At 44.8% G+C, this 62,016-nt stretch overlaps 1 protein-coding gene, 1 long non-coding RNA gene and 1 pseudogene across 3 annotated transcripts in view; all 3 read left to right on the top strand.

Annotated features, from left to right (window-relative positions):
* The first annotated feature begins 8,668 nt into the window (after positions 1 to 8,668).
* Positions 8,669 to 44,939, top strand: LOC110969595 (metabotropic glutamate receptor 6-like). 2 transcript variants are annotated; one of them, XM_051949620.1, is made up of 14 exons: positions 8,669 to 8,885; positions 9,806 to 9,941; positions 10,048 to 10,202; positions 10,477 to 10,617; positions 10,689 to 10,889; positions 23,672 to 23,811; positions 23,990 to 24,112; positions 26,709 to 26,973; positions 27,053 to 27,288; positions 27,433 to 27,594; positions 30,128 to 30,277; positions 35,982 to 36,122; positions 44,014 to 44,140; positions 44,789 to 44,939. In XM_051949620.1, exons 1-13 carry the CDS (start codon positions 8,774 to 8,776, stop codon positions 44,101 to 44,103), a joined length of 2,052 nt encoding a protein of 683 aa, XP_051805580.1. In that variant the 5' UTR covers positions 8,669 to 8,773; the 3' UTR covers positions 44,104 to 44,140; positions 44,789 to 44,939. The 2 variants fall into 2 exon arrangements, with proteins under 2 accessions (XP_051805580.1, XP_051805579.1); XM_051949619.1 differs by having other exon boundaries at positions 8,673 to 8,885; positions 44,014 to 44,102.
* An 8,090-nt stretch (positions 44,940 to 53,029) lies between these two features.
* LOC127534462 (pre-rRNA-processing protein TSR2 homolog) lies at positions 53,030 to 60,434 on the top strand (annotated as a pseudogene).
* Positions 60,435 to 60,836: 402 nt separating this feature from the next.
* Positions 60,837 to 62,016, top strand: part of LOC127534436 (uncharacterized) — a 1,410-nt gene continuing 230 nt past the window's right edge. Inside the window, exons 1-2 of the long non-coding RNA XR_007942616.1 lie at positions 60,837 to 60,980; positions 61,566 to 61,765. This is a non-coding gene — a long non-coding RNA (uncharacterized LOC127534436). The remainder of the gene's footprint in view (positions 60,981 to 61,565; positions 61,766 to 62,016) is intronic.

Genomic DNA, 62,016 nt, shown 5'->3' with positions numbered 1-62,016 from the left:
GGGGGCACCCCGCATACCCACCCGCACCAGCCCCCGGCGAGCACAGCACACCCAAGGCCCCCACATCCCGCGACACGAACCAACCCCCCCACCAGGATAGAGCCACCACCACAACCAGCCCGCGCCACAGCACCCACCAGGACAGCCAATCCAGATCCCGCAGCCCAGCAAGAGCCACCGCACCAGCCGGGACCAGCAGGACACGCAGGAGAACCCCCACAGGCCACGGCCCCCGGCCCCGGGGACCCCAGCCACACGGATGATGGTGCACCCCCCGCCCCATAGCCGTAAAGCTGTATGGGGGCCAGATCCCACCCCCCCAGAGAGAACACCCAGCCCCCGCGCCAGACCACCCGCCCGCAGAGGGCCACCGGCCCCCCACGGGAGAGGGAGAGGGGCGAAGAGGGGCAGGCAGGCAGGAGAGGAGGGAGGAGGAGGGTAGCGGAGCAGGAAGGGACAGGGGAGCAACGGAGGGGTCGACTCACCCCAAGCCCCAGGACCAGCCAGGCGCCCAGGAGAGATCAGCCGCCGACACCCCGAGGTCCAGGGAGAGCGTGCAGACCCAGCAGACCCAGAGCACAATGGGGGAGACACCCGAGACATCCAACACCAGGGAGAGGGGCCCAAGCCACCCCGACCCCGCAGAGCCAGAGAGCAACCCGGGGAACCATAGAGAAAGGACACCACCGGTGCATGCATTGAAGTCCATGGTGCTATCAATCTTTGAGAGTTGTAGTGTTAATAAACTGAAATAAAACAGAGGAAAGTTAGACCATATGCACAGACAGAACAGGTATTACAGATTTTTTTTTTTTTTTTTAAATAATGGAGGCAGTGGCATACGCCCACAAACAAGCAGGAGCTATAAGTTAATATTTAATGAATTAATAAATGGAGACCATTTTTCTTTAAATGAGTCCAATTGTTTTTTCCGGGTAGCAGACATTCTCTCCAGTGAAATGTGTTCTGTGAGGAGGTTTAGCCAATGGATGATGTTGAGGGCTTTCTTATCTTTCCAGTTGACTAAAATAGTTTTTTTGGCAATGGCGATAGCTGCAAGTGTGGGTTGGATGTGGATAACCGGTAAGGCTGTTAGCGTTAGGTCACCAATTAGGCAAATGTTCGGGGAATGTGGAATCCCACAGCCCAAAATAACGGAGAGTTTCTGTGTGATTAGTGCCCAGAATTGATAGACAGGTGTACATGGCCAAAGAGCGTGAAAATATGTGTCAGCAATGTTTTGGGTGCATTGAGTACATGTGTCTGAGTTTGAGAAGCCCATTTTATATAATTTATATTGGGTTATATGCGTTCTATGAAGAACCTTAAATTGGATCAGTTGTAAGTTGGTATTTTTTGTCATTTTAAATGTATTTTCACAGATCTGGGTCCAAAAATCAGAGTCAAAGGATTTGGACAAGTCTTCTTCCCATTTGTGAGTTGGTAGGTGAATAGAGTCTGTCTTTGAGAGTAAACTATACATTTTTGAGAGGTTCTTTTTGTTTCTTGGAGACAGTTTTGCAATATATTTGACAAATTCAGGTGGCTGTAAATCAGTTGGCTGTGGATTAGACTGAAGCGATGGAATTCTACTTGTAAGCGTCTTCTTTACCTGTAGGTAATGGAGGAAGTTTCCATTTCTTATTTCAAATGTTTGGAATAAGTTTGTATATGTCCTAAATATGTTATCATCAAAAAGGTGGTGGAGGTGGGTGACTCCTCTCTCTGCCCACGTCCTGAAATAAAGGCTATTTTATTGTTTGCAAAATCAGGGTTGTGCCAGATTGGGGACAGTATGCTGGGTTTTAATTGGGAGCCTGTGACCTCCAACGTTTTCCACCAAGCAGACAAGGTGGAGGCGATCATTGGGTTCTTGAAGCAGGAGTGATGTTTAAGGGCGGAAGTGATAAAGGGCAGGTCAGAGATTTTGATCTGGTTACAATCTAACTGTTCTATTTCCAGCCAGGAGTTATATTCTACATGTGGATGAATCCATTTGGTGATATACTGAAGTTGGTTGGCTAAGTAATAATACATGAAGTTGGGGGCTCCCAGTCCCCCTTCTGATTTATTCCTCTGGAGGGTGGCCAGACTGATTTTAGCCTTTTTGTTCTTTGAATAGAATTTACCAATGGCAGAGTCTAACGATTGAAATCACTTTGATGTGGGTTTAAATGGAATCATGGAAGAGAGGTAGTTGATTTTAGGTAATATTTTAACCGTAGCTATCGTCCCAAGAGGGAGATGGGGAGGTTATTCCATCGCCTTAGATCTTCACAGAGTTTGTCCAAAAGTGGGGTGTAGTTGAGGTGAACTAGCTCTGAGAGTTTGGAGGAAATATTTATGCCCAGATATCTGATGTTGCCAGTAGGAATAGAATCATTTGAGGTTTGGACTGTGGGATTCCATGAGTTTTCTGTTAAAGGTAATATGATTGATTTTGACCAGTTGATGGAGTAGTCTGAAAGATTGAGAAGGTTGTAATGAGGTTAAATACTTCCTTCACGGAGGTTTTCGGTTCTTGTAGGTAAAGTAAAATGTCGTCTGCGTATAGGTTAATTTTGTGTTCAGTCTCCAGAGCACATATACCTTTGATATCAGTGCTCTGACGTACAGCTGTTGCTAATGGTTCGATAAAGATCGCAAACAATAAAGGAGAGAGTGGGCATCCTTGTCTCGTTCCCCTTTGCAAACTGAACTTTGTGAATGATCCATTAGTGGTGACTGTAGCCTTGGGTGAGTAGTACAGAGCTGATATCCACTGGATAAAAGACTCTCCGAATCCAAATTTGTGGAGCACAGCGAAGAGAAAGGACCAATTGACTTTGTCAAAGGCTTTTTTCTGCATCCAGTGACATAAACGAGGTAGCTTCCTTTGTTTGTGGTGCTTGCCATCCAGGAGATTAGGATTACGAAGTCTTCTGAATTTTGTTTGTGGAGTGGTCGGCCCATTTATGGAAACCAGTTTGATCATGGTGGATTCGTTGACGGGATAATTTTCTCCAACCTAGAGGCGAGTGCTTTAGAGATAATTTTGATGTCAGTGTTGATGAGTGACAGAGGTCGATAGCTTGGAGGGAAGTGTAGGGTCTTTGTCTGGTTTCAGTAATAATTTAATTGCAGCTGTATTCATATGTGAACTTATATAACCGTTCTTTTTAATCTCTGTCACTGTCCTGAAGAACAGGGGTGCTAACATTGACCAGAATTGTTTTAAGAATTCAGCAGGGAAGCCATCAGGACCAGGTGCCTTGCCTGCTGGCATACTGTCTAATGCACACTGTAACTCTTTGATAGACAATGGAGCATCTCGTGTGTCTCTGTGATCTGATGTTAATTCGGCAAGTTTAGATTGTCAAGAAAGTTATGAATATCTTCTTCGTTTGGGTTGACTGTTGAGTATAAACTCCGGTAATAGTTATAGAAAGTCTGATTAATTTCCTGCGGTGACTGAGTGTATTTCCCTGAGGGATCCTGAATTGCTGTTATGAACGATTTTTCTTTATTGCGCTGGAGTTGGTTCGCAAGAAATTTTCCTGTTTTACTGTTGTGTTCAAAATCATTATATCTCAGCTGTTGTAATAAGAACTCTGTTTCTTTGATAAGATATTATCGAGTTTTAGTTTAACATTTTGTAGTTCAGACCATAATTGATTACTTGGATTTATTGCATAGTTCTCCGTAAGTTCTTTAATTTTTTCCTCAGTTTCTTCCTGTAGTTGTTGATCCTTTTTTTTCTTGTATGAGGAGTACGATATTATTTTGCCTCTGATTACGGCTTTTCCAGTTTCCCAAAGTAAAGATGGAGATACATCGTTGGAGTCATTGTTTTTTAGAAAGTCTGCCCACTCACTTCTTATTGTTCGATCAAATTCATGGTCTTCGAGTAGAGAGATGTTTAGGCGCCAAGTCAGAGGAGGTTTTAGGGATGGAATCTGTCTGCAGGCTGAGAGATATTGGTGCATGGTCGCTGATAATGATTGGGTGAATTTTAGTAGTAGCTTTGTGTGCGATAGAGTTATTTGAGAGGAAAAAGTCAATTCTTGAAAATGTTTGGTGCACCTGAGAGAAAAAGGTATAGTCCCTCTTTGTTGGGTTTTTGAGTCTCCAGACATCTTCTAGTCCAAAATCTTTCATATAATCCTGCATGACTTTTGCTGATTGTGGTTGTTTTGCATGTATTGAGCTATGAAATCGATCTAGTGACGGGTTTAATACTATGTTGAAGTCGCCACCGATAATGGTTGTTGAGTTAGCAGATAGGTCTGCTAAGTGGGAGAAAACCACATGAAAGAAGGCTGGGTCATCATTATTTGGGGCGTACAGATTAACAATTGAATATAATTTATTAAAGATTGTTGCCTGGATAATAATATATCTGCCCTCTGAGTCTGTTATTGTGCTATTTAAAGTGAATGGTACTCTCTTATGTCTCTCTTTCACCCCCTTTTTAATTTAATGGTCTAATTCAATAGAGGTCCATCAAATTGTTGCCAATAGTCTCACAATTAGTGAAATGAAGATCACCTGAGTGGTGTGGGTGTGTTTCAAGTGATTGAGTTGTAAAACATCTGTCTGAAGGGTCCAGAGAGCGGTTGATCAGTATTCCTGGCTACCATTACACCATGAAGACAGAAGAACACTCTAAGCAACTCAGGGAAAGGGTTATTGAGAAGTACAATTCAGGGGATGGTTACAAAAACATTTCCAAGGCGCTGAACATCCCCAGAGTTCAGTGAAATCAATTATCAAGAAATGGAAGGAATATGGCACTTGTGTGAATCTGCCTAGATCAGGCCGCCCTCGTAAACTGAGTGACCTACAAGTAGGAGACTAGTGAGAGAAGCCACCAAGACCCCTACAACTACTCTGAAGGAGTTACAAGCTTCAGCTGCTGAGATGGGAGAGACTGTGCATGTAGCAACTGCTGCCCGGGTTCTTCACCGGTCAAAGCTTTATGGGAGAGTGGCAATGAGAAAGCCACTGTTGAAGAAAAGTCATATTAGATCTGGACTAGAGTTTGCCAAAAAGCACGTGGAAGACTCCATGGTCAAGTGGAAGAAGATTCTTTGGTCTGATGAGACCAAAATTGAGCTTTTTGGCCATCAGACAAGACGTCATGTTTGGAGGAAACCAAACACTGCACATCACCAAAAACACACCATCCCCACTGTGAAGCATGGTGGTGGCAGCATCATGCTGTGGGGATGTTTCTCAGCAACTGGACCTGGAAGGCTTGTAAAGATAGAGGGCAGAATGAATGCTGCAAAATACACTGAAATCCTGGAGGACAATCTTTTCAGTCTGCAAGAGAACTACGTCTTGGAGAAGATTTATTTCCAGCAAGACAATGATCCAAAACATACTGCAAAAGCTACACAGGAAGGGTTAAAAAAGAACCAGGTAAATGTTGTGGAGTGGCCGAGTCAAAGCCCAGACCTCAATCCTATAGAGAATTTGTGGCTGGACTTGAAAAGGGCTGTTCATGCCCGATACCCACACAACCTGACAGAACTTGAGCAGTTTTGCAGAGAATGGAGCAAAATTGCAGTGGGCAGATGTTCAGACTGACTGAGACCTATCCACACAGACTCACTGCTGTGACTGCAGCCAAAGGTGATCTACTAAATACTGACTTGAAGGGGGGGAATAATTATGCAAACAATCATTTTATTTATATAATTTTCTTTCATTAACATTACTTTATAGAAATCTGTTTTCACTTTGACATTAAAGATTGTTTTACAATATTTTTTTGTAAAACAAGTTAAATTTTGTTGACCATGATTGATTTATGAAAGCAATAAAAGTGTAAAACATCAAAGGGGGTGAATACTTATGATAGGCACTGTAAGCATAGAGACTCCTTTGTCTACTGTTATAAGAGGCAGAATAAACTTGATTGAAATTCATGCCAATAAGTAATTTTTCTTCAGATTTTGTAGGTGGGTTTCTTGTAGGAGACAAATGTCTGCTTTTAATTTTGAAAAATGGTCTAAGATTTTTATTCTTTTTGCCTGTGAGCGAGTGCCACACACATTCCAGGAGACCAGAGTTAGTTTATGCATATAGACAGTTTAAGTTCAGCCTTGGATGTAGATCTGTGTGAGCTGCTTACTGGTATTGGTATGTTATGAAATAAACTCAGTCTACTGCTAATGTTGGATGGGTGTATAGCAGGTTTAAATCTATGATGGGTGTGGATAACAAGACTGTAAAACAGGTCAAACGTGAGCACAAAAGAACAAAGAACACTGGTGCCTCGACATATATAACACAAAAGATTTACAGAGGGAGTTTGTGTGGGGGAGAGGGAGGTGTGAGTTTAGGTGGTTAGGGAAAGGAGAGAGGGGGGAGGTAGACAAAAAGGTGAACAGAAGGGGGTCAAACATAAAACAGTGAGCCAGTATTCTAAGTAGCCATAGTGAGATTAAATACATATACATACCAACAGATATATGTCATACAACTGGCGTGTGTGAACCCATGCAGCAGGCGTAGGCAGGAGAGTAAATTAATAATTATTTAATAAAAGAAAACAGACAAAACAAGACTTATCTTTAAACAAGCAGGAGGGGAGAGAGCAGGAGGGAAAAAACTAAACTGAATAAAACCAACTAAGGGAGGACCACACGGCCAAGGTAAAACTATTAAATCAACAGAATGAAACTAAACAAAGGGCGGACCCGAAGGCCGAGATAAAACTAAACATAAACCCAACTATAATGAGGGGAAGGTGGCTTACTGAAAGTCCGGGTTATGGAGGATGGGAAAGGCTGAATTGGCAGAGCAGGCGGGGAATGAGATGATGGCCGGGAGCTGGCAAGGTTATCCAGGGGGAAGGCAACGGAGTCCGAGGTGCGGGGTGTAGCGTCAATGATCCAGGGGAGAAGCAGAGTCCAAGGGGGTGACGTCTAGAGACGGTAAACGGCGTGGAGCAGGTAGCAGGGGGACATGGCGTGGCGAGGAGTGAGAGTCAATGAACCGGCAATCAGCTGTGAATGGAGCCGGGCTTTATGTGACACTGATCAGTCATTTGCACCAGCTGGGTAAAGACGCACAGCTGTTCATCATTTGGCTGATGAGTCGGCTCAGAGGGCTGGAACAGGTGAACTGTGACATATATATATATATATTCATTATTTTATAATAAATAAAAAAAGCTCTTTCGTTTCACCAGTACTGATCAGAACAGCCAGGGAGTGGTATTGGGGTCCCGGTACAGTTGGCCGTCGATATAAAGTTTATCTACAACCAAAGTAGAGCGTTTACCCTTCTGTCTGCTCTGGGTCAGTATGGGAAACAATACCTTCCGCCGCTCGTTGATCTCTCTCGGGAATTGATCGTTCATTCCGAAAGAGGTCTCTTTAAGCTCCTGTGGACTAACCCTCCTCAGATGCTGGATCAGAGCTGGCACCAGGGCATCAGACACAGAGGTCCTACTATGGCGTCATAATTGGGTCAAAAGTCTCGCGCGCGCGAAACACATACCCCGCAGGAGCAGAAAAAAGTCTCCACGGGTGCAAAAAACACTCTGCGCGCACGTGGCAATGTCTCCACGCGCGCAGTGTGTTTTTTGCACCCGTGGAGACTTTTTTCTGCTCCTGCGGGGTATGTGTTTCGCGCGCGAGAGACTTTTGACCCAATTATGACGCCATAGTAGGACCTCTGTGCCCTGGTGCCAGCTCTGATCCAGCATCTGAGGAGGGTTAGTCCACTGCTGGAGATGATGGAGATGATGGTGAGCTGTAGTCTGTACACAGCATTAGAACATGTGTGTCCTTAGTGTGGAGGACTGCCATCATTATTCTGATGTCCATCAGTGAGGAGATCAGAAGATATCAGGTCCAGTTCTGTTCTGGTTCTGAGGTAGAACCTGGAGAGCAACAGGCTGATCAGAAGGTCCAGGATCTAATCAGGTCTTCAGCAGGTGTGATGATCATAAAGTTCTGTCAGAGTTCTACCTGAAGCTGTGAAGATCCAGATGAGGTTCTAAAGTTCTCCAGAGAACTCAGTCTGCTGGTTTCCTGTGATGATGATGATGAAGGTGTCTGTCATAACGAGGTCTGCTCTCATTAACGGGGAGTCCTTCATTAATCTACACACACACACACACACACTCAGCCAGTGCTGTGTGTTAATGTGATTGTCATTCAGTTTATTGAGGCGTTGACACACATTCAGCTGTTACACAACTCTAATCCTGTGTGTGTGTGTGTGTGTGTGTGTGTGTGTGTGTGTGTGTGTGTGTGTGTGTGTGTTTCTACGGTGACCAGCGGTGTGTGTTTAATGTGACCTGGGCTCCAGTAAACTGTCAGACTGTGGTCTTGGTTCAGGTTACTGATGATTGATTACTGATTACTGATCATCCACGCCCACTCAAGCACCCAGACCATCCCCTCCACACTCACTTCTTCCTACTGCCCTCTGGCCAGAGGTACAGGACTCTGAGGTGGAAACAGGTGTGCCTTGGCTAAAGCTTTGCCCCCTCTGCCATGGCTGCTCTCCATCACCTGTAGCATGTTTCCCTCCCTTCTCTCACCAGCACGTCTGTTCTCTTAGTGTCACATGTTTTACTGTTTATGATATGTGTATTTCTTATGTACCTGGCAGTGCCTGTGACAATAAATAACCCCTCGGGGACAATAAAGGTCTACCTGTCTGTCAGATCCCTCAGGTGAGCTATGCCTCCACGGCCCCAGAGCTCAGCGACAACAACAGGTACGACTTCTTCTCCAGGGTGGTTCCTCCAGACTCCTACCAGGCCCAGGCCATGCTGGACATCGTCAGAGCTCTGGGATGGAACTACGTCTCTACTCTGGCCTCTGAGGGCAACTATGGAGAGAGTGGAGTGGAGGCCTTCATGCAGATCTCCAGGGAGGCAGGTAGGACCTGTCTGTCTGTAACCTGTCTGTCTGTAACCTGTCTGTCTGTCTGTAACCTGTCTGTCTGTAACCTGTCTGTCTGTAACCTGTCTCTCTGTAACCTGTCTGTCTGTCTGTAACCTGTCTGTCTGTCTGTAACCTGTCTGTCTGTAACCTGTCTCTCTGTAACCTGTCTGTCTGTCTGTAACCTGTCTGTCTGTCTGTAACCTGTCTCTCTGTAACCTGTCTGTCTGTCTGTAACCTGTCTCTCTGTAACCTGTCTGTCTTTCTGTAACCTGTCTCTCTGTAACCTGTCTGTCTTTCTGTAACCTGTCTCTCTTTAACCTGTCTGTCTGTAACCTGTCTCTCTTTAACCTGTCTGTCTGTAACCTGTCTCTCTGTAACCTGTCTGTCTGTCTGTAACCTGTCTCTCTGTAACCTGTCTGTCTGTCTGTAACCTGTCTCTCTGTAACCTGTCTGTCTTTCTGTAACCTGTCTCTCTGTAACCTGTCTGTCTTTCTGTAACCTGTCTCTCTTTAACCTGTCTGTCTGTAACCTGTCTCTCTTTAACCTGTCTGTCTGTAACCTGTCTCTCTGTAACCTGTCTGTCTTTCTGTAACCTGTCTGTCTTTCTGTAACCTGTCTCTCTTTAACCTGTCTGTCTCTCTGTAACCTGTCTGTCTGTAACCTGTCTGTCTGTAACCTGTCTGTCTGTCTGTAACCTGTCTGTCAGTAACCTGTCTGTCTGTAACCTGTCTGTCTGTAACCTGTCTATCTCTCTGTAACCGGTCTGTCTGTAAAGTGTCTGTCTGTCTGTAACCTGTCTGTCTCTCTGTAACCTGTCTCTCTTTAACCTGTCTGTCTCTCTGTAACCTGTCTCTCTTTAACCTGTCTGTCTCTCTTTAACCTGTCTGTCTCTCTGTAACCTGTCTGTCTTCCAGGTGGGGTGTGCATTGCTCAGTCGGTAAAGATTCCTCGTGAGCCGACAGCCGGAGAGTTCGACAAAATCATCCGTCGTCTGATGGAGACAAGTAACGCTCGCGGTGTCATCATCTTCGCCAATGAGGACGACATCAAGTAAACACAAACACACTTTACTGTAAACAACAACAACAACACAACCTGAACACACACCGCTAGGTCACATGACTCTGGTTTCACTCCTCCCATCTCTCTCTTGTAGGCGTGTCCTTGAGGCGGCAAAGCGTGCTAACCTGACGGGTCACTTCCTGTTTGTCGGATCGGACAGCTGGGGGGCCAAGAGTTCACCAATCACAGAGCTGGAGGACGTGGCTGAAGGCGCTGTCACCATCCTGCCCAAACGGACGTCCATCGACGGTACGAGACACGGAGACACCTGGACGCTGTTTTACTGTGTGTGTTATTGTGTGTCTATGTGTGTTTGTTTGGTATTATGTGTTGCTGTGTTACTGTGTGTTATAGTGTGTTTTATTGTGTGTGTGTGTGTGTGTGTGTGTGTGTGTGTGTGTGTGTTACAGTGTGTGTTTGTGTGTGTGTGTTACAGTGTCTTTTATTGTGTGTGTTGTGTTTTATTGTGTGTGTTGTGTTTTATTGTGTGTGTGTTGTGTTTTATTGTGTGTGTGTTGTGCAGGCTTTGATCAGTACTTCGTGTCTCGTTCTCTGGAGAACAACCGCAGGAACATCTGGTTCGCTGAGTTCTGGGAGGACGACTTCAGGTGCAAACTGACCCGACCTGGAGTCAAACTGGACCCTGACAAGAAGAAGTGCACAGGTAAGCCTCACCTGAGTTGGGGGGGCCTGGGAGGATCTGTTAGAAGCTCATCATGTGACGTCTCCCTGCAGGTGACGAGAGGATTGGCCGGGACTCGACCTACGAACAGGAGGGGAAGGTCCAGTTTGTGATCGATGCCGTCTACGCCGTGGCTCACGCCCTCCACAACATGCACCAGGACCTCTGTCCCGGCAGCTTCGGGGTCTGTGGGAACATGGACCCGGTGGAGGGACGTTCTCTGCTGGAATACATCAGAGCCGTCAACTTCAACGGTAGGAACACACTCTGGAAACATAGCTGTAGGTTAGAGGGCTGGGACCTCAGGAGGACAGGGACCAGGACCTCCTCCTGAACCTAAACCTGAAGGGTACAGATCGAGAGGATGTAGATCTGGAGGGTGTAGATCTGGAGGGTATAGATCTAGAGGATGTAGATCTGGAGGGTACAGATCTGGAGAATGTAGATCAACAGAATGTGGCTGAAAAACAGCTTTTGCGTAAGTGATCTAGTTTCAGTTTGGATCTTCCAGTTTCAGAGAAGGACCTTTAGTCTCCACTAATCCGTCCCTGAAGGAGGTCCTTCTGGGTGGTTCTAGTGGTTGAAACATGTAGGTTCAGACCTGTGAGTTCCTCCAGTGGGAGGACGATGGTACGGAGCTTCACCTGGAGGAGGTCACAGATGGTTTTGTGGTATCAGGTGTGATTGATGTTCCTTTGAGGTGGTGAACCTTCACAACCTCTGGAACATCTCAGAAGACAAGCAGCAAGAACACCAGAGAACCATTTATGTAGTTCACATTCAGAAAGTCTACAGAGGTTCTGAATGAAGGGAACATGAGGTGGTACGGTGGCCAGTGGTTCTCCTGTGTCCTCACAGCCAGAAGGTCCTGGTTGGAATCTGGTTCTCTGTGGAGTTTGTATGTTCTCCCTGCTGGGTTCTCAATGGGTTCTCCAGCATGCTGAGGTTACCTGGTGGTTCTAAACTGTCTGTAGGTTGTCTGATGGACCGTTACCTGTCCAGGTGAACCTGGGATAGGCTCCGCCCCCGACGCCCCACATAACCAAGTGTAGAGGTAACGGATGGAAGAACGTTCTGCTAGGGCTTCCAGAACTAAACCTCCCTCTGGAAGGTTCTTTAAGTCAGAGTCTAATGACCTCAGAAGGTTTCAGGAGGTCTCTGCAGCCCGGACGTCCATCAGGTGAGACTCACCTGACGGACCGATGGAGACACAGGAACCGTTCTCAGGTTTCCAGAGTTTCTTCAGAGCAGCTTTATCTGGTGAACATCAGATAGAGACTAGGAGCTGGAAGGAGCTGGAGAACAACAGGAGTTAGTCTGTCTGTCTGTCTGTCTGTCTGTCCTCCTGTCTGTCTGTCTGTCTGTCCTCCTGTCTGTCTGTCCTCCTGTCTGTCTGTCTGTCTGTCTGTCTGTCTGCCTGTCTGCCTGTCTGTCTGTCTGTCTGTCTGTCTGTCTGTCTGTCTGTCCTCCTGTCTGTCTGTCTGTCTGTCTGTCTGTCCTCCTGTCTGCCTGTCTGTCTGTCTGTCTGTCTGTCTGTCTGTCCTCCTGTCTGTCTGCCTGTCTGCCTGTCTGTCTGTCCTCCTGTCTGTCTGTCTGTCTCTCTGTCTGTCTGTCTGTCTGTCTGTCTGTCTGTCTGTCCTCCTGTCTGTCTGTCTGTCTGTCTGTCCTCCTGTCTGTCTGTCTGTCTGTCTGTCTGTCTGTCTGTCTGTCCTCCTGTCTGTCTGTCTGTCTGTCTGTCTGTCTGTCTGTCTGTCTGTCTGTCTGTCTGTCCTCCTGTCTGTCTGTCTGTCTGTCTGCCTGTCTGTCTGTCTGCCTGTCTGTCTGCCTGTCTGTCTGTCTGTCTGTCTGTCTGTCTGCCTGTCTGCCTGTCTGTCTGTCTGTCTGTCCTCCTGTCTGTCTGTCCTCCTGTCTGTCTGTCTGTCTGTCTGTCTGTCTGTCTGTCTGTCCTCCTGTCTGCCTGTCTGTCTGTCTGTCCTCCTGTCTGTCTGTCTGTCTGTCTGTCTGTCTGTCTGTCTGTCTGCCTGTCTGCCTGTCTGTCTGTCTGTCCTCCTGTCTGTCTGTCTGTCTGTCTGTCTGTCTGTCTGTCTGTCTGTCTGTCCTCCTGTCTGTCTGTCTGCCTGTCTGTCTGTCTGTCTGTCTGTCTGTCCTCCTGTCTGCCTGTCTGTCTGTCTTTCTGTCTGTCTGTCTGTCTGCCTGTCTGTCTGTCTGTCTGTCTGTCCTCCTGTCTGTCTGTCTGTCTGTCTGTCTGTCTGTCCTCCTGTCTGTCTGTCTGTCTGTCTGTCTGTCTGTCTGTCTGTCCTCCTGTCTGTCTGTCTGTCTGTCTGCCTGTCTGTCTGTCTGTCTGTCTGTCCTCCTGTCTGCCTGTCTGTCTGTCTGTCTGTCTGTCTGTCTGCCTGTCTGCCTGTCTGTCTGTCTGTCTGTCCTCCTGTCTATCTGTCTATCTGTCTGTCTGTCTATCTGTCTGTCTGTCTGTCTGTCTCTCTGCCAGCCTCTCCTTCCAGTTCTTGTTCTCTGAATATTTCATGGTTCTGTGTTCTCTTATTCAGGATGTTTGTATTTTAGGAGTTTGTCCTTTAATGAACTGAGAGTTTGTTACCAGGAGATCAGAGAGACGAACATCAGGAACAAACCTGGAGGTCAGGTGATCTAACAGCTGGAGGTCAGGTGATCTTAGAGTCATCTTTTTTGTGTCCACCAAGTTCTTGTCAGATTATCTTCTCAGACAACTTCCTGAGGGATGGAGTGTGTGTTCTCTGTCCCGTATAATCGGTGTTCTGTACATTCTGTGTCCCGTATAATCAGTGTTCTGTACGTTCTATGTCCCGTATAATCAGTGTTCTGTACGTTCTATGTCCCGTATAGTCAGTGTTCTGTACGTTCTATGTCCCGTATAATCAGTGTTCTGTACGTTCTATGTCCCGTATAATCAGTGTTCTGTACGTTCTATGTCCCATATAATCAGTGTTCTGTATGTTCTATGTCCCGTATAATCAGTGTTCTGTATGTTCTATGTCCCGTATAATCATTGTTCTGTATGTTCTCTGTCCCGTATAATCGGTGTTCTGTATGTTCTATGTCCCATATACACACGTGGACAAAATTGTTGGTACTCCTCAGTTAAAGAAGGAAAAACCCACAATTCTCACTGAAATCACTTGAAACTCACAAAAGTAACAATAAATAAAAATTTATTGAAAATTAAATAATCAAAATCAGCCATTACTTTTGAATTGTTGATTAACATAATTATTTAAAAAAACAAACTAATGAAATAGGGCTGGACAAAAATGATGGTACCCATAACTTAATATTTTGTTGCACAACCTTTTGAGGCAATCACTGCAATTAAACGATTTCTGTATTTGTCAATGAGCGTTCTGCAGCTGTCAACAGGTATTTTGGCCCACTCCTCATGAGCAAACAGCTCCAGTTGTCTCAGGTTTGATGGGTGTCTTCTCCAAATGGCATGTTTCAGCTCCTTCCACATATGTTCAATGGGATTCAGATCTGGGCTCATAGAAGGCCACTTTAGAATAGTCCAACGCTTTTCTCTCAGCCATTCTTGGGTGTTTTTGGCTGTGTGTTTTGGATCGTTGTCCTGTTGGAAGACCCCTGACCTGCGACTGAGACCAAGCTTTCTGACACTAGGCAGCACATTTCTCTCCAGAATGCCTTGATAGTCTTCAGATTTCATCGTACCTTGCACACTTTCAAGACACCCTGTGCCAGATGCAGCAAAGCAGCCCCAAAACATTACTGAGCCTCCTCCATGTTTCACCGTAGGGACAGTGTTCTTTTCTTCGTATGCTTGGTTTTTGAGTCTATGAACATAGAGTTGATGTGCCTTACCAAAAAGCTCCAGTTTGGTCTCATCTGTCCAAAGGACATTCTCCCAGAAGCTTTGTGGCTTGTCAACATGCATTTTTGCAAATTCCAGTCTCACTTTTTTATGAGTTTTTTTCAGCAGTGGTGTCCTCCTTGGTCGTCTCCCATGAAGTCCACTTTGGCTCAAACAACGACGAATGGTGCGATCTGACACTGATGTACCTTGGCCTTGGAGTTCACCTTTAATTTCTTTGGAGGTTGCTCTGGGCTCTTTGGATACAATTCAAACGATCCGTCTCTTCAATTTGTCATCAATTTTCCTCTTGCGGCCACGTCCAGGGAGGTTGGCTACTGTCCCGTGGGTCTTGAACTTCTGAATAATATGAGCCACTGTTGTCACAGGAACTTCAAGCTGTTTAGAGATGGTCTTATAGCCTTTACCTTTAAGATGTTTGTCTATCATTTTTTTTCGGATGTCCTGGGACAATTCTCTCCTTCGCTTTCTGTTGTCCATGTTCAGTGTGGTACACACCTTTTCACCAAACAGCAGGGTGACTACTTGTCTCCCTTTAAATAGGCAGACTGACTGATTATGAGTTTGGAAACACCTGTGATGTCAATTAAATGACACACCTGAGTTAATCATGTCACTCTGGTCAAATAGTTTTCAATCTTTTATAGAGGTACCATCATTTTTGTCCAGGCCTGTTTCATTAGTTTGTTTTTTTAAATAATTAAGTTAATCAACAATTCAAAAGTAATGGCTGTTTTTGATTATTTAATTTTCAATAAATTTTTATTTATTGTTACTTTTGTGAGTTTCAAGTGATTTCAGTGAGAATTGTGGGTTTTTCCTTCTTTAACTGAGGGGTACCAACAATTTTGTCCACGTGTGTAATCGGTGTTCTGTACGTTCTATGTCCCGTATAATCAGTGTTCTGTACGTTCTATGTCCCGTATAATCCGTGTTCTGTACGTTCTATGTCCCGTATAATCGGTGTTCTGTACGTTCTATGTCCCGTATAATCATTGTTCTGTATGTTCTATGTCCCGTATAATCAGTGTTCTGTACGTTCTATGTCCCGTATAATCGGTGTTCTGTACGTTCTATGTCCCGTATAATCATTGTTCTGTATGTTCTATGTCCCGTATAATCAGTGTTCTGTACGTTCTATGTCCTGTATAATCAGTGTTCTGTATGTTCTGTGTCCCGTATAATCAGTGTTCTGTACGTTCTATGTCCCGTATAATCAGTGTTCTGTACGTTCTATGTCCCGTATAATCAGTGTTCTGTACGTTCTATGTCCCGTATAATCAGTGTTCTGTACGTTCTGTGTCCCGTATAATCAGTGTTCTGTACGTTCTATGTCCCGTATAATCGGTGTTCTGTACGTTCTATGTCCCGTATAATCAGTGTTCTGTACGTTCTATGTCCCGTATAATCAGTGTTCTGTACGTTCTGTGTCCCGTATAATCAGTGTTCTGTATGTTCTATGTCCCGTATAATCGGTGTTCTGTACGTTCTATGTCCCGTATGATCAGTGTTCTGTACGTTCTATGTCCCGTATAATCGGTGTTCTGTACGTTCTATGTCCCGTATAATCAGTGTTCTGTACGTTCTATGTCCCGTATAATCAGTGTTCTGTACGTTCTGTGTCCCGTATAATCAGTGTTCTGTATGTTCTATGTCCCGTATAATCGGTGTTCTGTACGTTCTATGTCCCGTATGATCAGTGTTCTGTACGTTCTATGTCCCGTATAATCAGTGTTCTGTACGTTCTCTGTCCCGTATAATCGGTGTTCTGTACATTCTATGTCCCGTATAATCAGTGTTCTGTATGTTCTATGTCCCGTATAATCGGTGTTCTGTACATTCTATGTCCTGTATAATCATTGTTCTGTACGTTCTATGTCCCGTATAATCAGTGTTCTGTATGTTCTATGTCCCGTATAATCGGTGTTCTGTACGTTCTATGTCCCGTATGATCAGTGTTCTGTACGTTCTATGTCCCGTATAATCATTGTTCTGTATGTTCTCTGTCCCGTATAATCAGTGTTCTGTACGTTCTATGTCCCGTATAATCATTGTTCTGTATGTTCTCTGTCCCGTATAATCAGTGTTCTGTACGTTCTCTGTCCCGTATAATCGGTGTTCTGTACATTCTATGTCCCGTATAATCAGTGTTCTGTATGTTCTATGTCCCGTATAATCGGTGTTCTGTACATTCTATGTCCTGTATAATCATTGTTCTGTACGTTCTATGTCCCGTATAATCAGTGTTCTGTATGTTCTATGTCCCGTATAATCGGTGTTCTGTACGTTCTATGTCCCGTATGATCAGTGTTCTGTACGTTCTATGTCCCGTATAATCATTGTTCTGTATGTTCTCTGTCCCGTATAATCAGTGTTCTGTACGTTCTATGTCCCGTATGATCAGTGTTCTGTACGCTCTCTGTCCCGTATAATCGGTGTTCTGTACGTTCTATGTCCCGTATAATCAGTGTTCTGTACGTTCTGTGTCCCGTATAATCGGTGTTCTGTACGTTCTATGTCCCGTATAATCAGTGTTCTGTACGTTCTATGTCCCGTATAATCAGTGTTCTGTACGTTCTATGTCCCGTATAATCGGTGTTCTGTACGTTCTGTGTCCCGTATAATCAGTGTTCTGTATGTTCTATGTCCCGTATAATCGGTGTTCTGTACGTTCTATGTCCCGTATAATCAGTGTTCTGTACGTTCTATGTCCCGTATGATCAGTGTTCTGTACGTTCTATGTCCCGTATAATCAGTGTTCTGTACGTTCTATGTCCCGTATAATCGGTGTTCTGTACGTTCTATGTCCCGTATAATCAGTGTTCTGTACGTTCTATGTCCCGTATAATCGGTGTTCTGTACGTTCTATGTCCCGTATAATCAGTGTTCTGTACGTTCTATGTCCCGTATGATCAGTGTTCTGTACGTTCTATGTCCCGTATAATCAGTGTTCTGTATGTTCTATGTCCCGTATAATCGGTGTTCTGTACGTTCTATGTCCCGTATAATCAGTGTTCTGTACGTTCTATGTCCCGTATGATCAGTGTTCTGTACGTTCTGTGTCCCGTATAATCAGTGTTCTGTATGTTCTATGTCCCGTATAATCGGTGTTCTGTACGTTCTATGTCCCGTATGATCAGTGTTCTGTACGTTCTATGTCCCGTATAATCAGTGTTCTGTACGTTCTGTGTCCCGTATAATCAGTGTTCTGTATGTTCTATGTCCCGTATAATCGGTGTTCTGTACGTTCTATGTCCCGTATAATCAGTGTTCTGTACGTTCTATGTCCCGTATGATCAGTGTTCTGTACGTTCTGTGTCCCGTATGATCAGTGTTCTGTATGTTCTATGTCCCGTATAATCGGTGTTCTGTACGTTCTATGTCCCGTATGATCAGTGTTCTGTACGTTCTATGTCCCGTATAATCAGTGTTCTGTACGTTCTCTGTCCCGTATAATCGGTGTTCTGTACGTTCTCTGTCCCGTATAATCAGTGTTCTGTACGTTCTATGTCCCGTATAATTGGTGTTCTGTACGCTCTCTGTCCCGTATAATCAGTGTTCTGTACGTTCTATGTCCCGTATAATCAGTGTTCTGTACGCTCTCTGTCCTGTATGATCAGTGTTCTGTACGTTCTATGTCCCGTATAATTGGTGTTCTGTACGTTCTGTGTCCCGTATAATCAGTGTTCTGTACGTTCTATGTCCCGTATGATCAGTGTTCTGTACGTTCTATGTCCCGTATAATCGGTGTTCTGTACGTTCTCTGTCCCGTATGATCAGTGTTCTGTACGCTCTCTGTCCCGTATAATCAGTGTTCTGTATGTTCTCTGTCCCGTATAATCGGTGTTCTGTATGTTCTATGTCCCGTATAATTGGTGTTCTGTACGTTCTCTGTCCCGTATAATCAGTGTTCTGTATGTTCTATGTCCCGTATAATCAGTGTTCTGTATGTTCTCTGTCCCGTATAATCAGTGTTCTGTATGTTCTATGTCCCGTATAATCGGTGTTCTGTACGTTCTCTGTCCCGTATAATCAGTGTTCTGTACGTTCTATGTCCCGTATAATTGGTGTTCTGTACGCTCTCTGTCCCGTATAATCAGTGTTCTGTACGTTCTATGTCCCGTATAATCAGTGTTCTGTACGCTCTCTGTCCTGTATGATCAGTGTTCTGTACGTTCTATGTCCCGTATAATTGGTGTTCTGTACGTTCTGTGTCCCGTATAATCAGTGTTCTGTATGTTCTCTGTCCTGTATGATCAGTGTTCTGTATGTTCTATGTCCTGTATAATCAGTGTTCTGTATGTTCTCTGTCCCGTATAATCAGTGTTCTGTACGTTCTATGTCCCGTATAATCGGTGTTCTGTACGTTCTCTGTCCCGTATAATCAGTGTTCTGTATGTTCTATGTCCCGTATAATCATTGTTCTGTACGTTCTATGTCCCATATAATCGGTGTTCTGTACGTTCTATGTCCCGTATAATCGGTGTTCTGTACGCTCTCTGTCCTGTATAATCAGTGTTCTGTACGTTCTATGTCCCGTATAATCATTGTTCTGTACGCTCTCTGTCCCGTATAATCGGTGTTCTGTACGCTCTCTGTCCCGTATAATCAGTGTTCTGTATGTTCTATGTCCCGTATAATCGGTGCTCAGTACGTTCTATGTCCCGTATAATCGGTGTTCTGTACGTTCTATGTCCCGTATAATCGGTGCTCAGTACGTTCTATGTCCTGTATAATCAGTGTTCTGTATGTTCTATGTCCCGTATAATCAGTGTTCTGTACGTTCCGTGTCTGTGTGTTCTGCGGTTCAGGTGCTGGTTTGACTTCCCTGGCAGCTTCTTCTTTATTCAGTGCTCTGAGATGAGAACTTAATGCACTTAACATGTTCCCCCTGAGGAGTTTGTGTCACTGTGTGTTGCTGTGTGGTTCCGTGTGTTGCTGTGTGTGTGTTAATAATTAAGGGGAGCAGCTGCTGAAAACTTTGCAGGAAGAAGATCTGAGTGTTGAGAACCAGGGCAGGCGGTTCAGCTGTGAGAAGATGTTCCTGTTGGAGAACTAGAACAGAACCAACAGAACCCAATTTATTAGAACTGAGGTGGTTGAAGTGAGTCTGACGGAGTTTTGGTACTAATTAGTTCAGATTAATCGAGTTCTGCTGTAGTCGTTCCCATCTTGATGTTCTTTAGCCTCATTTGAATCAGTTTCACCAGTTTGCCTTCAGGTTCTCGTTCTCTTGGTGACTCCCAGAGCTTAGAACCAGTGATGGAGGAGTGGAACATGGATCTGCTGGTAGATCCGAAACTTCATACTGTTAGAACCGAAACTTTATACTGTTAGAACCGAAACTTCATACTGTTAGAACTGAAACTTTATACTGTTAGAACCGAAACTTCATACTGTTAGAACTGAAACTTCATACTGTTAGAACTGAAACTTTATACTGTTAGAACCGAAACTTCATACTGTTAGAACCGAAACTTCATACTGTTAGAACCGAAACTTTATACTGTTAGAACCGAAACTTCATACTGTCAGAACTGAAACTTTATACTGTTAGAACCGAAACTTCATACTGTTAGAACCGAAACTTTATACTGTTAGAACCGAAACTTCATACTGTTAGAACCGAAACTTTATACTGTTAGAACCGAAACTTCATACTGTTAGAACTGAAACTTCATACTGTTAGAACTGAAACTTCATACTGTTAGAACCGAAACTTCATACTGTTAGAACCGAAACTTCATACTGTTAGAACCGAAACTTCATACTGTTAGAACTGAAACTTTATACTGTTAGAACCACAGCCTTAGGTCAAAGGTCAAAGGTCAAAGGTTCTTTATTGTCATATCATTCCACACTTGCACATGAAACAATATGAAATTGGACCCTGGTCCCGGTGTCAGCCATAAGACAATATAAAACACTTTCATAAAAGACAATATAAGTATAAAAAGACACACTAATATATACAATATAGACAAACCTGCAACATAAATATACGTGCAGTGAACCATCAGTTAGTGCAATATTTAGTAGATAAATAAATAAAGAGCCTAGTGCAGTAGTGCAGTGTGTGTATGAATGTGTGTGCCTGTTTGCGTGTGTGCATGTATGTGTATTTGTGGGGAGATGTGGTGATGATAGGAAAACAGAGTCTACAGAGACCTGTTCAGCAGCCTGACAGCTTCAGGGAAGAAGCTGTTTCTTAGTCTTGCAGTTCTAGTCCGGATGCTGCGCAACCTTCTCCCTGAAGGGAGAAGGTTGAAGTGTTTGTCTGCAGGGTGGGTGAGGTCCTTCAGGATGGAGGTGGTCCTCCTCCTGCATCTGTTGGTGTAAATGTCAGTGGTGGTGGGTAGACTGCCTCATACAGTCCTCTGAGCCACTTTCACCACCCTCTGCAGAGCCTTCCTTTCTGCGGCCGTGCAGCTGCCATGCCACACAGTGATGCCAGTGTTGAGGATGCTCCCCACCGCCCATCGGTAGAAGCTCTTCAGGACTGGGCCTCTCAGACCGGCACGCCGCAGCTTCCTGAGGAAGTAAAGGCGATGGTGGGCCTTCTTAATCAGCTGGGAGGTGTTGTGGCTCCAGGTGAGGTCCTCAGACAGTTGTACTCCCAGGTATCTGTAGGTGGAGACCACCTCCACGTCAGCGCCGTCGATGTGCAGGGGACGGGAGGATGTCTGGCTCTGCGGAAATCCACCATCATCTCCTTGGTCTTCTTAACGTTGATGCAGAGGTTGTTGTCTCTGCACCAGCCAACCAGCAATTCTACCTCCTCTCTGTAGTGGGACTCATCGTTGTTAGTGATGCATCCCACCACTGCTGTTGTCCGCGAATTTCACTATATGGCAGCTCGGATGTTTTGCAGAGCAGTCATACGTGAGCAGGGTGAACAGGAGGGGGCTCAACACACAGCCCTGAGGCGAGCAAGTGTTGATGGTGATTGGGGAGGAGGTGGTGTTGTGAATCCGGACAGTTTTGCGCCTGCCTGTCAGGAAGTTCAGGACCCAGTTCCTCAGTGAAGGACTGAGCCCCAGGGTGGATAGTTTTCCCCACCAGCATCTGTGGAATGATGGCGTTGAAGGCGGAGGAGAAGTCTCGGAAGATGGACGCATGCGTTCATGCTCTCCACATGGGTGAGGGCTGTGTGCACCACTGCAGAGATGGCATCGTCAGTGGAGCAGTTTTTCTTGTAGGCGTACTGGTGGGGGTCCAAAGTGGCGTTGATGGAACTTTTGATGTGGGCCATCACTAGCCTCTCAAAGCACTTCATGACTATCAGTGTGAGGGCTACAGGCCGATAGTCATTCAGGCCCAGCACTTTGGAAGACTTAGGGACCGGTATGATAGTGGCAGCCTTCAGGCAAGCAGGAATGGATGCTACCTGAAGTGAGGTGTTGAAGATGTCTGTTAGTACCTCGGAGAGTTGGTGTGCACAGTCCCTCAGTACTCGTCCTAAGATGTTGTCAGGGTCTGCAGCTTTGTGGGGATTGATCCTCTGGAGTGTCCTTGTCACATCTCCTTGGGTCACAATAAGGGGCGTGTCATCTAGAGAGGAGGTGAGTCTGGAGCAGGGGTGTGTGTTGGGATTATCAAAGTGGGCGTAGAATTTATTGAGTCTGTCTGGGAGGGTTGGATCCGTGGGGCATTGTGCATCTCTGACGTAGTCAGTGATGCACCTTATGCCTTTCCACATTCTCCTGGGATCACTGGATGAGAAGTGACCCTGGATTCTCTGCCCATATGTGGCCTTGGCCCTCTTGATGCCAGCTACTAGAGCTCTCCTTGCTGCTCTCAGTGCTGTTTCCTCACCTGCCCTGAATGCAGCATCCCTGGCCTTCATAAGGGCTCTCACCTCTGCATTCAGCCATGGCTTGTCGTTGCGGTAGGTGGATATAGTCCTGGTGGTCTTGACATCGTCAGTACACTTGGAGATGAAGCCTAGGACCGAGCTGGTGTACTCCTCCAAGTCCACCTCACCTCCATATGTTGCTGCCTCCTTGAAGACCTGCCAGTCTGTGCACTTGAAGCAGTCCTGGAGAACACAAGCAGCGTTGCTGGGCCACACAGTGACTGTCCTTTTTGTTGGTCTGGACCGCCTCCGCAGGGGGCAGTATGATGGTGCCAGCAGGACGGAGGTGTGATCGGAGAAGCCAAGGTGGGGGCGGGGTCTGCACACACAGTCCAGAGTGTTATTTCCCCTTGTTGGAAAATCCATGTGCTGTTGGAACCTGGGCAGGATGTCTGTCAGTCTTACGTGGTTGAAGTCCCCTGCAACCACGTAGAAAGCCTCCGGGTGCTTGGTCTGCAGTGAGCTGATTATGTCATGTAGCTCTTGCAGCACCTCGCTAGCCTTGTTATTAGCATTAGCACCCGGCGGGATGTAAACAATAGTGACAAACACAGCCGTAAACTCTCATGGCAGGTAGAATGGCCGACATTTCACCGTCATAAACTCTAAAGCCTCAGAGCAATGGCTCTTGACCAGTCCACAGTTTATACACCAACCTTTGTTGATATACACACACAGTCCTCCACCCTGGGTCTTCCCCAAGCGCTGGTGGCAGTCCGCACGAAACAGCTGTAGCCCGTCGAGTTGGAAGGCTGAGTCCGGCATGCTGTTATTTAACCACGTTTCCGTCAGACACAGCACAGCACAGTTCTTAATCTCGTCTACGAATCCCAGCCTCAGGCGGAGTAGGTTCATTTGGTTATCTAGGGAGCAGACGTTGGCCAGGAAGAGTGATGGTATCGGTGGCTTGCTAGCCCTTAGCTGAGCTAGCCAGCCTGCCCGCTTGCCCCGCTTTTGTTTCCGGGCGCACCACTTCCTCTTGGCGGCCTGCCTGCGTAGCCTGCTCCTCCACAGCAACGCTCTCAGTAGCTGCAGCCTACGCAGAGTAGATTTGAGTTCTGGTGGGAGTGTTAAGTCTGAACTTACTTTAATGTCAAGGAGTGTGGTTCGGCTGTATCTTTGCTGACTGAATGATGCAGAATCAGCACTAACTGTTGGTCCGGAGACATTAATAAAAGGCTTATTCACGGGAGCTTGGGAAGCCGCTGCACCTATGTGCACCGCCATCTTCTGTATCACTCTTATTAGACTCTTAGAACCACGTATTCAGACCACTAGAACCCAGTGTTACCTGCCGGTCCGTCTGTCTTTGTGTTCTACAGGTAGTGCAGGTACAAGTGTTCTGTTCAATGAGAACGGAGATGCTCCTGGACGCTACGACATCTTCCAGTTCCAGATGACCAATCACAGCCACCCTGGTTACCATGTCATTGGCCAATGGACCAATAACCTGAGGCTGAATGTAAGAAGCTGATTGGACCAAATTTGAAGATGTAAAATAACATCTGCTGGATTTTAACTTCCTGTTTAAATTTGTTTACCTGTCTGTTTATCCACCTCTCTGTCTGTCTGTGTGTCTGTCTGTCTGTCTGCCTGTCTACCTGTCATTCTGTCCATCTGTCTGTCCACCTGTGTACCAGCTGGAGGAGATGCAGTGGTCTGGAGGAGACAGATCTGTTCCAGACTCCATCTGTAGTTTTCCTTGTAAACCAGGAGAGAGAAAGAAGATGGTGAAGGGAGTTCCCTGCTGCTGGCACTGTGAGGTACCACAAACTACACATTAAACTACACACTAAACTACACCCTAAACTACTCACTAAACTGCTCACTAAACTACACACTAAACTGCTCACTAAACTACACCCTAAACTACTCACTAAACTGCTCACTAAACTACACACTAAACTGCTCACTAAACTACACCCTAAACTACTCATTAAACTACTCACTAAACTACACCCTAAACTACTCACTAAACTACACACTAAACTACACACTAAACTGCTCACTAAACTACAACCTAAACTACTCACTAAACTACTCATTAAACTACACACTAAACTGCTCACTAAACTACACACTAAACTGCTCACTAAACTACACACTAAACTACACACTAAACTACTCACTAAACTACACACTAAACTACACACTAAACTGCTCACTAAACTACAACCTAAACTACTCACTAAACTACTCATTAAACTACACACTAAACTGCTCACTAAACTACACACTAAACTGCTCACTAAACTACACACTAAACTGCTCACTAAACTACTCACTAAACTACAACCTAAACTACTCACTAAACTACTCATTAAACTACACACTAAACTGCTCACTAAACTACACACTAAACTGCTCACTAAACTACACACTAAACTGCTCACTAAACTACACACTAAACTACACACTAAACTACACACTAAACTGCTCACTAAACTACACACTAAACTACTCATTAAACTACACACTAAACTGCTCACTAAACTACACACTAAACTACACACTAAACTACTCATTAAACTACACACTAAACTACACACTAAACTACACACTAAACTACACACTAAACTGCTCACTAAACTACACACTAAACTACACACTAAACTACACACTAAACTGCTCACTAAACTGCTCACTAAACTACTCACTAAACTACACACTAAACTACACACTAAACTGCTCACTAAACTGCTCACTAAACTACACACTAAACTACACACTAAACTGCTCACTAAACTACACACTAAACTACACACTAAACTGCTCACTAAACTGCTCACTAAACTGCTCACTAAACTACACACTAAACTGCTCACTAAACTACTCACTAAACTACACACTAAACTACACACTAAACTGCTCACTAAACTGCTCACTAAACTACACACTAAACTACACACTAAACTGCTCACTAAACTACACACTAAACTACACACTAAACTGCTCACTAAACTGCACACTAAACTACACACTAAACTACACACTAAACTGCTCACTAAACTACTCACTAAACTACACACTAAACTACACACTAAACTGCTCACTAAACTGCTCACTAAACTACACACTAAACTACACACTAAACTGCTCACTAAACTGCTCACTAAACTACTCATTAAACTACTCACTAAACTACACACTAAACTACACACTAAACTGCTCACTAAACTGCTCACTAAACTACACACTAAACTACACACTAAACTGCTCACTAAACTGCTCACTAAACTACTCATTAAACTACACACTAAACTACTCACTAAACTACACACTAAACTACACACTAAACTGCTCACTAAACTGCTCACTAAACTACACACTAAACTACACACTAAACTACACACTAAACTACTCACTAAACTACACACTAAACTACACACTAAACTGCTCACTAAACTGCTCACTAAACTACACACTAAACTACACACTAAACTACACACTAAACTGCTCACTAAACTACTCATTAAACTACACACTAAACTGCTCACTAAACTACTCACTAAACTACACACTAAACTACTCATTAAACTACACACTAAACTACACACTAAACTACACACTAAACTGCTCACTAAACTACACACTAAACTACACACTAAACTACACACTAAACTGCTCACTAAACTACACACTAAACTACACACTAAACTGCTCACTAAACTACTCATTAAACTGCTCACTAAACTACACACTAAACTACACACTAAACTACACACTAAACTGCTCACTAAACTACTCATTAAACTACACACTAAACTGCTCACTAAACTACTCATTAAACTACACACTAAACTACTCATTAAACTACACACTAAACTACACACTAAACTGCTCACTAAACTACACACTAAACTACACACTAAACTACTCACTAAACTACTCATTAAACTACTCACTAAACTACACACTAAACTACACACTAAACTACTCATTAAACTACACCCTAAACTACACCCTAAACTACTCACTAAACAACACACTAAACTATACCCGAAACTGCACACTAAACTACGCAACTCCACACAAAACATGCAATCTACACACATGACATACGGTGTACATATAAACTACAGACACTGTGAGGTCACTTGTCCTCCACAAACACGAGTCTAACGAAACTAACAAGTCTAACAAACTAGTCTCCTGCTTCAGTCCAACTCGTTAACACCAGAGTAAAATGTAAACAAGTGACATCATCTGTTCTAATGATGTCACCAGACCTGATGATACAATAACTGTCTGTCCCAACCTGTCTATCTGTCCCATGTGTCTGTCTGTCTGTCTGTCTGTCTGTCCCACCTGTCTATCTGTCCCTCCTGTCTGTCTGTTATCTGTCCCACCTGTCTGCAGCTCTGTGATGGGTATCAGTACCAGGTGGATGAGTTTAACTGTGAGACCTGTCCGTCAGACATGCGCCCTGCCCCCAACAGAACCACCTGTCGCCCGACTCCCATCATCAAGCTGGAATGGAACTCCCCCTGGGCCCTAGTGCCCGCCTCCCTCGCCATGCTTGGTATCCTAGCAACCAGCGCCGTGGTCGTCACGTTCATCCGTTTCAACGACACGCCCATTGTCAGGGCGTCAGGGCGGGAGCTGAGCTACGTCCTGCTGACAGGTGAGTACAGGGTGACTGTTTCGTCTGTGACGGTGACGTCATCGGCTGGGAGGGTGACCTGACCTGTATCCTCTCACAGGTATCTTCCTGATCTACCTGATCACCTTCCTGATGATTGCTGAGCCAGGTGTGGTGGTGTGTGCGTTCCGGCGCCTCCTGCTGGGCCTCGGCATGGCCATCACCTACTCCGCCATGTTAACCAAAACCAACCGCATCTACCGCATCTTCGAGCAGGGCAAGAGGTCGGTGACCCCGCCCAAGTTCATCAGCCCCACCTCCCAGCTCGCCATCACCTTCATCCTCATCTCTGTCCAGGTGAGCGCAGCGCTGTCACATGACCTCCTGTTCCCACCCACTGCAGCTGGTCATATGACTCAGGTGTGTGTGTGTGTGTGTGTGTGTGTGTGTGTGTGTGTGTGTGTGTGTGTGTGTGTGTGTGTGTGTGTGTGTGTGTGTCAGGTGCTCGGTGTGTTCGTGTGGTTCGCCGTCGTCCCTCCTCACACCATCATCGACTACGAGGAGCAGCGACCTCCGAACCCTGACTTCGCTCGCGGCATCCTGAAGTGTGACATGTCCGACCTGTCAATCATCTGCTGCCTCAGCTACAGCATCGTTCTCATGGTAACCATCCCACCAGTTATTGATCTGTTATTGATCGTCTGATTGAGCAGCTGGTCTGTGGAAACCTGGTACTGATCAGTGGGAACGAAGCATTGCTAGTTAACCTTTGTCACCACCTCTGTTGTTAGTTAACCTTTGTCACCACCTCTGTTGCTAGTTAACCTTTGTCACCACCTCTGTTGCTAGTTAACCTTTGTCACCACCTCTGTTGTTAGGTAACCTTTGTCACCACCTCTGTTGCTAGGTAACCTTTGTCACCACCTCTGTTGCTAGTTAACCTTTGTCACCACCTCTGTTGCTAGTTAACCTTTGTCACCACCTCTGTTGTTAGGTAACCTTTGTCACCACCTCTGTTGCTAGGTAACCTTTGTCACCACCTCTGTTGCTAGGTAACCTTTGTCACATCTCTATTGTTAGGTAACCTTTGTCACCACCTCTGTTGCTAGGTAACCTTTGTCACATCTCTGTTGTTAGGTAACCTTTGTCACCACCTCTGTTGCTAGGTAACCTTTGTCACCACCTCTGTTGTTAGGTAACCTTTGTCACCACCTCTGTTGCTAGGTAACCTTTGTCACCACCTCTGTTGCTAGTTAACCTTTGTCACCACCTCTGTTGCTAGGTAACCTTTGTCACCACCTCTGTTGTTAGGTAACCTTTGTCACCACCTCTGTTGCTAGGTAACCTTTGTCACCACCTCTGTTGCTAGGTAACCTTTGTCACCACCTCTGTTGCTAGGTAACCTTTGTCACCACCTCTGTTGCTAGGTAACCTTTGTCACCATCTCTATTGTTAGGTAACCTTTGTCACCACCTCTGTTGCTAGGTAACCTTTGTCACCATCTCTGTTGTTAGGTAACCTTTGTCACCATCTCTGTTGCTAGGTAACCTTTGTCACCATCTCGGTTGTTAGGTAACCTTTGTCACCATCTCTGTTGCTAGGTAACCTTTGTCACCATCTCGGTTGTTAGGTAACCTTTATCACCACCTCTGTTGTTAGGTAACCTTTATCACCACCTCTGTTGCTAGGTAACCTTTGTCACCACCTCTGTTGTTAGGTAACCTTTGTCACCACCTCTGTTGCTAGGTAACCTTTGTCACCACCTCTGTTGTTAGGTAACCTTTGTCACCACCTCTGTTGCTAGGTAACCTTTGTCACCACCTCTGTTGTTAGGTAACCTTTGTCACCACCTCTGTTGCTAGTTAACCTTTGTCACCACCTCTGTTGCTAGTTAACCTTTGTCACCACCTCTGTTGCTAGTTAACCTTTGTCACCACCTCTGTTGCTAGGTAACCTTTGTCACCACCTCTGTTGTTAGGTAACCTTTGTCACCATCTCTATTGTTAGGTAACCTTTGTCACCACCTCTGTTGCTAGGTAACCTTTGTCACCATCTCTGTTGCTAGGTAACCTTTGTCACCATCTCGGTTGTTAGGTAACCTTTATCACCACCTCTGTTGTTAGGTAACCTTTGTCACCATCTCTGTTGTTAGGTAACCTTTGTCACCACCTCTGTTGCTAGGTAACCTTTGTCACCATCTCTGTTGCTAGGTAACCTTTGTCACCATCTCGGTTGTTAGGTAACCTTTATCACCACCTCTGTTGCTAGGTAACCTTTGTCACCACCTCTGTTGCTAGGTAACCTTTGTCACCACCTCTGTTGTTAGGTAACCTTTGTCACCACCTCTGTTGCTAGGTAACCTTTGTCACCACCTCTGTTGTTAGGTAACCTTTGTCACCACCTCTGTTGCTAGTTAACCTTTGTCACCACCTCTGTTGCTAGTTAACCTTTGTCACCACCTCTGTTGCTAGTTAACCTTTGTCACCACCTCTGTTGCTAGTTAACCTTTGTCACCACCTCTGTTGCTAGGTAACCTTTGTCACCACCTCTGTAGTTAGGTAACCTTTGTCACCATCTCTGTTGCTAGGTAACCTTTGTCACCATCTCTGTTGCTAGGTAACCTTTGTCACCATCTCTATTGTTAGGTAACCTTTGTCACCACCTCTGTTGCTAGGTAACCTTTGTCACCATCTCTGTTGCTAGGTAACCTTTGTCACCATCTCGGTTGTTAGGTAACCTTTATCACCACCTCTGTTGTTAGGTAACCTTTGTCACCACCTCTGTTGCTAGGTAACCTTTGTCACCACCTCTGTTGCTAGGTAACCTTTGTCACCACCTCTGTTGTTAGGTAACCTTTGTCACCACCTCTGTTGCTAGTTAACCTTTGTCACCACCTCTGTTGCTAGTTAACCTTTGTCACCACCTCTGTTGCTAGTTAACCTTTGTCACCACCTCTGTTGCTAGTTAACCTTTGTCACCACCTCTGTTGCTAGTTAACCTTTGTCACCACCTCTGTTGCTAGGTAACCTTTGTCACCACCTCTGTTGCTAGGTAACCTTTGTCACCACCTCTGTTGTTAGGTAACCTTTGTCACCATCTCTGTTGCTAGGTAACCTTTGTCACCATCTCTGTTGCTAGGTAACCTTTGTCACCATCTCTATTGTTAGGTAACCTTTGTCACCACCTCTGTTGCTAGGTAACCTGCACAGTGTATGCGGTGAAGAGTCGTGGTGTTCCAGAGACGTTCAACGAAGCGAAGCCGATCGGGTTCACAATGTACACCACCTGCATTGTCTGGCTCGCCTTCGTACCCATCTTCTTTGGTACCGCACAGTCCACCGAGAAGGTAAGAACCAGACAGAACCAGGAAGGACCAGACAGAACCAGACAACCAGACAGAACCAGACGGAACCAGGAAGGACCAGACGGAATCAGACAGAACCAGGAAGGACCAGACGGAACCAGACAGAACCAGACGGGTCAGGCTGGACCATTCATTGAGATGTTTTGGGTTTTTTAATGTTTTCTGTGTTTGGAAACAGACCAAATAAACAGAACCGGTCCAGAACTAGCAGCAGGTCTGATCCAGTCTCTGCTGACGTTCTGATCGGGCTCATCGATGGTTCTGTTGGTGTCTCAGATGTGTGGACGGCCCAGTGGAGGACAGACGGCAGGTTTAGTGCTGTAGATAAAGGCAGCAGCTGGATTATACAGATTATAAACCAACAGGACTAATTCCTACAACTTGGTTAAAACCAAAGTTCAGAGATAAACGAGGCAGAATCCCAGGAAGGAAAGAGCAACGTCAGACAGATTTAGCAGAACTAAAGAGGCTTTAGGAAGAATGGCTTTACAGAAACATGCAGCATGTTTGTTTCTGCTTTTTACATTCAGTTCAGCAGCTTCTCACACAACACCTGCTCATTTCAGAACGTTTAGCTGCTGCTGCCGGGTTCCACACGGTTCTCCCTCCATCCACCGATAGAACTCGAGCTTCTAACACTTTATTTATGCTCTGATGTCTGACTTTCTGGACACTTTGGTGTATATGTGTTTGTTTGTCCTCTGAGAGTCCAATGGAGGGGTCGAGAACCAGAACCTGTCCGGTCGGGTTCTCAGGTGTTCTATGGTCTGAGAACCCGCCTCAGCTTTAGTTCTCTGCTGGTGTTCTAAGTGCTCTGCTGCTAACCACAGTTACGTGTTTAAATCCAGGAAAGAGGAACAATCACTAAATTTAGAATGAAAATCCTGCAGCCTCCTCCTCCCTTTGTTCTGCTGCTGCCTCCCTCTGATAACATGCAGCTCCTCCTCCTCCTTCTCCTCCTTCTCCTCCTCCTTCTCCTCACCGGTCCTCCTTGTTCTCCTCCTCAGCCTCACAGTCCAGAACCGGCACACACTGGACCAAACAAAAGAGGCTATTTTGTCTGAACAAACAAACACTCTGCAGAAGGATTAACACCGATGGCTTTACCCCTGTTATGAGGACAGACGACTGTTTAACCCCACTTCTGAGGACACACAATAAAACACACTCAGTGGGACGCGAGGTCCTCACAAGACCTGCTAACATCTGTGTGTTTGTGAGAGGGAGTTAACGTAGAAAACACACATAGAACACACTCACACATAGAACACTCACACATAGAACACACTCACATAGAACACACACACATAAAACACACACACATAGAACACTCACATAGAACACACTCACACATAGAACACACACATAGAACACACTCACATAGAACACTCACACATAGAATACACTCACATAGAACACTCACAAATAGAATACAGTCACATAGAACACAGTCACATAGAACACACTCACATAGAACACTCACACATAGAATACACTCACATAGAACACACTCACTCATAGAAAACTCACAAATAGAACACACACACATAGAACACACTCACATAGAACACACACACATAGAACACACTCACACATAGAACACAGTCACATAGAACACACTCACACAGAACACACTCACACAGAACACACTCACACAGAACACACTCACACAGAACACACTCACACACAGAACACACTCACATAGAACACACTCACATAGAACACACTCACATAGAACACACTCACACATAGAACACAGTCACATAGAACACACACATAGAACACACTCACACAGAACACACTCACACATAGAACACAGTCACATAGAACACACTCACACAGAACACACTCACACAGAACACACTCACACATAGAACACTCACACATAGAGCACACACACATAGAACACACTCACACATAGAACACACTCACATAGAACACACTCACATAGAACACACTCACATAGAACACACTCACACATAGAACACAGTCACATAGAACACACTCACACAGAACACACTCACACATAGAACACTCACACATAGAGCACACACACATAGAGCACACACACATAGAACACACTCACACATAGAACACACTCACATAGAACACACTCACATAGAACACACTCACATAGAACACACACATAGAACACACTCACATAGAACACACACATAGAACACACTCACACATAGAACACACTCACATAGAACACACACATAGAACACACTCACACAGAACACACTCACACAGAACACACTCACACATAGAACACAGTCACATAGAACACACTCACACAGAACACACTCACACAGAACACACTCACACAGAACACACTCACACATAGAACACTCACACATAGAGCACACACACATAGAACACACTCACACATAGAACACACTCACATAGAACACACTCACATAGAACACACTCACACATAGAACACAGTCACATAGAACACAGTCACATAGAACACACTCACACAGAACACACTCACACATAGAACACTCACACATAGAGCACACACACATAGAACACACTCACACATAGAACACACTCACATAGAACACACTCACATAGAACACACTCACATAGAACACAGTCACATAGAACACACTCACACAGAACACACTCACACATAGAACACTCACACATAGAGCACACACACATAGAACACACTCACACATAGAACACACTCACATAGAACACACTCACATAGAACACACTCACATAGAACACACTCACATAGAACACACACACATAGAACACACTCACACATAGAACACACTCACACAGAACACAGTCACATAGAACACACACACATAGAACACACTCACACATAGAACACACTCACATAGAACACAGTCACATAGAACACACTCACACAGAACACACTCACACATAGAACACTCACACATAGAGCACACACACATAGAACACACTCACACATAGAACACACTCACATAGAACACACTCACATAGAACACACACACATAGAACACACTCACACATAGAACACAGTCACATAGAACACACTCACATAGAACACACACACATAGAACACACTCACACATAGAACACAGTCACATAGAACACACTCACATCGAACACACACACATAGAACACACTCACACAGAACACACTCACACATAGAACACTCACACATAGAACACACACATAGAACACACTCACACATAGAACACACTCACATAGAACACACACATAGAACACACTCACACAGAACACACTCACACATAGAACACACTCACATGGAACACACACACATAGAACACACTCACACATAGAACACACTCACATAGAACACACTCACATAGAACACACACACATAGAACACACTCACACAGAACACACTCACACATAGAACACACACACATAGAACACACTCACATAGAACACACTCACACACAGAACACACTCACATAGAACACACTCACATAGAACACACACACATAGAACACACTCACATGGAACACACACACATAGAACACACTCACACATAGAACACACTCACATAGAACACACTCACATAGAACACACACACATAGAACACACTCACACAGAACACACTCACACATAGAACACACACACATAGAACACACTCACACAGAACACACTCACACACAGAACACACACACATAGAACACACTCACACATAGAACACACTCACATAGAACACACTCACATAGAACACACACACATAGAACACACTCACACAGAACACACTCACACATAGAACACACACACATAGAACACACTCACATAGAACACACTCACACAGAACACACTCACACATAGAACACACTCACATAGAACACACTCACATAGAACACACACACATAGAACACACTCACACATAGAACACACTCACATAGAACACACTCACATAGAACACACACACATAGAACACACTCACACAGAACACACTCACACATAGAACACACACACATAGAACACACTCACATAGAACACACTCACATAGAACACACACACATAGAACACACTCACACATAGAACACACTCACACAGAACACAGTCACATAGAACACACACACATAGAACACACTCACACATAGAACACACTCACATAGAACACAGTCACATAGAACACACTCACACAGAACACACTCACACATAGAACACTCACACATAGAGCACACACACATAGAACACACTCACACATAGAACACACTCACATAGAACACACTCACATAGAACACACTCACATAGAACACACACACATAGAACACACTCACACATAGAACACAGTCACATAGAACACACTCACATCGAACACACACACATAGAACACACTCACACAGAACACACTCACACATAGAACACTCACACATAGAACACACTCACATAGAACACACTCACATCGAACACACACACATAGAACACACTCACACAGAACACACTCACACATAGAACACTCACACATAGAACACACACATAGAACACACTCACACATAGAACACACTCACATAGAACACACACATAGAACACACTCACACAGAACACACTCACACATAGAACACACTCACATGGAACACACACACATAGAACACACTCACACATAGAACACACTCACACATAGAACACACTCACATAGAACACACTCACATAGAACACACACACATAGAACACACTCACATAGAACACACTCACATAGAACACACTCACACATAGAACACACTCACATAGAACACACTCACACATAGAACACACACATAGAACACACTCACACATAGAACACACTCACATAGAACACACACATAGAACACACTCACATAGAACACACTCACATAGAACACACTCACACATAGAACACACTCACACATAGAACACACTCACATAGAACACACACATAGAACACACTCACACATAGAACACACTCACACATAGAACACACTCACATAGAACACACACATAGAACACACACATAGAACACACTCACATAGAACACACTCACATAGAACACACACATAGAACACACTCACATAGAACTCACACATAGAACACACACACATAGAACACACTCACATAGAACTCACACATAGAACACACACACATAGAACACAGTCACATAGAACACATACACACATAGAACACACACATAGAACACACTCACGTAGAACACACTCACACATAGAACACACACATAGAACACACTCACGTAGAACACACTCACACATAGAACACAGTCACATAGAACACACTCACACATAGAACACACTCACACACACACACTCACACACACATAGAACACACTCACACACACACACACACACACATAGAACACACTCACACACACACACACACACACACACACACATAGAACACACACACATAGAACACACTCACACACACACACACACACACACACACAGACACACACACACACACACACATAGAACACACACACACACACACCTTACTACAGGTTCCACATAGAACTCCATTTATTAGTGGTTCTGATGTTCCCTCTGGTTCTTCAGGTGAACTGGTGTTCTAGAAACTCTGCAAGTCAGTCACTGAGAAGGTTCTGGTTCTGGTTCTTCTTGTCGTTCTGGTTGTTCTCGTGGTTCTTGTAGTTCTTCTTGTGGTTGTGTTTCTGGTTCTGGTTCTTCTTGAGGTTCTACTGAGTTCCTGTGTTCCTCCTCAGATGTTCATCCAGACAGCCACTCTGACCGTGTCCATGTCTCTGAGTGCCTCCGTGTCTCTGGGAATGCTCTACCTGCCCAAGGTCTACGTCATTGTGTTCCACCCGGAGCAGAACGTTCAGAAGAGGAAGAGGAGCTTCAAGGTGACACCTGGACCTGCTGGGGTGACTCACGGTTGCCATGGTGACTGACGGTTGCCATAGTAACTGACGGGGGTTGTGTTGTCTGATGGTTGTTGTGTTGTCTGATGATTTTTGTGTTGTTGTGTTGTTGTGTTGTCTGATGGTTGTTGTGTTGTTGTCTGATGGTTGTTGTGTTGTCTGATGGTTGTTGTGTTGTTGTGTTGTTGTGTTGTCTGATGGTTGTTGTGTTGTTGTCTGATGGTTGTTGTGTTGTCTGATGGTTGTTGTGTTGTCTGATGGTTGTTGTGTTGTTGTCTGATGGTTGTTGTGTTGTCTGATGGTTGTTGTGTTGTCTGATGGTTGTTGTGTTGTTGTCTGATGGTTGTTGTGTTGTTGTCTGATGGTTGTTGTGTTGTTGTCTGATGGTTGTTGTGTTGTTCTAACCAGGGGGGTATTCCATGAAGCTGGCTAAAACAGGCTGGGCTTACGCCGGTAAGCGTGGCTTAAATAAGCGGCAACTTTAATCTCAGCTGCAATTAGTTCCACCAACGAGGCTCAGCTGTTTTTCAGAGACGCTTATTCAAGCCAGGCTGATCCAAGCTGCGGCTGAGCGCGAGTCCGGGGAGATAAAAAGCCCCGACGTGTCGATCGTCGAAATGATGATATTATGTCTAAAAACAGAGCGGAGACTTTCTCTTCGGAGTTGTAGGAGGACTACAGGGAGATTATCACAAGAAAGGCAACACGGTTGATAAATAAAGCTCCAGACGCTGCCTGGCAAAGCATTGCCGACCGTTTAAATGCGTGTTTATTTTCTTTTTAATGAAGCACTTAGTCTGAGCGTACACACGCACACGTCTGAAAATGTAATTTTCAGAGGACAAGTTTTTGACACTGATTAGGGATAACCCACAGCTGCAGTGGTTGATGACTTTTTTTCCTCACCCTGAAGTTTGTCACACTACTGTGGCCCAGAGGAGATCAATCTGATGAAATAAAGCTTTTAAAACCCATTGAAGACATTTTTTATGTGTGTATAAACATCTATATATATGAGAGAAAGAGGCTACAGCCTGGTTTTGTGTAATGTGATGGTGGTTTTCACTTTTTACTCTGGTAGGCCTAATTCATGTTCTTGATGTGACAAATATATATCCACCATAGATGAATAAAGCAGCAGGTAACACCTAAAACCAAAGGAGGAATACTTTGGAAAAAAGGGGCAACTTCATGTGGAGATGTTTCATCAAACACTCAAACTTTGAATGAAAAAGCAGAAAAAAACATGTAGGCCTACAGAGGAGATGTCATTTTTATCAGAGATGATAGTGCTACTGTGGCCTACATTTAAATAAGGGAGAAGACACAAATGAGCCGTACACTAAATAGTTCTCTCATCATTTGGCCTCACCTTTGGATTCTCATCATGATCAGATTGGACCGCTGGTCAAAGGAAGGTATTCTTTATGGAAAACTGTGGCTGTTGTGTCCTGCTTATTTTAACACAATCTGTGCCTGTTCCTGTTACGTGTTGACTGAACTTTGAGGGTGAAAGAAGAAAGAAAATCAGATATTTCCAAGTATTTACCGCTGGTGGATTCCAACCCACGGCGCAATGAAAAGTAAAACCACATTTAATCTACTTAACTACACTCTAACCACTGACCCACAGTTACACACTGTGACAAAATGTGTAATATGATAGAGTTTGATTCACGGTTATTCCGGCGTTATTTAAAAAAGGTCTCAATGTATGTCACCGAACAAGAACATCACTGATTACAGATCAAGATGAATTTAATGTGTAACATGCGGTTCACAGGCGTCTTTCTGAAGCTCGTCAGAACCTTCTCTGACATGGAGCTAAAGTAAGCTTGACTGTTAGCCTGCCCCGGACCAGGCTTGTCGCTCTGGCTGAGTTACCATGGTTACCAAGCCAGGCTAGCCCTAAGCCTTGTTGGTGGAACAAAACTCTCACTAAAGTTAGCGAAGCTGACCGAAATAAGCCAGGCTTAGACCTAAGCCAGCTTCATGGAATACCCCCCAGATGGTTGTTGTGTTGTTGTGTTGTCTGATGGTTGTTGTGTTGTCGTGCTGTCTGATGGTTGTTGTGTTGTCGTGTTGTCTGATGGTTGTTGTGTTGTTGTGTTGTCTGATGGTTGTTGTGTTGTCGTGTTGTCTGATGGTTGTTGTGTTGTCGTGTTGTCTGGTAGTTGTTGTGTTGTTGTGTTGTCTGATGGCTGTTGTGTTGTCTGATGGCTGTTGTGTTGTCTGATGGTTGTTGTGTTGTCTGATGGTTGTTGTGTTGTTGTGTTGTCTGATGGTTGTTGTGCTGTTGTGTTGTCTGATGGCTGTTGTGTTGTCTGGTAGTTGTTGTGTTGTTGTGTTGTTGTGTTGTCTGATCATTGTTGTGTTGTTGTGTTGTCTGACGGTTGTTGTGTTGTCGTGCTGTCTGATGGTTGTTGTGTTGTTGTGTTGTCTGACGGTTGTGTTGTTGTGTTGTCTGATGGTTGTTGTGCTGTTGTGTTGTCTGATGGCTGTTGTGTTGTCTGGTAGTTGTTGTGTTGTTGTGTTGTTGTGTTGTCTGACGGTTGTTGTGTTGTCGTGTTGTCTGGTAGTTGTTGTGTTGTCGTGTTGTCTGATGGTTGGTGTGTTGTCGTGTTGTCTGATGGTTGGTGTGTTGTCGTGTTGTCTGATGGTTGTTGTGTTGTCGTGTTGTCTGATGGTTGTTGTGTTGTCGTATTGTCTGATGGTTGTTGTGTTGTCGTGTTGTCTGACGGTTGTTGTGTTGTCGTGTTGTCTGATGGTTGTTGTGTTGTCGTATTGTCTGATGGTTGTTGTGTTGTCGTGTTGTCTGATGGTTGTTGTGTTGTCTGATGGTTATTGTGTTGTTGTGTTGTCTGACGGTTGTTGTGTTGTCGTGTTGTCTGATGGTTGTTGTGTTGTCGTGTTGTCTGATGGTTGTTGTGTTGTCGTGTTGTCTGATGGTTGTTGTGTTGTCGTATTGTCTGATGGTTGTTGTGTTGTCGTGTTGTCTGACGGTTGTTGTGTTGTCGTGTTGTCTGATGGTTGTTGTGTTGTCGTGTTGTCTGATGGTTGTTGTGTTGTCGTGTTGTCTGATGGTTGTTGTGTTGTCGTATTGTCTGATGGTTGTTGTGTTGTCGTGTTGTCTGACGGTTGTTGTGTTGTCGTGTTGTCTGATGGTTGTTGTGTTGTCGTATTGTCTGATGGTTGTTGTGTTGTCGTGTTGTCTGATGGTTGTTGTGTTGTCGTATTGTCTGATGGTTGTTGTGTTGTCGTGTTGTCTGATGGTTGTTGTGTTGTCTGATGGTTGTTGTGTTGTCGTGTTGTCTGATGGTTGTTGTGTTGTCGTGTTGTCTGATGGTTGTTGTGTTGTCGTGTTGTCTGACGGTTGTTGTGTTGTCGTGTTGTCTGATGGTTGTTGTGTTGTCGTATTGTCTGATGGTTGTTGTGTTGTCGTGTTGTCTGATGGTTGTTGTGTTGTCTGACGGTTGTTGTGTTGTCGTGTTGTCTGATGGTTGTTGTGTTGTCGTGTTGTCTGACGGTTGTTGTGTTGTCGTGTTGTCTGATGGTTGTTGTGTTGTCGTATTGTCTGATGGTTGTTGTGTTGTCGTGTTGTCTGATGGTTGTTGTGTTGTCGTATTGTCTGATGGTTGTTGTGTTGTCGTGTTGTCTGATGGTTGTTGTGTTGTCTGACGGTTGTTGTGTTGTCGTGTTGTCTGATGGTTGTTGTGTTGTCGTGTTGTCTGATGGTTGGTGTGTTGTCGTGTTGTCTGATGGTTGTTGTGTTGTCGTGTTGTCTGATGGTTGTTGTGTTGTCGTATTGTCTGATGGTTGTTGTGTTGTCGTGTTGTCTGACGGTTGTTGTGTTGTCGTGTTGTCTGATGGTTGTTGTGTTGTCGTATTGTCTGATGGTTGTTGTGTTGTCGTGTTGTCTGATGGTTGTTGTGTTGTCTGACGGTTGTTGTGTTGTCTGATGGTTGTTGTGTTGTTGTGTTGTCTGACGGTTGTTGTGTTGTCGTGTTGTCTGATGGTTGTTGTGTTGTCGTGTTGTCTGATGGTTGTTGTGTTGTCGTGTTGTCTGATGGTTGTTGTGTTGTCGTATTGTCTGATGGTTGTTGTGTTGTCGTGTTGTCTGACGGTTGTTGTGTTGTCGTGTTGTCTGATGGTTGTTGTGTTGTCGTATTGTCTGATGGTTGTTGTGTTGTCGTGTTGTCTGATGGTTGTTGTGTTGTCTGACGGTTGTTGTGTTGTCGTGTTGTCTGATGGTTGTTGTGTTGTCGTGTTGTCTGACGGTTGTTGTGTTGTCGTGTTGTCTGATGGTTGTTGTGTTGTCGTATTGTCTGATGGTTGTTGTGTTGTCGTGTTGTCTGATGGTTGTTGTGTTGTCGTATTGTCTGATGGTTGTTGTGTTGTCGTGTTGTCTGATGGTTGTTGTGTTGTCTGACGGTTGTTGTGTTGTCGTGTTGTCTGATGGTTGTTGTGTTGTCGTGTTGTCTGACGGTTGTTGTGTTGTCGTGTTGTCTGATGGTTGTTGTGTTGTCGTATTGTCTGATGGTTGTTGTGTTGTCGTGTTGTCTGATGGTTGTTGTGTTGTCTGATGGTTGTTGTGTTGTCGTGTTGTCTGATGGTTGTTGTGTTGTCGTGTTGTCTGATGGTTGTTGTGTTGTCGTATTGTCTGATGGTTGTTGTGTTGTCGTGTTGTCTGATGTTTGTTGTGTTGTCTGACGGTTGTTGTGTTGTCGTGTTGTCTGATGGTTGTTGTGTTGTCTGACGGTTGTTGTGTTGTCGTGTTGTCTGATGGTTGTTGTGTTGTCTGACGGTTGTTGTGTTGTCGTGTTGTCTGATGGTTGTTGTGTTGTCGTGTTGTCTGACGGTTGTTGTGTTGTCGTGTTGTCTGATGGTTGTTGTGTTGTCGTATTGTCTGATGGTTGTTGTGTTGTCTGACGGTTGTTGTGTTGTCGTGTTGTCTGATGGTTGTTGTGTTGTCTGACGGTTGTTGTGTTGTCGTGTTGTCTGATGGTTGTTGTGTTGTCGTGTTGTCTGACGGTTGTTGTGTTGTCGTGTTGTCTGATGGTTGTTGTGTTGTCGTATTGTCTGATGGTTGTTGTGTTGTCTGACGGTTGTTGTGTTGTCGTGTTGTCTGATGGTTGTTGTGTTGTCTGACGGTTGTTGTGTTGTCGTGTTGTCTGATGGTTGTTGTGTTGTTGTGTTGTCTGACGGTTGTTGTGTTGTCGTGTTGTCTGATGGTTGTTGTGTTGTCGTATTGTCTGATGGTTGTTGTGTTGTCGTGTTGTCTGATGGTTGTTGTGTTGTCTGACGGTTGTTGTGTTGTCGTGTTGTCTGACGGTTGTTGTGTTGTCGTGTTGTCTGATGGTTGTTGTGTTGTCGTGTTGTCTGATGGTTGTTGTGTTGTCTGACGGTTGTTGTATTGTCGTGTTGTCTGATGGTTGTTGTGTTGTCGTGTTGTCTGATCGTTGTTGTGTTGTCTGACGGTTGTTGTATTGTCGTGTTGTCTGATGGTTGTTGTGTTGTCGTGTTGTCTGACGGTTGTTGTGTTGTCGTGTTGTCTGATGGTTGTTGTGTTGTCGTGTTGTCTGATGGTTGTTGTGTTGTCTGACGGTTGTTGTATTGTCGTGTTGTCTGATGGTTGTTGTGTTGTCGTGTTGTCTGATGGTTGTTGTGTTGTCGTGTTGTCTGATGGTTGTTGTGTTGTCTGACGGTTGTTGTATTGTCGTGTTGTCTGATGGTTGTTGTGTTGTCGTGTTGTCTGATGGTTGTTGTGTTGTCGTGTTGTCTGATGGTTGTTGTGTTGTCTGACGGTTGTTGTATTGTCGTGTTGTCTGATGGTTGTTGTGTTGTCGTGTTGTCTGATGGTTGTTGTGTGTCTGACGGTTGTTGTATTGTCGTGTTGTCTGATGGTTGTTGTGTTGTCGTGTTGTCTGACGGTTGTTGTGTTGTCGTGTTGTCTGATGGTTGTTGTGTTGTCTGGTAGTTGTTGTGTTGTTGTGTTGTTGTGTTGTCTGACGGTTGTTGTGTTGTCGTGTTGTCTGATGGTTGTTGTGTTGTCTGACGGTTGTTGTATTGTCGTGTTGTCTGATGGTTGTTGTGTTGTCGTGTTGTCTGATGGTTGTTGTGTTGTCGTGTTGTCTGATGGTTGTTGTGTTGTCTGACGGTTGTTGTATTGTCGTGTTGTCTGATGGTTGTTGTGTTGTCGTGTTGTCTGATGGTTGTTGTGTTGTCTGACGGTTGTTGTATTGTCGTGTTGTCTGATGGTTGTTGTGTTGTCGTGTTGTCTGACGGTTGTTGTGTTGTCGTGTTGTCTGATGGTTGTTGTGTTGTCTGGTAGTTGTTGTGTTGTTGTGTTGTTGTGTTGTCTGACGGTTGTTGTGTTGTCGTGTTGTCTGGTCGTTGTTGTGTTGTCGTGTTGTCTGATGGTTGGTGTGTTGTCGTGTTGTCTGATGGTTGTTGTGTTGTCTGATGGTTGTTGTGTTGTTGTGTTGTCTGACGGTTGTTGTGTTGTCGTGTTGTCTGATGGTTGTTGTGTTGTCGTGTTGTCTGATGGTTGTTGTGTTGTCGTGTTGTCTGATGGTTGTTGTGTTGTCGTATTGTCTGATGGTTGTTGTGTTGTCGTGTTGTCTGACGGTTGTTGTGTTGTCGTGTTGTCTGATGGTTGTTGTGTTGTCGTATTGTCTGATGGTTGTTGTGTTGTCGTGTTGTCTGATGGTTGTTGTGTTGTCGTATTGTCTGATGGTTGTTGTGTTGTCGTGTTGTCTGATGGTTGTTGTGTTGTCTATGGTTGTTGTGTTGTCGTGTTGTCTGATGGTTGTTGTGTTGTCGTGTTGTCTGATGGTTGTTGTGTTGTCGTGTTGTCTGACGGTTGTTGTGTTGTCGTGTTGTCTGATGGTTGTTGTGTTGTCGTATTGTCTGATGGTTGTTGTGTTGTCGTGTTGTCTGATGGTTGTTGTGTTGTCTGATGGTTGTTGTGTTGTCGTGTTGTCTGATGGTTGTTGTGTTGTCGTGTTGTCTGATGGTTGTTGTGTTGTCGTATTGTCTGATGGTTGTTGTGTTGTCGTGTTGTCTGATGGTTGTTGTGTTGTCGTGTTGTCTGATGGTTGTTGTGTTGTCGTGTTGTCTGACGGTTGTTGTGTTGTCGTGTTGTCTGATGGTTGTTGTGTTGTCTGACGGTTGTTGTGTTGTCGTGTTGTCTGATGGTTGTTGTGTTGTCGTATTGTCTGATGGTTGTTGTGTTGTCGTGTTGTCTGATGGTTGTTGTGTTGTCTGACGGTTGTTGTGTTGTCGTGTTGTCTGACGGTTGTTGTGTTGTCGTGTTGTCTGATGGTTGTTGTGTTGTCGTGTTGTCTGATGGTTGTTGTGTTGTCTGACGGTTGTTGTATTGTCGTGTTGTCTGATGGTTGTTGTGTTGTCGTGTTGTCTGATCGTTGTTGTGTTGTCTGACGGTTGTTGTATTGTCGTGTTGTCTGATGGTTGTTGTGTTGTCGTGTTTTCTGACGGTTGTTGTGTTGTCGTGTTGTCTGATGGTTGTTGTGTTGTCGTGTTGTCTGATGGTTGTTGTGTTGTCTGACGGTTGTTGTATTGTCGTGTTGTCTGATGGTTGTTGTGTTGTCGTGTTGTCTGATGGTTGTTGTGTTGTCGTGTTGTCTGATGGTTGTTGTGTTGTCTGACGGTTGTTGTATTGTCGTGTTGTCTGATGGTTGTTGTGTTGTCGTGTTGTCTGATGGTTGTTGTGTTGTCTGACGGTTGTTGTATTGTCGTGTTGTCTGATGGTTGTTGTGTTGTCGTGTTGTCTGACGGTTGTTGTGTTGTCGTGTTGTCTGATGGTTGTTGTGTTGTCGTGTTGTCTGATGGTTGTTGTGTTTTTGTGTTACAGGCGGTGGTCCAGGCAGCCAGATTGTCTCAGAAATCATCAAATGAGAAACAGAACGGAGAGACCAAGATTGAACCGGACAGAACGCAGTAGTACGACAGTAATATTGCAATAATACTGCACCCTACAGGTACAAACCCTACATACTGCAGTAATGCTACAATAATACTGCAATAATACTACAGTAGTACTGCAGTAGTACTGCAGACTACAGGTGCTGATACTACACACTGCAGTAACCGTAACACCCTCACAGGTTCTTCTCTGCAGAGTTTATTCAGCCAATCAGATGCCTCCAGGTGTTCGAGTACTGGGAGGAGCCTGTGGGCTTGTGGGCGGGGCCTCGCTGTGCTGCTTCTTGGCTGAAGAAGCTGCTGCAGATATTTCTGGAGGCTGATGAATATTTCAGCTGCTCATTAAACTTTGATGTTTGCAGATGAAGGTTCTTCTCCCTGAAGAACCCGGACAGTATGTCAGATAATCAGGTCTCAACCTGCAGGTGGAACATGTCTGTTGTTCTGCTGGTTCCACTGGTTGACAGCTGGAGATGGTCTGAGAGCTGCTCAGGACCAGAAACTTGAAGTGGTTCAGACTGACACTTGCTCTGACTGCAGTCTGTATTTGCTCTGCAGAGAACCCTCTGAGGAACCCACAGCTCTTTCCTCACATGTTCTGCTTTAGAACCGTTCCACGTTACATCAGGTTGTTCTGGTTCATGAAGATAAACTGTTTTTAAACCAGCTGAAATAAACATTAACTGATGTTTGTGTCTCATCAGGTAGCTGCTGACCAATCCCTGTGCAGATCCTGATGATGTCATGAAGAGAACACACATGCACACACTCTCTCTCTCTCTCTCTCGTGTAAACTATCCTCTGAGCTTTTATTTCACTGTTTTTAAGATGGAACATAAAAAAATTAAAAAATAATGAAGACAATGTTCCTCCCTGACCTCCTCAGAACACCTGGTTCTTCATCTGCAGGAGCTTTATTAATGATCAGAGTTCTATCTTCATACTGGGAATATTTCCAGAGTTCCAGGTCCTTGAAGTCCATAGAGGAGAACGTCCTCTGGAGAACGTTCTTGAGTAGACCTACTGACAACTAGACAGTCTACTCTAGAACGTTCTCCAGTTGTTGGTAGGTCTAGTCTAGAACTTTCTCCAGGGGACGTTCTCCTTTCCTGCTTCCAGTCTTTAAGTTTAGTCTCACTTAGAACATTCCAGGTTCTTGAAGTCCATAGAGGTGGGTCCAGATTTATCACTTTTTAATGGACCTTTTCCATCATTTCTGAGCCTCAGAACTTCATCAGTCCAACAGATAGAACCATGACATTCAGGAGGGGAAACATCTGAGTTCTGGTAAAAACTGACTGCACATCAGTTTGGATTCATGCAGGGGTCTCGTTTATCTTTTCATGGACTGATCCAACCGTTTCATCACCGCCTCATTCAAGCAGGAGGTTCTGATCAGAACTTCTCTATGAAACCAGAAGATGTTTGGGTTCCATCCTGAGGTTCTCCATCGCCTCCATCTCCAGAAGAACCAGCAGGAGTCACCTGAGGAAGACGTTCACCTTTATCCCAACAGACCCTACAATCAGCCATGATAGGTTCTTTAAGAAACCGACTTCTGGGTAGTTCAGGTGGGTCTATCTGGTTCTGCTCTGTTAGAGGACTTGTTACCTGTTTGGATGATTCTAGGGTTCCTTCCATTCATGAGCCATTAGAAAAGAGAAAACAGTTCTCAAAGGTTCTACAGGGACAGTTCCTGCAGCTGCAATCAGAGGTTCCTGCTGGGGCCTCATTGTTTGTTCAGGTTCCCCTCACCTGTTAGGTCCAGATGTGTGAGGTCCAGATGTGTGAGGTCCATGAGATCCAGATGTGTGAGGTCCAGATGTGTGAGGTCCATGAGATCCAGATGTGTGAGGTCCAGATGTGTGAGGTCCATGAGGTCCAGATGTGTGAGGTCCAGATGTGTGAGGTCCATGAGATCCAGATGTGTGAGGTCCATGAGGTCCAGATGTGAGAGGTCCAGATGTGTGAGGTCCATGAGTCCAGATGTGTGAGGTCCATGAGATCCAGATGTGTGAGGTCCATGAGGTCCAGATGTGAGAGGTCCAGATGTGTGAGGTCCATGAGTCCAGATGTGTGAGGTCCATGAGGTCCAGATGTGTGAGGTCCAGATGTGTGAGGTCCAGATGTGAGAAGTCCAGGTGTGTGAGGTCCAGATGTGTTCCTGTGGTTCCAGCCGTCCTGAAACCAGCTGATCTGAGGAGCCAATCAGAGCTCTGCTGCTGCTTTTAAAGCTCCTCATTTATTTATTCATTTGTTCTTCAGACAGAATTTAATATTTCAGTTGGAACAGGTGATGAAATTTTATTCTGATCTCACCAACCTGCAGCTGCTGGACCAGAACCAGACCTGATCCAAAACCAGACCTGCTCTAGAACCAGACCTGATCCAGAACCAGAACCGTCCCTGTCGAGTCTCTCAGTCAGATGTTTCTCTTCCTCTGTTCAGTTCTTCTCCATGTGGAGCCGTGATGCAGACATACAGCTGGTACAGAAACTATTCAGACCCCTTGAAATGTTTCACTCTGTGTCATTGCAGCCATTTGCCAAAATCAAAAAAGTTCATTTTATTTCTCATTAATGTACACTCAGCACCCCATCTTGACAGAAAAAAACAGAAATGTAGAAATTTTTGCAAATGTATTAAAAAGAAAAACTGAAATATGACATGGTCAGAAGTATTCAGATCCTTTGCAGCGACATTCATATTTAACTCACATGCTGTCCGTTTCTTCTGATCCTCCTCCAGATGGTTCTGCTTCTTTATTGGAGTCCAGCTGTGTTTAATTAAACTGATTGGACTTGATTAGGAAAGGCACACACCTGTCTATATAAGACCTTACAGCTCACAGTGCATGTCAGAGCAAATGAGAATCATGAGGTGGAAGGAACTGCCCAAGGAGCTCAGAGACAGAATTGTGGCAAAGCACAGATCTGGACAAGGTTACAAAAGAATTTCTGCAGCACTCAAGGTTCCTCAGAGCACAGTGGCCTCCATAATCCTCCAATGGAAGAAGTTTGGGACGACCACAACTCTTCCTAGACCTGGCCGTCCAGCCAAACTGAGCAATGGTGGGAGAAGAGCCTTGGTGAGAGAGGTAAAGAAGAACCCAAAGATCACTGTGGCTGAGCTCCAGAGATGCAGTCAGGAGATAGGAGAAAGTTCCACAAAGTCAACTATCACTGCAGCCCTCCACCAGTCAGGGCTTTATGGCAGAGTGGCCCGACGGAAGCCTCTCCTCAGTGCAAGACACATGAAAGCATAGAGTTTGAAAAAACACATGAAGGACTCCCAGACTATGAGAAATAAGATTCTCTGGTCTGATGAGGGTCCGTGTACGTCGCTGTCATTCTAATTTCGATTTGGGGTCAAAACACCAAAAACGTTTGTTTTCAAAATAAAAAACAGAAAACCAATCCGTTTTCCGATTTTCTTTTTTTCAATAAAAACGGATATCAAAAAACAAATTAGAAGTTAAATTTCATTTTTTGATATCCGTTTTCTACGTTCACCATCCAACCTGACAGAACTGGAGAGGATCTGCAAGGAAGAATGTCAGAGGATCCCCAAATCCAGGTGTGAAAAACTTGTTGGGTTATTCCCAAGAAGACTCATGGCTGTACGAGCTGAAAAGGAGCTTCTACTCAATACTGAGCACAGGCTCTGAATACTTCTGACCATGTGATATTTATGTTTTTATTTTTTAATACATTTGCAAAAAAATTCTACATTTCTGTTTTTTCTGTCAAGATGGGATGCTGAGTGTACATTCATGAGAAATAAAATGAACTTTTTTGATTTTGGCAAATGGCTGCAATGACACAGAGTGAAACATTTCAAGGACTCTGAAGTTTCTGTACCAGCTGTAGATAGACTCAGTTCATAGGTCCAGGAGGAATCTGAAAGATCAGAGGGAATACTCTGTTAGAAGTAATCTAATTACTGTGAGGGATACAGTTTAAACTGATGTGATGTTTCATAGATTCACTTTTTAAACTCTCAGTGCTAAAAGACCTTCAGCTGGAGATGAATCCGTTTCATGTTTGAATTCAGTCGGACGTCTCAGAGTGAAGCTGCTGGAATCAGCAGCAGAACAACCTTTTATTCTGAAATCCAGTGTTGTCTTTTCACCATAAAACGTCTTCTGAGAGGCTCAGAGGCACATCGGCAGCTGCAGGATCTAACCTCCACTGTTCCAACAGTCGAGTTTTCTCCAGACGGAACGTTTTCATCTCTGGTTCTTCGGCGTGTTTTAATGTTGTGATCATGAATTACTAAATATTTCAGATGAATTTATGATGATGATGTTCATGTTCAGGACGTTTCTGTCATTAAAACACAGATCAGGTGGAATTTAAATAAAAATAAACGTCCTCCATCAGCTTAACATGGGCTGGTGTGGCGTGTTTCATACGTGTTCTGGTGTCCACCTGAGCTGTTTCTGTATTTGCTGTTTCTCAACTCCGTGTTTCTGCACTGACAATTAAAACCTGACGCTTCTGTTCAACTGATCTGATTGGTCGTCAGTCATACGTGTGTCATACACTCAACAAAAATATAAACCAACACTTTTGTTTTTGCTTCCATTTTTATGAGCTGAACTCAAAGATTTAAAACTTTTTCCACAAACACAATATCAGCATTTCTCTCAAATATTGTTCACAAATCTGTCTAAATGTGTGACAGTGAGCACTTCTCCTTTGCTGAGATAATCCATCCCACCTCACAGGTGTGCCTCAGACTGCCCACAATAAAAGGACACTCTGAAAGGTGCAGGGCTGCTCAGCGGCGTAGTGGTTAACACTTTCACCTTGCAGCAAGAAGATCCCTGGTTCAAATCCCGGCCTGGGATCTTTCTGCATGGAGTTTGCATGTTCTCCCTGTGCATGCGTGGGTTTTCTCCGGGTACTCCGGCTTCCTCCCACAGTCCAAAAACATGCTGAGGTTAATTGGTTACTCTAAATTGTCCGTAGGTGTGAATGTGAGTGTGATTGTGTGTCTGTATATGTAGCCCTGTGACAGACTGGTGACCTGTCCAGGGTGTCCCCTGCCTTCACCTGAGTCAGCTGGGATAGACTCCAGCACCCCCCATGACCCTAGTGAGGATAAAGGATGGATGGATGAAAGGTGCAGTTTAATCACAGCACAATGCCACAGATGTGGAAAGATCTGAGGGAGTGTGCAGTTGGCATGCTGACATCAGGAATGTCAACCAGAGCTGTTGCTGGTGTATTGAATGTTCATTTCTCTACCATAAGCCGTCTCCAAAGGCGTTTCAGAGAATTTGGCAGTACATCCAACCAGCCTCACAACCACAGACCACGTGTAACCACAGCAGCCCAGGACCTCCACATCCAGCATGTTCACCTCCAAGATGGTCTGAGACCAGCCACTGGGACAGCTGCTGAAACAATCGGTTTGCAGAACCAAAGAGTTTCTGCACAAACTGTCAGAAAGCGTCTCAGAGAAGCTCATCTGCTGCTCGTCGTCCTCATCAGGGTCTCCACCTGACTCCAGTTCGTCGTCGTAACCGACTTGAGTGGGCAAATGCTCACATTGGATGGTGTCTGGCACATTGGAGAGGTGTTCTCTTCATGGATGAATCCTGGTTTACACTGTTCAGGGCAGATGGCAGACAGAGTGTGTGGCGTCGTGTGGGTGAGCGGTTTTCTGATGTCAGTGTTGTGGATTGAGTGGCCCATGGTGGGGGTGGGGTTATGGTATGGGCAGGCGTCTGTTTAACCTGGCAATAGCCAGATTAATAATTGTGTAGTACTTGATAGTACTCCACAATATCAATCTGGGACCGCTCCATGTAAATCCGTTCGGAGGAAAGAGGCACGGATTGGACAATGCAACAGTATGTCCCGCCTCTGACAGGTTTGTTTTTAGCCAATCGCGGGATCTTCACAACGAGCGGAGCGAATTGGTAGATTAAACTCTGACCAAAACCCGTAGGTAAAAAAGCACAAACATCTTTACCATCCAGAAATGCACAAAGCGCCTCTCGTTGTTCTTCCTTCAAAGCAGCGATAGGAGATTCAGCTAAAACTGACTTAATAGCAGCATCTACACGATCGTTGTCCTCCGTTGCCGTGTTTGTTTTTATCTACTGGCGCTTGGTGTCGTCTTCACACCCGGATATCCCGCCCCACACACGAATACTGCTGCGTGATTGGCCCGAACCAACTTGGCTCTGTACGAAAAGTTGATATCTCTTTATTGAAATTGAAATATTAACTATTTAAAATACACGTACAAATGACACAAACAAGGAACAGCAGGAAGATAAATCTTGTAAACGCTGTTCCCTGCGTTTCATAACAAAAAAAAAAGTGAATGCGGGAGCGGAGCAAGATGGTTTCTTGAGAGATTTGTGAACTCACAAATATCGCGAGAAATCAACTTGCTGGCAAGGTTAGCGTCTGTTATGGACCAAGAACACAGGTGCATTTTATTGATGGCATTCTGAATGCACAGAGATACCGTGACCAGATCCTGAGGCCCATTATTGTGCCATACATCCAAGAACATCAGCTCATGTTGCAGCAGGATAATGCACGGCCCCATGCTGCAAGGATCTGTACACAATTGTTGGAAGCTGAGAACATCCCAGTTCTTGCATGGCCAGCATACTCACCGGACATGTCACCCATTGAGCATGTTTGGATGCTCTGGATCGGCGAATACGACAGCGTGGACCAGTTCCTGCCAATATCCAGCAACTTCACACAGAGATTGAAGAGGAGTGGACCCCCCCAATAAAACCAAACTGCACCTTTCATAGTGTCCTTTTATTGTGGGCAGTCTGAGGCACACCTGTGCACTAATCATGGTGTCTAATCAGCATCTTGATATGGAACACCTGTGAGGTGGGATGGATTATCTCAGCAAAGGAGAAGTGCTCACTGTCACACATTTAGACAGATTTGTGAACAATATTGGAGAGAAATGGTGATATTATCCATCCATCCATCCATCCTCTATCCACCGCTTTATCCTCACTAGGGTCATGGGGGGTGCTGGAGTCTATCCCAGCTGACTCGGTGAAGGCAGGGGACACCCTGGACAGGTCACCAGTCTGTCACAGGGCTACATATACAGACACACAATCACACTCACATTCACACCTACGGACAATTTAGAGTAACCAATTAACCTCAGCATGTTTTTGGACTGTGGGAGGAAGCCGGAGTATCCGGAGAAAACCCACGCATGCACAGGGAGAACATGCAAACTCCATGCAGAAAGATCCCAGGCCGGGATTCAAACCGGGGATCTTCTTGCTGCGAGGCCAAAGTGCTAACCACTACGCCACTGGTGATATTATGTATGTGGAAAAAGTTTTAGATCTCTGAGTTCATCTCATAAAAAATGAGAGCAAAAACAAAAGTGTTGCGTTTATATTTTGAGTGTATGTGTTTTATGCTCCAGTGTCTGTTTTTGATCGATCTGAAGATCAAACCGAAAATGTTTTATTGATCCTCAGGTGGAGAAAATAAAATAAATCAGACTCTTTGATTCTGCATTTAGATTCATTTTATTGTTTATTTATGTTCAGTAATCTTTGAGAACAGTTTCCTTTTATATTTTTTGGTTTTTATTTCCGTTTGTTTTCAATGTTTTGTGTGTTAGTACCACAGATTGTTTTATTCTTCAGTGAGTGAAGATCGGTTTTCATGTTAAACCAGATGTTAGCAACAGTCTAAGGAGATAAAACCATGTTCTATATGAGCTAAAATACTACTGATATTAATAACACTGACAGCAGTCTGTGGTGTGACTGAACTACAGACTGAACCAGAGGATCTATGAGGATCTGCTGCCTCCTGCAGGCTGAAAACACAAACTACAGCCACAAACATTTCATCTCTTTGACTCTTTGTGATGAGAACTTTAAACATTTTCTGTGTGTAGAAAAAAATGTAATTGAAGAGTCTGACCCCAAATTTTACAAAAGTTTTCATGTTTCAGACACATAAGGATGTTTTTACTGGTAATATTCTGGTTTATATCTTATTGTTATTATTAAACTGTAATTATCCAGATTTTACACTTCTTCATTTAATATGATAATAAGAATTATGTGAAGACACAAAGCAGCCATCATGAGTGAAAGACAGGTAGAGAAAAAACTGAAGATCTCCAAGACAGCCGTTCATCACACCAAGAAAAACAAACCCAGCATGGTTCTACCAAACTGCTAGCTGGTCAGGAAACGTCTTTCTACCACCAGATGACCGTCACTCATCTGTTCCTGTCAGGGATGGATCCAGTTTTCACTTTATGTCCACTCCAGCCAACTTACTGGTTAGGAGGAAGCCTGGAGAAGCTCCAAGCCAGACTGTCTGCCCCTACAGTAAAACATGGGGGTGGATCAGTGACCATCTGGGGTAGTTTCAGTCTGGGTAAAACAGGGACAATGAACCAGGTCATGTTTGGGGCTACTCTAGAAAACAGTCTTCTTCCATCAGCTGGAAAACTCTTTCCTGCCTCCAATGACTGGATTTTCCAACAGCTCAGTTAAAGCCTGGATGGAGAACCAGAACACTGGAACCATGCCTTGGCTGCTCAATCACCAGATCTAAATCCAACTGAAAACCTGTGGAAAATCATTAAACGCTAAATGGAGAACCACAAGCCCCAAAACAAGCAGATTAGTTAGAATTCATGCAACAGGAATGAACTGCTGTGATCAGAAGCTGGTGGAGAGCATGAAGAGACATCAGGAACAATGGTTCTGAATCAGTACTAACTCCTGTGTGGATCATGGGACTGAAACAGATAGAAAAGAAAACATGGAATCCTAGAAGCTGTTTCTAACAGAACAGTGCCATAGCTACTGATGGAAGAACTTCTTATCTAGAAAACCATGGAAAATGTCTGATATCAGTTCTGACATTAAACTCTGGTCAGATATTTTGTTGTTATTATTATATTTGTCCAAACAAATGGACCTTCAGTGGAACCAGGCATTAAAATGAACAAGAAACTGAAGAAAACAGGGTGGAATAATCTTTCTGTGGAGTTGAACGGTGAATCCTGATCAACTGCTTCTGTCTGATCCAGGGTCTAAGCTCCTCTCATTCTGTCTGTCGGATCCAACATGGCGGCCTCCGCGGCTTCACGTGAGCTGTTCACAGAGGGAGTCCGCGCGGTTCTTCACACCTGGCCGGTTCTCCAGGTGAGTCCCGGTCCGGGTTCACCTGAGACAGACTCTGACAGGATGAGGCTAACAGGCTAATGCTAACAGGTTACTGCTAACAGCGGATGCTATCCGGCTAATGCTAACAGCTGATGCTAACAGGCTCATAGCTCCTTTAACGTTCTTCTGTATGATCTGATATCAGCTGATCACATGGATCTGATGTTCTGGTCCAGATAAAGACTTTAAACTGTAAGGCTCTGATGGGTTCTCAGTAGAACCTGGAGATGGAATAGAATAGAATCTATACTTTATTGACCCTCAATAGGAAGTGAATTTATAACAGCAGCATGTTAACATAGAGAGGAGAGAGCTGATGATGGAGGTCCAGAGCTGGAGAGGATGGTGGACCTGGTGGTGGAGAGGATGGTGGAGATGGTGGACCTGGTGGTGGAGAGGATGGTGGAGATGGTGGACCTGGTCTCTCCAGTAGGAGGAATGTAAACAACAGTTATCACAGTGACCTCCTGCAGCAGATAGAATGATCTCAGACTGTCTGCTACCAGTTCATGTCCTGCTGCAGATCTGTTCTCTGATGGAAATGTGTTCAGGGTTCCACCATCTGTCCTCCACCTCTCCTCTAACCAGACTATACCAACCCTGAGTCTGCTGCTGTTCTCAGTCATCTTTCTGCCACGTTTCTGTGTAAAACATGAAGCTGCTTTCTCTGAAGACCAGGAGAGTCCAACTCATCTTAGTCCAGGTTCCACAGAACAGTCTGATCTCCAGTGGACCGGCCCAGTAGAACCACAGCATAATAACCTCTGAATAACCACAACTCCTAATGGATCCTAATGTTCACCTTAAGGAATTACATTTCTACTAAACATCACGAACAACCTGAAATTTATGAAGAAAAACAAACGAATCACAGGTGTCTGGAACTGAATCAGAATGACAAAAGTCAGACAAAAAATTCAAAATATTACAACAAAAACATGCGAGAAACAACAAAAAAGACAAAAAATGACAAAAAAGTTACAAAGCAACAAGAGAAATGGACAAATGACAAAAGTGAGAAACAAAGGACAAAAACATGAAATAAAATCAAAAGTCAGAGGAAAAAAACAACAAACAAGACAAAATATTCCAAAAATGAGACAAAAGATCGATGAACAATCCAGTAATTTTGCTTTATGATCCAAACAACTGTCATGGTCTAGAAATGATTTTAAATTTATAGTTTTACTAATTTACAATCTGCAGTTAATGTCTTCTCTGTAATTTTTACACTTTGAGGGCCGGATTGGACCCTCTGGAAGACCACTTTTGGACCACGGCCTCATGTTGGACCCTCTGCTGTAGAGTCTCCATCTCCTCCGTCCTATTCACCATAGAGGAACATTTCCATGGTAACAGATGAAGAGTCGTCTCTCAGCCTCTCTCCTTTCTCCTGGTCCTTTTCCTCCAGAGTATCACGTCCAAACATCTCAGTGGTTCGTAGACCTCAGTGAGATCAGAGCTCCTGTCAGAGTGAATAAGATCTGTCTGGTTCCGTTGCTCCTCAGGTAGAACTCATCTGATGAAAGGTCTTCTCCATCCATTCCTCGCCTCACTGCTCCAAGATGATCAACAAAAGTCGAATAAAAACCACGAAACTGAAGAACACAGGACTAAAATCTACTACATCACCAGAACCCTCTGGTTTTCTTTAGAACTCAGAAGAAAAAGATCAGAACAGATGAGTCTGTAGAGAGCGTTGTTCTCCGGATGTTCTGATCCAGGATCAGGTTCTGGTGACTGAATGTTCTAATGACAGAACCGGGACTGTTCCTCAGTCTGAGTGTTCTGGTTCTGGTTCTCCTGCAGCACAGTCAAAGTCAGAACAATCTCAGACAGCAGACCTGATGGAGACCTGAGAACTTTTCCAGAACCATCTTTGAACGGGACAGAACCTCCAGAACGCATGGAGATAAAGTGTGGATGTAACACTGTCGCATCAGAACAGATCTGAAACCAGCTCAGAACCTGTAGGGTTGAAGGTTCTAGATCAGCTGGACCTCTGAAGTTCTGTCAAAACATTTCTGCAGAACATTATTATTGGTTATTGGTTATCAGTCCAGCTGATGGAGGCGATGAAGCTGCAGCAGTTTTGTAATCATGAAGCTAAAAGAGACAAACATTCATGTAGTTTTAGAAAATCCAGTGTTTCCCCTAGGATTGGTGCCTTGGGGGGGGGGGTTGGTTGTTTTCACGTCGGTCGTTAGTCGCCGTTGTACAAAAACTCGAAATAAGGATTTGAGTCATAATATGTTTAATTGCCTACCTACATTTATGTAATGTATGTATTTTTATTAATTACTTGCTTATGCCGAGAGCTAACACGATATCAGGCCGATATTTGTTAGGCTTTTGTCGGGGCTTGTCTGCCCATGTCTCACCCGACACTAAACTAATTGGCCTGATATCGCATAGTGTGCTCTAAGCATTAATTACTTACCAATATCAGTTTTGTTACAGCCAGGGGGAATATTTCCCCTCTGAACAACCAAGCTGGGTCAAAAGCCAGGCGTAAAACTAACCGTGACGTCACCAGTTGGTTTTCCAGCACCGAGAAAATGAAGCCCGGATTTTGCTACTTCCTGGTCGCCGTTTTGGATTTTTTTGGAGCCAGTGACGTAAAAAGTGTCAACAGGATGGACCGGAGAGCAACTCGGGGGCAGGATTTGGCTGAGGACTCCTCTTATCCCTGGCCCCACATTTTTACCTCAGAGACTTCTGTTGCTGTCTATCAAGTATAGCCACGCCCCCTGGCTCCGCCAACTTTAACGATTTATTTAAAATTCAGTATTGATTTATTTTTAGATCGGCCACCTGAATCTCCTCATTTGACCATGAAAACTAACGGGACAAAACATCCTGAGCTGTAGAAATCAGTCTATCAAAATTTTATTTTTTCCAAAAATGAATTGGGGTCTATGGAGCAAAGCTTTTTGGAACCAACCCTAGTGGACGGGCGTGAGATTGCAAGTTTTTGACACTTTCCGGGTTGGCTTCAATTCTGGAGCCAGATGCTACGTCCATCCTTTATATACAGTCTATGGTCAAAGCTCCGACATGCGGTGGTGAGATGATGACTTTTGCTGCGGGGCAGGTGGGGGGCTTGCCGTGCAGAACTTTGGCTGCTGTCACTTGGCCCGGGAGAGGCAGAGCTGCTCTGGGTGCTACTGCCTTGAAGAGCCAGAGGGGCGGCTGGTGTTGCCATTATCACCCTGTGACTGTGAGCGTTTAAAAAACGCTGAGATTTTGCTTTGTTTTTTCATGTGCCATTTTCCCAACAGTCGCTGGCGGGAGGTCTGCTCACATGTGCGCTCACGCTTGTGTGTGTGTACACGTGTGCGCGCACGCCGATATTAAATATATAATTTTTCACCATTTTGTACCACTTATTGAGCGTGTGAATCATTTTTAGCCCATTTTTACGGTTACGGTGTTGAAAGGCTTCATCTAAATTATTTTATTATAATAATAATAATAATTAATAATAATACTTCATTTATTTTAGGCCCAATATTACGACAGACGTCGTCTCAAAGGACCAATTTTGCGATCAATAAGAAGTCATGCTGTTAAAAGAGCGTCTTTCATTTTTTTTTCTCTATGAAGTTTCATCGCGGGTCCCATTTTTTTCATTTTTTAACACTCCTACACGATTGAGAACAACAACAACACATGGCCCCGCTATACGGTCGTAATTACCTCATGGCGTGCGTCACTGTCATCAGAGGTGGTTTTTCTTCTGCTTCTTTATTTTATGGCTGAAATAACTCTAGATTTTTGGCCGTAGTTTGTTGTAGAAAGTAAACACGAGACGCGCCCACTGCAAAACTAGTGTTTGTGTGTGTGTGTGCTGACCGTGGGGTGGGGGGCAGTTGACTGTTTACAAGACGGAGGGAGGGGGAGTAGACAAGTGGAGTGCTGCAGTGAGTGCTGTAAGGACAGCATGTGGAGCGGCCTTTATGCAGGAAAAACTAAAGTTTGCGTGTAAAAAGTAACAATTATTTTAATTTAACTTGACCTTCTGGGGGGCGGGGGGGGCGGCGTTGAGGGGGCGGGGGCGCCCCCCTAATATAATGGTAGGGGAAACACTGCATCTGTTAGAAAGGGAAAGTTTAGAGGGAATCACTGATGGACAAAACACCAGAACCTCCTCAGAAACATCTTGGTTCTTCCATCTGCAGTAACTTTGTCAATAATCAGAGTTCTATCCTCGACTGGGATATTTCCAGAGTTCTAAGTCCTTGAAGTCCACAGAGGAGAACGTCCCCTGGAGAATAGCAAAAGAGAGAGGTCCGAGGCACTCTGAGTTCCTAAAAGTCCTTCAATAATTCATGGACGGGCAGTTTACGCCGTTTCGGCCACTACACGGCTTCGTCAGGAACATGAATTTTAACAACAAATAGGGCACAGGTGTGCCTGATAGGGCTGGAACCAGGTCACGATGACAATCACCTGTAAAGACATCCTATTTAATAAAAAAAAACAACATTTAAAAACATTGACAATCGAGAGACCAGAAGAATAAGGTAATCATAGACAATACCCATGTTTTCAACAGCGCCCTGTAAATGGAACAGTTGTGTACAGCATAAGATAAATCTTACAACAACCCTACAACCTGAAGCAATAGGGATAGTATTCACACAGTACATCACTAACAGGCAGTGTAACAACAAGAAAGTCAGATATTCAAATAAAACACCAAAAATCCACTCCTCGTGTCCCCTGGAGAAAGTTCTAGAGGACCTACCGACAACTGTCCAGCTGTCGGTAGGTCTGCTCCAGACGTTGTCCGGCTGTCGGTAAGGTCTGCTCAGAGTTGTCCGGCTGTCGGTAGGTCTGCTCCAGAACTAGAACTTTGTCCGGCTGTCGGTAGGTTCTGCTCCAGAACGTTGTCCGGCATGTCGGTAGGTCTGCTACAGAACCTAGAACTTTGTCGGCTGTCGGTAGGTCTGCTCCAGAACGTTGTCCGGCGATCGGTAGGTCTGCTATAGAACCTAGAACTTTGTCCGGCTGTCGGTAAGGTCTGCTCAGAACGTTGTCCGGCTGTCGGTAGGTCTGCTACAGAACCTAGAACTTTGTCCGCCTGTCGGTAGGTCTGCTCCCAGAACGTTGTCCGGCTGTTGGTAGGTCTGCTCCAGAACCTAGAACTTTGTCCGGCTGTTGGTAGGGTCTGCTCCAGACCTAGAACTTTGTCCGGCTGTCGGTAGGTCTGTCTAGACTTTCTCCAGTTGTCGGTAGGTCTACTCTAGAACTTTCTACATTTATCGGAGGTCTATACTCTAGAACTTTCTCCAGTTGTCGGTAGGTCTACTCTAGAACTTCTACATTTCGGTAGGTCTACTCTAGAACTTTCTCCAGTTTGTCGTAGGTCTACTCTGAACTTTCTTACATTATCGGTAGGTCTGTCTCTAGAACTTTCTCCAGTGTCGGTAGGTCTACTCTAGAACTTTCTAATTTATCGGTGGTCTGCTCTAGAACTTTCTCCAGTTGTCGGTAGGTTCTACTCTAGAACTTTCTACATTTATCGGTAAGGTCTACTCTAGAACTTCTCCAGTTGTCGGTAGGTCTACTCTAGAACTTTCTACATTTATCGGTAGGTCTACTACTAGAACTTTCTCCAGGGGACGTTCTCCTTTCCTGCTTCCAGTCTTTAAGTTTAGTCTCACTTAGAACATTCCAGGTCCTTGAAGTCTGTAGAGTTGGGTCCAGATTTATCACTTTTTCAGAACTTCATCAGACCAGCAGATAGAACATGACATTTAGGAGGAGAAACATCTGAGTTCTGGTTAAAAACTGACTCTGGATCGGTTTAAAATCCCATCCAGGTGTCTCAGTCTGAACACTAAAATCTGGTTTCTGTTGAGTTTCTATAACCAGCTGTGATCATCAGTATTATGGGATGTGTCTAGTGTGAACAATCAGAGTTCTAGAAACAATCTTTGGTTCCTGGATGTGTTTCTGGTTCAAAAAGTCATTGTGGGTGAACTTCAGTGTTGGTAGGAGGTTGGTCAGAAATAGAAGATGGAAGGAGGAACCAGGTCATCTGGAGACAGGGTTCACTCTAAGGGAAACTATTTTCTCTGTAGGAATATTTAACTGCCGAATCCATCTTCTGACTGTTCCTCTGATGCTCTCAGTTTATTGTCATTGATGAACCAGTTTACAGCATCAGAGCTTGTTGAGCCTTCAGGTTTAGGGTTTCTGGTGGTTCTGGTTCTGGTGGTTTTGCTGGTTCTGGTGGTTCTGTTTAGTCCTCAGACTCCATGTGCTGCAGGAACCATCAGGTTCTCGTGGTTTAAATCTGTTTCTGATCATCCTCAGATCGCCGTGGACAACGGTTTTGGGAGGCGTGTACGGCCAGCAGAAAGCTGATTGATGGTGGACGTGGTTCAGCAGTATTTCATGACAACGGTAGGTAACCATGGTACCAGCGTGTGCAGGAGAAGCCAGAGAGATGTTGGATCAGTCACTGAACTGTAAACTGTGTTTCCAGGCCGACCTAGCAGCCCTCGTGAGGGTGGGAAGATTACCTGTCTGACCTGATGGACCAGGAGTTTTGATACCGGTGGGTGGAAGGGACGGGGAGTTTACCTCAGGTGCACACACCCCTGGACACACACGAGGACAGTAACAGACGTTTTGTTGTTCAGTGTGGAAGATTAATAATCAAAATGTGCTTCTGATGGTGGTTGTGGTGTGTAGGTATCTGTACCTGTCTTGCTGCAGCTGTTCTCTGCAGTGGCAGCAGGAGCGCTTGCAGCAGGATCCAAACACACCATCACATTACTCTGGACACAGAACCAGAACCACAGAGCAAAAAGTCACAGCTCCGCCCACCCAGGAAGAGAGCAGCGACGACGAAGCACAGGTAACCACACCCCACGGGTAAACTTGGCCTCTGTAGGTGTTCAGGTAACTCTAAATTGGATTTTCCCTCCGGGATAAATACAGTTCTTGTTATCTCAGGTGTTCAGGTAAACTGTGGCTGTGTGTTCCAGGTGATGGAGGTGGGACTCATCAGGTCCTTTGGTCAGCAGGTCTCAGCCTCGTCTTCCTCAGGATGAAGAAGAAGAGACGGCTGGACACTGGTGAGGAAGAAAGAAGTGAAAAAGAAGAGCAGAGCTACAGTGAAGAGACTTTAATGAACGTTCTGATGTTTGTGTCTGAAGGAGGAGGCCAGGAGGACTGGTTTTATATTAAACATTGTTTAAATAACGCTGTGATGTCACTGTTATGTCATACTGCATTCACCATGGCAAACAGTCTCCATTTTAATCTTGATAAACAAGATGGAGGACGATCAATAAGCTGATTAATGCTTAATGTACAGAAGATGAATCACTTTAAATTACAGAATTGACCGGTTCTGTGTAAGTAGAACCGGTTCTGTGAGAACACACAGAATATGAATCAATACAGCTAATGAATTACTGATCGGATCCATGTGTGAAGCTTCATCCTGAGCTGGTTTGCCATGGAGACTCCCAGTATCGATCAACGATCAGCTGTTAACGAGATAATTTAAAAATAACACCGAAGGGGGCGGGGCCTCCTGTCGGGATGTGACGTCACTGACGGTGCGGAGCAGCAACATGGCGGCAGATTACTGGGAGCGAAGAAGAAGTGACCCTCCGTCAGCCTGAACCGAGCCGAGGACACCCCGGGACCCTCCGGGACCGACCAGCCCGGTGAGTAGCAGCCGCCGCCGGGCCTCCGCTGTCACCGGGAACCGTTATTTAGACCCGCCGCCGTTAACGGAGCCGCAGCGCTCCGCTTCCGCTGCTATTTATAACTGAGCCGCTGCAGCAAATACACTGAGCCCGTAGTTACTGACAACACCAGCAAATACACTGAGCCCGTAGTACTGACAACACCAGCAATACACTGAGCCCGTAGTACTGACAACACCAAGCAAATACACTGAGCCCGTAGTACTGACAACACAAGCAAATACACTAAGCCCGTAGTACTGGCAGCACCAGCAAATGCACACAGCCCGTAGTACTGGCAACACCAGAAAATACACACAGCCAGTAATACTAGCAACACCAGAAAATACACACAGCCAGTAATACTAGCAACACCAGCAAATACACAGATCTGGCTATAGTATAATAATATTAGTACACACCAGGAAATACACAGAGCCAAGTATGAAGCATTTAATACGCGAATCCAGAACATACACAGCTGTTAGTATGTTAGCTGCAGCTGAATGCACAGCATTAGTCAGGTGATTCTTATGTTCTGCTCCATCCATGTTACCTGTCCAGGTGTGGTCTCCAGGCTGGCGGCCCCGCCCCCTTCAGCATCCCGCCCTCCTCTGCTCCCCCGGCCCCCCTCATGGAGAGGATGAGGAAGATTAAGCGGCAGTTGTCACTCACTCTGGGGAGGGGCGGAGCCAGAGGAGGGGGCGGGGACAGGACGCTGAGTGACAGCATCAGTCAGGACGTGACATCACACAGCGACTCAGGTAAACTCATCTATCAGGGTTTGATTATTGATTCGCTATCAGCAGCAACACTAACAGTCTGAAACCAGTCAGGTTCTGGTTGGTTCAGACACGTCTCACCTGACTCCTCCCTCTGCCCCTGATTGGTTGGTTTGGATCTCTGATTGTGATTGGTTGTTGCAGCTGTCAATCAATCAATCAGTCGTACTCGTTATTCCTTCGTTGACCTCATTTCCTGTTTTTTTTTCTCTGCTCAACCAACCATCACCCTC

The sequence above is a fragment of the Acanthochromis polyacanthus genome, chromosome 6 (assembly GCF_021347895.1).
Source record: "Acanthochromis polyacanthus isolate Apoly-LR-REF ecotype Palm Island chromosome 6, KAUST_Apoly_ChrSc, whole genome shotgun sequence".
Taxonomy (NCBI): Eukaryota; Metazoa; Chordata; class Actinopteri; family Pomacentridae; genus Acanthochromis; species Acanthochromis polyacanthus.
The sequence above is the reverse complement of the archived record's forward strand: the minus strand, read 5'-3'. Positions and strand labels throughout refer to the sequence as shown.

Coding starts and splice junctions, on each gene's coding strand:
- LOC110969595 (XM_051949620.1), top strand. CDS start 8,774: ATGCTGGACATCGTCAGAGCTCTGGGATGGAACTACGTCTCTACTCTG. Junction 27,595..30,127: donor GCTACAGCATCGTTCTCATG/GTAACCATCCCA, acceptor CTCTGTTGCTAG/GTAACCTGCACAGTGTATGC. Junction 30,278..35,981: donor CCGCACAGTCCACCGAGAAG/GTAAGAACCAGA, acceptor GTTCCTCCTCAG/ATGTTCATCCAGACAGCCAC.